A 63196-nucleotide genomic window follows, 5' to 3' on the forward strand; every position below is an offset into this window, starting at 1 on the left:
CCCCACAAAATTTCATTTTCCATGAAACTTCAACCCACGTCTAGAACCTTATCTCTTATTGCTGAAAAAATAATACTCTTGTTTGGATGCTGGTGAAACATTTTAGAAAACTATTTATAACCCAAACTCTTGATTTATGGGTCCCGTCTGCATCTTAAGGGCTTGAATCTTTGGATGATAAAAAACCGTTTTTGCTAAAATAGCAGTGAAGGATGTAAACAAAAGAGAAAAGCAAAAACAATGGGGAAAAAATGAACAAAAATTCAAAAATACAAATATGTATATGTGTTTTACATAATTTTTCTGGAAACTCTTACATAGGGTAATTATTTCAAGCATACACAAATTCAGTTACATCTTTAGGAAAGGTTTTGGAGAAACCTAAGTGCCCTATTTTAATTCAATGGAAGATCCCTCTATATTTTTGAAAACTAAGATTACGAGATGGGGAAAAAAAATGGGAAAGTGCCAAAAACTTTACATAAAACAAGCCAAAAAGAAGGTTAGGACCAACCTCAACCTTGATGATTTGTAGCTCCAACAATGTCTCTCTCATAGTGGCCCACTAGTGGGGCTAGGGTTTGAAGAAAAAAATTGAATAAAGAAATGAAAAAAATTGAACAGAGAAATCACGGGATGGGAAGCAAATGGGAAAGTAAACAAAAATAGCATAAAAAAAATGGTCTTTATGCTTATGTGGACAGATGAAGGCTACTTTGAACAATTGTTTCGGAAGAAACCCAATTTTAATATTAAGTTTAGGAATAAACCCATTTTGGCCCAAAGCTCACCAAATTTCTTACAAAAAAGAATACTCCCCAATTATAAACAAAAAAAAAATTAATTAAGTTATATATTTACAATTTGAGTTACATTATTTTATAACCTGAACCTATAATTTGATTAATTTCATCTCATTGTAAATTGATATTTATAATTTGAAAATGTTAAGGTTTTACTTTATTCCTACTCTTCAATCAGGAATGACGACTTTTTTTTACTTTATTATTATGCATTTTGATTCATTTGTTTATATTTGATTTTGTCCATATTTCATTATTAGGTCCCTATTAACCAACAACTCATAATTTTCTAAGAAAGATTATTTTTTAATTGTTTTTATTTTTTATTTTTAATATCTTCTATATTCTTGATTTAATAAAAAAAAACATTATATTTGCTTAAAAGTTCTTAAAATAAGAAGTTTGAAAATCACTCAAAAGCCACAATAATAAATTTGTTGAATAAACCTTAAGCTTAAAAAAAAAAAAAAAAACCTTTTAGCTTTTTAGAGAGGGATTAAATTAATTGTTTAAAATAAATATATTTGAATTTGCTTAGAAATTAAATCAAATTTCAATTTTGAGAAATTTACTAAAATCATGTTTAAATTTTCAATTGATGATTGATGTAAAAAAGTGAGCCAATTAGAAGTATGTGAAGAAAGAAATATAATTTGGATACGAAAGGAATTTGAGTTAATAGAGGAATAACAATGATTTTTTATTTTTTTTTATAACTTTTAACCAATGATTATAAATCCTCATTGTCGTAGAAGACGAAACTGTAGTCGTTGTTGGAAAACTGTGTTTTGACACACTCATATAAAAATAACGACAAAATAAGATGATTTTAAAAATAATTCAAGTTTTATGCACTCATTGGTAAAGGTAGTATTTAGGATGGTCAAATGTAATACTTATACTATTAAAATGTGATACTTATATACCTTGAGCCAAGTGAATCATGCATGAAGGAGTTAGATACTTATTCTATTCTTTTCCTCGACATAATTAGGTCACCCTAGATTTGAACTAGAGACCTCGTCCGCAAAGTAAATCATCGCACTTACGGTCCAACCAATTGGGAAAGAATCAATAGATTCCTTTTCAACAACGATTCATCCTTCTCGATTACCTAATAATCAAAAGTAGTACATTTGATAAAAAAAATGTATAAAATCCAAATTATTTTTAGATAACTATTTGAAGTTTGGATTTTATAAATATGGATTCCTATTAAGTGGTTTTTTGCATTTGAGTGTATGAAAGGACATTTTTTTCCGGTTCAAAATATAATCTTTAAAGTAATAAAAATTAAAAATAAGATAGAAGCTCTAGATCTAAAAAAAAAAAAAAATTGAATAGGTCCCAAGTTATCACTATATATCATGTGAATATGTAAATTTTAATAAAATTGAAATTTTCATTATAATTTAAGTTTAATTTAAATTTTGAAGTTTTTCAATATTCATATTATTTTAAAGTCACATTTATATCATTCAAGGTAATGTTCCATGGACTTAGGTAATTATAATTAAACCTTATATCATTTAACTTCTTCATCAATAATTTAAATATTCATGGTTAGGACAAAAAACTAATTCTTTTACTTACAACCATTGTTTATTCTTTCTTATTTTAGGTTGTATTTGGTTTCAAGGGAAAGCAAACTATAAGCAAAAATCCAAGAAAATGAAATGATAAGAAAAAATTATAAAAATATTTTTATTTGATTGTCTATAAAAAGAATTAAGTAAAAAAAAATTAAATTATTTGATAAATACACTTTTATTTTCTTTTTCATTTAATATTTTCTATAAATTAAGTGGGTATTTGGTAAATCAACTTAATAATTTAAAGTGACTTAATAACTTAATTTAAGTCATTAAATAAATTAAATATATTTGGTAAAATAACTTAATGATATGGTTTAAAGTAAAAAAACAATTTTAAGTAATAAGTAAAAACAATTAATTTATTTTTAAGTATACATCTTCATTTTACTTTTTTACTCTCCATTACCCTAATTATTCCATAATCTCCTTTACTATTTCACGACTTCTACTATTACTCAATCTCTTTTACCGTAGTTATAATTTATGATGATAAATATGTCAATTTGATGATTTATAATAAGTTTTAAGTTAATTTCATTAAATAATCTTAATATTTAAAGTAATAATTAAGTAATAAGTTTTAAGTTAATAATTTAAATATAATTGAATTTAAATTCAACTCGAATCATTAAGTAATAAGTAATAAATATATAGTTTTAATAACTTAAACTTTTGTAAAAAAAAATTGGCACTACATATATTTACTATTTCTAATTCGCTCATATTAAATGGTGGATGTGAGCAAGCATGTCTAAGAGCCAATTTAATACTATTGTAGCTTTTGCAAAACCAATTTTAATTGTACTAGATGGTGGATGCAAGCAAGCATGTCTAAGAGCCAATTTAATACTATTGTAGCTTTTGCAAAACCAATTTTAATTATACTAGAAGAAAAATTAGTTGTAACACAGAGCAATTGAATATTTGATAAATCATAGAATAAAAAATTATGTGAGTTTTAAAGTAATATTTAAGTGTTTAGTAAACAAGATTTATAATTGTTATGCGCGTGTGTACAACCACAATAGGAATGTTAAGAGTTTATTTGGTCATGTGATTTAAAAACAGTTTTCTATTTTTAAAAATAGAAAACTGTTTTTAAAAATTTGTAACACAGTTTGTCCATTGTTTTCTTAAAATAATTTTTAAAGAATAAGTAAGAGTTGTTTTTACTAGGTTTTAAAAACAAAAGGAAAATATGGACCCATTTGACCATGTTTTCTGAAACTTATTTTTAAAAACTATTTTTTATGCTCTAACTTAAAAATAATTTGTAAAAACAAGTTTAAAAAAATATGGTCAAACGAGCCCTAAAATTTTCAATAATTTCCTTTCTTTTCGATGTAAAAATTTATCTTTAAATAAATAAATCATTATATTATTTTAAAAACCAAGTATTAGTATTTTTATCTTTTAGAAGGAATATGACCATTTTTTATATGTAAATATATTTATAGTGGCAAACTTTTTACATTGCTACAAAATATAAATGCCATGAAACAAAAGTTTGGAATATAAGAAGATAAAAAGAGGGAAAAAAATGTAAAGAAATGATAAATGGAAAATTTTTAGATATATCCCCCTACTTTTTATTTATTTAAAAGAAATGGTTGTGAAAATTCGTTATTAATATGATACAAATTTATCTCATTAATTAAATTTTGTGAATATAGAATTCAATTATAGCCACAAAGCAATATATCCTTTTAAGTTGGAGTGTTCATTTTGACATATCTTATTAGATCCTATGTTATCGCTCTAAAATATATTCATCATTAATCTACAACCCTTTTTATTTCTGTCTCTTTTATTACTTAAGATTGGATGAAACCTTATTCTATATTATAGACTTTTACCTAAGAATAAAGATAGCATTTTCAAAATAAGCTTAAATTCTTGGAATCTCTCTTATTGATTAAGATAGAGACTAATCTCTCATATAATAAGTATATTTATTAAAATGAGAGTCAAGTTTAAGTCTTAGTTGGGATTAAAAAAAGAAAACAAAAAGACAAAAGAAAATATGTAATTGTGCTCGATTTTGAGAATAATGAACACTTGGTGACCCAAGTTTGTGGCAATCTAGGGTAATTAGCTCAAATTAAAACAAAATCCCCCTTAGAAGTCCACTCTTAAATAGTTCATGACATGTAATACCGATGATACACTTTAATCTTTTTAAAGGTTCAATGAACTTACCACAAAGTTGGCCCATTTAGTTGCCATCCAATTACATTTTTGCTTCATCGTAAGCAAGATGGGTGCCCACATGGAGACAACATGACAATAATTCAAAACATGCGACAAATACCAAAATTGAGTGCTCTCTATTTGTATTCATTCTCACATGCAAAACCCACATGGAAGTTTCCATTCATTGTGTTAAAGCCTCATATCCTAAATTCTAGTATTGAGCTAGTGTTGTGATGCAATGAAGATGAAGGTTTATGTGATATCTTATATTGGATAAGAAAAAAAGTTTTTGACACTATATATGTAGTAGATTCCTTTTGACCATATAAACTCATTTTAAAGTCATAAGAGTTCATTAAATCCAAAGTAAACAATATATACATAAGAGACAACAGGTAGTTACATATGCAATTGAATTTTAAAAATTTTTTACCTAAAGAGTTTGCGCAAATCAATTGCTAAGCATGCATCAACTCAAATCAATGAATGTATTTATTCAATTGGAGACACTTTAAGAACCATGTCATAACATTGATAATTTGTGCATTTAAGTCATTCTTTTTCATATATGCACTTGAACATCTTTACTAATACATCCATCTAATTTTAAATTGAAATTAATTTCTTGAAAATGGGCAAGGTCTAGTGCATTTGGTTGAGTCACATGTCTCCACCAATTGTACAACTTGGCTGAACCAAATGTGATTGTTGTTAGTTGCTTAATTATTTAGAATACGATTAACACTGGCTATGTACTTTTCCACATGTAGACATGGACACATAGACAATAACTATTCATCTTGATTCAGAGGATACATCTGTGCTCAACCTTCAACATTAGCATTGATCATCCACCATCCATGTTGATCCAAGACATTTTGACTTGTCGACAACGATTCACACGGGATTGGATTTTGGATAATCATATTCGATTGTGCATTACATAATTTGGATTTTATGATTTGCATTGAGTGGGTCATATTCACCTTGATTGGCATTTGATTACTACATTAGTGGAGAGGTGGTGCCTAGAGACACGCATTCCACATCTCGATTGGTGAGATGATCATCACATTACAAGACATGATAGTGTTATTCAGATTACATGTGCATGGTTCTCCTATCATAAGTACTATAAAACATTATTGACATGCCCTTTATGAGGAATTATTAGGTGTTCGATTGGTGGAGCTTGACATTTGTCATGACTTATATCTTTTGTGCAACTCTTAATGTAACCAAGACATGTACAATACAAGTGATATGAATTTGAATGTTCAAATCAATACTATTGTAAATAATGAATAAAAATGTGGAAGCTCATGTTTAATTTTGTTACATCATGTCTTACTTTTAAGGGTTTTATCCCAACAACTAGAACATACATTTTATTATTGGTGGGTAATGCATTATTTGCAAATAAAAAAGGAACCCACCTTTAGTCAATGATTCTACCTATGTTAAGAGACTTCAATGAGATTGCATGATATAATTAGGGGAGTGCAACATTAACCCATTTTATAGAGAGTTATGTTGAACTAGCTTAGATGGAGTTTCTCATATTACATGACCATTGCAATTGTTGTAGATATAACTATGATTTTATCAATTAGATATTTTTGTTTAAATTATGTGTACTTTAACATTATATAACTTATTTTTCTAGTTATGGTCATGAGAGTAGTTACGCATGGATTGTCTTAGTAGATCGTTTTTGAGATTACCAATACATGTAGATCATGGACTCTTGGCCAAAGCATTTAGGAGTATGTTGAGGGTTCCTTTATCTCATACAAACACTAATCACAATGTATTGGTGACATTTATAGACGAGTTTGATAGATAGAGATCTAATTGGGTTTAGGTTAAATGGTAATTTTGTTCCCACAAGGTTGTTATTATCATATCCTTACTAAGATTTGAATATATAAAGTATTATGACATTCTTACACAGATAACATACTAGCATTGTTTTCTAACATTTGTTTAATTGATCAAATATTTGGCGAACAATGTCGCCACTTCTACCTTTTGATATTGTTGATTGGATCGTCATGAGCATGTATTATGATAGTTTGGACTTGGTCAGGGTATTCCCCAAGAATCCTCCATGGATAGTGATTTTCACTTCATAAACTAACATGATCAAGGCCAACATGATTGGAGATAGCATCATGAACACTATACGACATTTTAGGATGCTAAGGATGACCACATTGTCACTAATGAGCTTGTAGCACCTCAGGTGGACTACCATGCTCCTTACATGGCACGATACCATCATATCACAAGGCGTTTTATTATATTTATAGATGATGTTAGAGTTATGTGATACCAAACTATTGCTTTGTTTGCCCACTTATTAATTTGTACTTTATTTAATGTTATGCATATTTACATTTTGTGTTCAATATTTATTTGATCAAATTATTATATATCATTTTATGTGAGAAATTGGTACTAGACATTGATTATATCTCAAGTAGGTTAAGGATTTGACAACTCTACCAGAAGAATGTTGCACTTGTATTGTTGATGTTCTTCACATCTCTACTAATGTTATGTTTGTTATTAAAGAATATTATTGCCTCCCACATGTAACGTGGAGAATGTACACCACTAGCATAATCGATAGTTGTTTGATTGCCACCTATTAAAGGCTGAAGGACATCTTAAGGGAGAAATAGTTATATTAGTCATCAACTCACCTTCTCCTCAAACCTACCATTAGTACATTTCCCTTATATTTTTAGACTCACCATTAGTACAATTCTCCATATTTTTAGAGTCACTATCGATACAACCCTTACCTCTTTAAACCTAGTATTAGTATAGTCCTCCATCTCTTAAGGCCCAGTATTAGTCCAACCCCCATCTCTTCAGAACCATTATAGATACAGTTCCTTATGTGTTTAAACCCACAATGAGTACAACCCTCCACCTCTTTAGACCTATTATTATTACATATTGGAACCTCTTTAGACTCAACCTTTATCCCATACATTAACCCACTTTTATTGCACCTTAGCGCTTCCTCATTTGCGCCACTATGACCTAAGTTTAGGTTATTAACCCTACCCCATAGATGTCAACACCATCTACTTTAACACTACTAGAGGCATCCACACCATCAACTTTTACCTCGATTGAGATTGACATACTAGCTCTTACACTCTCAACTAGATGCATGATACATCTAAATTTAAACCTCTATCAGAAAGACTACCACATTTACTCGATCAAATGTAGCCTTAGATATCCAAAGGGGTAGAAACATGCCACACCGACTTAGATTACTACCTCTACCACATTTAGTTCTAACCCCATTACATATACATGCCATCGCATGTCACATGTAGATCCGTTACTTGCTATAATTACATAAAGGCAATCCATGAGGAAGAACATACTAGTTAAATACAAGTTCTCTTTTAGTGGAGGCATATTATATTTATTTATTTATTTATCCCATTGTATGAAGATTTGGTGGGTATATTTTATGACTTTGATAAAACTCATAAAAATTACATTTTGTAATAAAAAATTTAGAATGAACTTCAATTAATTATTTCAACACACACATACAATTGTGGTGGAATATTTATTTATTTTTATACAATTATTCATGATTTTTAAATTGAAAATAAAATAAACATTCAAAAGCCTTGTTTTTAGATCCCTTAGATAAATTTTTGTGAAGCATTATATAGTTTCAATTTATATAAAAAAATTTAAATAATATGACTTTTAATTGGCAAGGACTTAAACAAAAGTTTTGGGAAAAGGACCAAAGGTGATTTTTATTTTGCTATAAGGGCTATTTTGGCATTAAATTCAACAGTGACCCAATATCCTAGGATTCAAACAATGGTCGAGTCCTAAAAAAGTTTCCATAGATTTAGAAATAATTTTGAAAATTCATATTTTTAAAAAATAACCGAAATCATCTCTATTTTAAAAAATTAACCTTTCAATTTTTTTCAACATAAAAAATAATCTATTTTAAATAAAAATATCCTTTTTTTCAATAATAAAAATAATTTTTTTTTTAAACACATGTAAATAATAAAAATATTAAAGGGTATTTATGTTAAAAATGGATTATTTTAAGTTGAAAAATGGGATGATTAATTTTACAAATTTGAGTTGTTTTCGTCGTTTTTAATAAATTAATCCTTTAAAAAATATTGGTCAGGGAAATTCCTTTTTCCACTTAGGCATACAAGTCGATACGAATATACGGTCTGGTAAGGAGTGTGACCCTGAAAGTATCACTCAAATACAAAATTATGTCCCCACGCACTTTCTCGCTGTCCGTTTGGGGCGACAACTACGAAGCTCAAAACTCTACTGCATTACCCTCGCTTCCTCCGCCCTCATCCTCCCCATAAATAAAACCCCCCAACCTTACTTCCCGATATCCTCAATTTTTCTTCCCCTCTTCCTCCTTCCTTCCTACAATTTCCGGCCACCACTGCCATCGGCTCTACTCAGACCTCCAATTCAAGAATCTTATCCATGTCTCAGTCTCTCCATTTCGTCGTTTCCTCTTCCCGGTCGCCGAATCTCTCCTTACCCAACCACTCTTACTTGAAACTTTCCCCGCCTCCATCTAATCTGCGGTATCCGGTTACGTTCGTCAGGAGGCCTATCTCGGCCTCGTCTTCAGATCTCGATTCGAATTCTCCCTCCAAAGTGCTGGTCTCCGATAACGGTAAGGGAGGGGTTCTTCCGGCGACATCCCCGGAGTATGTTCCGCCGCCATCCGATTCGAGCTCGATCGATGTGGATGCGGTGACGGAAGCCGACCTGAAGGAGAACGGATTCAGAAGCACGAGGAGGACGAAGCTTGTGTGCACGATTGGCCCAGCCACGTGTGGGTTCGAGCAGCTGGAGGCGCTCGCAGTTGGTGGAATGAATGTGGCGCGTATCAACATGTGCCATGGTACACGTGAGTGGCATCGCCGCGTTATTGAGCGTGTGAGGAGATTGAATGAGGAGAAGGGCTTTGCTGTTGCGATCATGATGGACACTGAGGGGAGTGAGATTCACATGGGGGAACTTGGTGGTGCTCCGTCAGCCAAAGCTGAGGTATTTTGGATTCGTTTTCTTCTTGTTTGGTTATAACTATGAGCTTACTTGTCACAAATTAATGGATGGACCGACTGAGTTTTTTTTAGGATACAAGTTCATTGGGCGAATGTCAATTGCTTTTAGGGTTAGTATGTTGTATTATTTGGTGGTTTTTGGTTTGTTCTTGGGAGTTTGTGCACAAATTGACTTTCTTCTCTACCTTTCTATACCATGTTTCATTGGGTGGCTAACTCTAAATTTATCCAATTGAACTGGGATTAACTTCAACTCAACCTGATTTGAATCCAATATGCATGGTGGATAATAGAAGTTGAACTGTTGAAGGTGAAAGACCAACTTTATGCAATTGATATGTAAGTGTTCGGTACCAAGCTAGGCACTGATCAGATGTCAGATTGATGTGAGTTGTTAATCATTAGAAACAATATATGGACACAGAAAGGTATGTGCCGACAAGAAGGCACAGGCATGCTCTCTCTCTGCTCATAATGTTGGTTTATTTTCTATGGGCTTTGATGGGAAATATTCCTTAAAGGCTTCCTTCACTTGCATATTTATATGAATTCAGATATGACATGATTCTGATGTACTTCCCTGTTAACTTCAACTTAATGCCCTTCAAAAGGATTAATTTATAAACCCAATAACTTGTGAGGGAACATTCTCTTCTTCCACTCTCTGTTTGTTCTTGTAGTTTGTTGGATGTTGATATAATCCAGCTGAAGAGAAGAAGAGGAACTGCCAATATGAAAATTAAGGGCTTGTTTGACAACTGTTTTTAAGAACAGTTTTTTGTTCTCTAGAAAAAAAATAGGAAAACATGTTTGACAACTAGAAAACTGTTTTTTTTGTTTTTGTTCTTAAAAATAGAAAACAAAGTGTTTTCAGAGAACATCTTTTAGTTGTTTTTCGAAGGCCGTTTTAAAAAATAATTATACAGACATGTAGAATGATTAAAATTAAAGCATTAAATATAAAAATTATTTTTGAAACATATTTAAAAATATTAAAAAAAAAGTTTAAAAATCTCAAATTCCCAAACTGATTTTGTTCTATAAACAACATATAACAGTTTTTAAAAATCATTTTTTAGAACTGTTTTTGAAAATAGTTACCGGACAGCGCCTAATACATCCACTGGTGCTATATCACTTAGCTAAAGAACACAATATGCATGAAAGAGTTAGTGAAACATATTTTATCTATTATAATTGGGCTCCAATTTAATGTTTTTGGGGTCACCTGTTTGGGATGTCTTGTTTTTTCCTTTGCATGTTTAAAGACTTACTGCATGAGGGTAAATGTTCTGATAATAAAAAATAACAAATAAAAAAGAAAAGAAGGGAATGATGTTATGAACATTTCACCCATTTGTGTTATATCACTTTGTTTAGAGCACAGAGAAGTTAGTGAAGCAGATTTTAATCCATTAGAAGTGGGCTCCAATTTGGGGTATTTGGTATTCTCCTTGATTTTTTATGTTAAAAAACTTGCTGTGTGTTTGGCATTGTAGATTTGTTAGTGAAAGTCATTAGGTGGTTTGGAGAGTGACTCCTTTATATCTGTTTTAGATTATCTGGAAAGGGAGAAATAAAAGAATCTTTGAAGGAAAAGTGAAGGACTTGTCCAGTTATTTAATGGGGGCATTAATCTATCCTTTACTTCATAGGTAGTTTGGTTTTGAGTTAGGCTGGCATCTACTGGTTATCGGCTTTTGTTGGGTGCCTTATTTATTAACAGATACGGTTAATTTGCCTGTTGAAACCAAAAAGCAGTCTCTAAACACAAACATGAACTTAAAATTGGCTTCTTTAAACAGCCTGGTGTGCCATTTACAGAATCACTCCTGTGCATTGCCAAACAGTATAGCAGGTTCTTTGGAGTTTTGAAAGCACTTTTAGGGCACTGAAACACCCCAGCAAACCCATGGAATGATGTAACATATTTTCTGTTGTGACTGCAGTATCACCTGTGGCTATTGACGAAAATGTCACTTTTATAGTTACCTAACAAAGTTCTCACAGTTACAAGTTAGTCCCTCATTTTCGTAAGCTCAATGTACCTGAGTTTCTTTTTGTATTCAACTTGTTTTTGGATTGTGTTTAGAACTAAGTGGAGGTTGACTTGCCTATTCTGCTGTTGAACTCAAGCAGGCTCTTTGTGAGTGCTTTAGTTAAATTGACAATTCTGGGTCAAAAAACTCCTAAGTGTATTCCCAACTCTAGTCTTCTAAATCCTCTCTCGGACTACTTTTCTCATGAAGAACTTCAAGATGTTGAAAGCCCTTAGAGGCTAAGGTATGTGATTGAGGTAATGGATAGATGAAATTGAATCAACCAAGTTTTTCAAATTAGTGAAAATCTTTTAAACAAGCTTTGGGAGACTTGGGCAGTTGGTTTTTTGGCTAAGTATTTTTGTGCATTGTTTCAAGATCAAAACTATGTTTATTCATTTGAGAACAAAAGGTATATATACCTTTTGCACATGTAGTTCATCTACATTAGTGAAGGAATGCAGAAAGCCATCCTATCAAACACCCTGGACACTTTGAAATTGGAGTACATATGATCATGTGAAGTCAGGGGTTGGTATAAGTGCTTTCTTTGTTTCTCTTTTAGGCTAAAGACCCTTTCAATGAGTGTAATTCCTCGTGTGATATTGGGAATCAATTTATTCTAGAGGACTCTGAAGCTTTTACATTGCTACTATTTGACAGGTCAAAAAAATTTTGGGGCATAAGATTTCAAGCAACAGTCCTAGTTTGTGATAAAGCAGTAGTTATTCCTTGTTTGACATAAGATTTGCTGGCAAACGTCTTCTGTCTGTGCAGGAGGGAACATTATTATGATCTTTACTTGAAGCATGTCCTGTAATAACATTTCTCAGGTTATACTTTTACAAGGTACAAGTTAGATGCTTCTGGACTCTTCTGGTATTAATCAGATGGGATTCCTATTGGACGTTATTAGAATGTCTAACTACAGTAATTACAAGCTAAAGACCAATGTTTCCAAATGCAGTGGGATTGAAGAGTTCATCTTTGGAAAAATTTTGTAACAGATGCATTATGGTTTTGTGGTACAATTTGGTGGTTTGTGTCATCTCAAGTTCTCATTTCCTCAAATTAAAGTCTTGTTTGATATAGTTGCCATAGGTACTAGACATTCAGGATGACTGTTTATGGTGTCTCACCATGGAGAGCAATTTGTTTTTTACTGATATGTGGAACAATCTCAAGTTCTCATTTCCTCAAATTCTCACAATTCATTTGTGGTGTCAGCAATTTTAACATGAATTGTGATTCTGGCTTGAATTGTACAGATTAACAGAGTGATCTGGTGATATAAGTTAGTTTTCTTACTTGTTACCTTCATTTCATTCTCATTTCCTCAAATTCTCACAATTCACTTGTGGTGTCAGCAATTTTAACATGAATTGTGATTCAGGCTTGAATTGTACAGATTAACAGAGTGATCTGGTGATATAAGTTAGTTTTCTCACTTGTTACCTTCATTTCAAATTCTTTCTTTACTTGTTTATTGCCAATTTTTTCTAGAATAAAGTGCATTCTTGTACAAGGTTTGGAGTTTCAACGTTAGAGGCAATTGTACAGGAGCGTCTGATGTATTGGTGTATGTTTAGGTTGTAAATCAGCATACTTTATGGTTACACTTTGACTAGATGCTTTCTCTCTAGTGCTTTTATCTGGAAATGGGTTTTTGTAATGGAGACATTTTTGTGATATGGTGATATTTTGATGCTTCAACGTGGATTAAAATGGTGTGCATGGAGTAATTGCAATGAAATTTATTTAAATAGTTCTTGGGTCTTGTATGAGTTTTCTATCCTTTTCTCTTCATCAGATTCAATGAACCATTTAAATAAATGGTCACTCAACATAGATAAAGTTTTTTATTTTCAGTTGAGAAGGTTATTTGGAAATCTGTAAAAATTTCAACGTCAACTTAATTTAGTCTCTGTGCCAGAATCATTTTCTGAAATGAACATAGCATCCCTTTGCGTTTGTCTAACCATACAAAAAGAGTTCTGTTGATCTTTGAAAGTGATTGAAGTTGCTTATTATTGTCATGCAATTATTCATTTGGAGGGATGGGGTTGGCTCAAGTCTCATTTGCTCCCCTTTGGCCTATAAACAAATTCTGCTAAGACATTAATACAAATGCAATTTGCACCTTATTGTATAAAGGGAGGTGCAATCAGGGAACATACTATAGTAATATCTCTTTTTTCTTTTATGCAGGATGGTGAGATATGGACTTTTAGTGTCCGAGCTTTTGATTCACCTCGCCCAGAACGCACCATCAACGTCAACTATGATGGTTTCGCCGAAGGTCATTATCTTAGTATCATCTTTTGGTTGAAATGTGCTACATTCTTTACTAAAACTAATGAATGCTTGTGTTTGTTGTAACATACTTAGATGCACATGTTTAATGTTCATTCAATTCTCAATTGAGCTTTAATCTGACTCAGATGTGAAAGTTGGTGATGAACTCCTTGTGGATGGTGGAATGGTGAGGTTTGATGTGATTGAGAAGATTGGTCCAGATGTCAAGTGTCGATGTACTGATCCTGGACTGCTGCTACCAAGGGCTAATTTAACTTTCTGGCGGGATGGGAGTTTGGTGCGAGAACGTAATGCCATGCTCCCCACAATTTCTTCTAAGGTTGGTGCTTCTGTTTTTCTCTTTTCATTTTTCATTGTGAAATCTATTTCTTAAAGCTAAATGTGAAAAGTTCTAGTGTTAAGCTACATTAGGACACAAGACAATTTGTCATAACTTCATAATGCAAACATCAAGGCTTTTGCCTAATTTTTTGGTAGAAATTTCCCTTAATTGCTATAAAACTTAAAAAATGAGTTGCAATCTTCTTAGTGTAAACATCTTTTTTGAAATGTGAAAATGTTTCACTTGGATAAGAGGGTGTTTCATAAATCTACTTAATGATGGAATATGACTAAATGACTGAAAGTCAATAAGCACATTAAATATATTTGGTAAAATAATTTAATATATTAACTTAAATTTAGAAATGACTTAAAACAATAGGTTAAAATAGTTAGCTTTTTCTAAATCTCATATATTCTTTTAACTTAGTTGCCCATGTCTCTACCTCCCTTATTTTCTCATAACCTTATTACATAATACCAATGAGGGTAAATATGTCAATTTAATAGTTTTATTGCATTAATTTCATTACACCTCTAGAGGTTTACTACAAATACAACAAGTCACCATTGGTTTCAAATTTTGTCGATTAACACCCTTGTAGATGTATTTCATTTGTACATTTATTCTTTAGAGAATAAAATTTATTTTTTAGAGAATTGTTAAACATACCTACCTAAAATCTCTTTGAAAAATAAATTTTAAAAATGAAATAAATCTATAAGGGTACTTAAAGATGAATCTCACCTATGGATTACACTGAGAAGGGGGTGAATAGTTGTTTTAAAAAAATTTGAGATGGTATCTCACCAATGCTAATGACTCCCTTGATTTTTCAATTGTTTTTATTTTTTTTAATCTTACTAACAAGCAAGTAAATCACAAGCAATAATGGATGCACCAAAACTTTCCCAACAATATAGTCAATGCAATTCACATGCAAATGAGTCAATACTCCCCAACCAAGATATATAAGACATTTTATCAACTCAAATTCACATTTTCATATGTCCATTGACATCAACACCAAAACAAAAATATTTCATTCTCTTTCAAAGCTTAAATGATCTAATTTCAGCTCATAACCTCAATCACTCAATAGAATAAATTAATGAAAATTTCATAAGCTAATATAAACTAATCAAAAGATGAGATAAAGATAAAGAGACACTGACACCAAAATTTTAACATAAAAAAACCTCTGAAGAGAATAAAAAAACCATAGGTCTCAAGTGATCAAAACATCCACTATGAAGAAAATTAATTGAGTGCACAAGGATTTACCTAGCCCAAACCTTCAATTCTCTCTCGGACCACTTGTCTAGAACTTTCAAACTTTAGCTACCCACTTTCTTCTTCTGGAGCACACTTGGAATCCACATCAAACTTGATCTTAGCCTCTTCTTGAATCTATACAAGAAGAAATTTGGGTTTTACCCCAAATATGATGAGTATGAGAGTAGGGATGAAACCTACGTTGAAACAACCAGTTTTAAAAGAAATTTTCTCACTTTAAAGATGATTTTCAACTCAAACCCATAAAATTTTCTTTCAAAGCAAATACCCTCAAAATAGGTAAGAAACTTGAAGCTCAAGGGAGGCCATCTAGCTCTCACAACGCTTCCCCCCTTTTCTAAAAATAGGGCTTAAATACTAGGGTTTTAAAAGCCATCAAACGACCAAGATTCGTTTGGAAAATAATGAAGATTCGCAAATGTGATTGAATTTTGCTTGATCAGACAAGATTGAAAAATTTTGGTTACAATAGAAATTGTTACCCTTTAGTTTGATTGATTAGAAATTGATTGAAATGTTTTAAACACAAAATTTGACACTTTTAAGCTTAAACTCCATTTTTCAACAAAAGGATAAAAGATTAAAACTTAGTTGACCAATGTTTGATATCATTCATTGCCTAAAAAACATTTACCATCTCCTCTAGGAATTTTCAATCATGAACAATTTGGAAATGACAAGAGTCCAAGAGAGGATTTGAAATGATTTAACTAGGAGAAACACAACGGGAATTTTAACTCAAAATTGCCAGTACACAAAGATGCTTATAATACTAACCGATGAAATTTGAAACCAATGGTGGTTAGGTGTATTTTTACCAAACTTCAAGGGGGATGGGTGAAATTAACCCTAGTTCTATATAAGTTTTAAGTTGATTTTCCCAATAAGCCAATTTATCGATCTATTTTATGTCTATGTTCACCATCCCAAGAATTGTAAAGTTGAGATTAGAGAAGATTCAAAGGGAATTCTTATGGGGAAAAGGGGTCTTAGAGAAGAAAATACATTTAGTGAAGTGGTCTACCATTTGTAAAGCAAAGTCAAAAGGAGGGCTAGGTGTTCGTTCTTTTTTGTTGTTTAACAAGACCCTTCTTTGTAAGTGGTGTTGGTGTTTCACTAATGAACGAGATTTGTTGTGGAAGAAAATCATAAAGGGAAAGTTTGGGGAGGAGAAAGGGGGATGGAGGTCAGGTGTACTGAGAGATTCCTATGGGGTTGGGGTTTGAAAGGAGATTGGGAAGCAATAGGAGCTTTTTAATTCAATGATTTCCTTTGCGGTAGGCAATGAGAGCAAGGTGAAGTTTTGGAATGATATGTGGTGTAGTGAGGAGCCCTTATGTGGGACTTTCCCGTCCTTGTTTGCCTTATCTAATTTTAAAGAGGCATGAGCAGCTGATTTTTGGGAAAAACGAGGAGAATGAGGGAATTGGAACTTCGGTTTTGTTAGAAACCTAAATGATTGAGAGTTGGGTGTCATGGAGCGTTTTCTTACTACACTCCAAGGACAATAATGAAGAGGGAGTAGGAGGATAGAGTAGTTTCGAAGAGAGATAACAAAGGAGTTTTCTATGTAAGAAGGCTTTACTCTTTGGTGGAGACTGATGGAACCATCCCTTTCCCTTTAAAGATAGTTTGGAACCCATGTATTCCTTCAAAGGTGAGTTTCTTCTCTTGGGAGGCTTGTTGGGGAAAGGTTTTGACTCTGGATCAGCTTCAAAGGAGAGGGTGGATTTTGGCCAGCAAGTGTGCGTTGTGCAAAGAGGAGTGAAAGTCCATTGATCATATCCTTTTTCATTGTGACAAGGCGAGATTATTATGGTAGTTGGTGTTCTCCATTTTTGGTCTTTGGTGGATTATTTCTTAGTGGGTTAAGGAGACCCTCTTAGGGTGGTATGGTTCTTTTATAGAGAGAAGCCATATTTTGGAGAGCTACTCCTTGCATTTTTGGACAATCTGAAAGGAAAGAAATAAGAGATATTTTGATTGTGAGGAGTTGTTTGATCAAAGGCTAAAAAATATATTCCTAAACCATTTCTTTGTATGGATCAGGGTTTATATAGGTGGAGGTTGTACACATATGGTTGATTTCATAAATTGTTTGGGTTGTGGTTGAGGAAGGGAGTACTTTTTGTTTCCTCTTTTCTTTTTTCGCTTGGCGCTCTTTGTATGCAACTTGTGTACTCTTGTGTGTCTTTTGCATTTATTAATACAATCTCTTATATACATATATATATATAAAATATATATCATTTTAAGTCATTAAATATTAAGTATGAAGTTTTAACAAATGCCACCTAAGGGGGCATTTGGTAAATCAACTTAATTTGACTTAATAGTGTAATTTAAGTTATTAAACATGTTCAATATATTTAGTATAATAACTTAGTGATACTACTTAAAAGCAAAATTAAGCTAAAGTAATAAGTTGAAATAAATCACTTTTCCTAAATCCAAAATAATTTTGTTTCTTTATTGTGTAAAAATCTCATCTTTTATCAACTTTCTACTATAAGGATCAGCTCTTTCTTCCTTTTGTTTCTCTCTCATGAGCTCTTTACTTAATATTAAGAAGGGTAAATATGCAAAATTTGATAGTTCTAAAAGATTTTAAAGTTAAACTGTCAAACAAACCTTAGTACTTAAAATAAGAATTAAGTAATAAGTTCACGGTCATCAAATTCAACAAAATTCAGTTTGAGTCATCTAAATTTTTTAGTTTCACTAAAATGACAGCTAACAATCAAGCTTTTTCTTTCCTTAGGATTGGCTGGACATAGATTTTGGGATTGCAGAGGGTGTTGATTTTATTGCAATATCATTTGTCAAGTCTGCTGAAGTGATTAAGCATCTCAAAAGCTATATTGCTGCAAGATCTCGTGATAGGTAAGCATATAGGTTTCATACATGCACTCATTTTTTTATAAAAACAATGTTATTCTCTTTCCTAATGGACTTTTTGAAGACATGATGTATCAATGCCCTTGACTTTGGAAAATGATTGTAAGATATGCCATTACATCTTTTTGAAGTAACAAGTTGAAGAGTCCATTTGGAGAGTATCATTTTCTTGAGGATAAAGTTATAATTTATTTATTTGTTTACCAATGTATTTATTTGTTTTGTGATACAAAAAGCCAAAAGGCATTTAACGAAAACTACAAGAAGGATAATAGAATATTCTCATTGTTTCATGGATTATTTATCATTGCTTTTTAATAGATAATTTATTTCATTAACGAAAATGAGTATCACCCTAGTACACTATACAAAGTCTTCGGGGTCTAAATCAAGGGAGCATAAACTTCAACAAGGCCATAAATAAGCTCTATGGACCTTATTTTACTTCAAACCTGAAAAGGCAATACATTTTTTAGCTTAAAAGGGGGTCGTTGAAGGCCTTCAAAAGTCCATCCATGCCTCTCTTTCTATACTCACCGTTGAACCAAGAAGAGCTTTTGTATCAACATAAGCTTAATCCCTTCAGGAACTGGCTAAAAATATTCATGATACTTCCTGAAACCCCAAAGCATAAGAATCTTCATGCTTTGAGCATACCAGTCACCTCCACCATCCATTGCACTTCTTTGAAAATCTCCATGACCATTTTCTCAAATGATTCATGAGGCATAGCCATGTTTTAGCCCACTCAAATGTCCTACCTTCCAAGTAGAATATATGAATCAACAAACTAGATGATATTGAACTCCTCTACCACTCCTCTCCTACAAGGGATGTTTTTCTAATACCCATAGGTAGACCTCTTATCATTAAGGGATTAATATTTTCATTCTTCTCCTTTATATCCATAAATTTTTTAGTTTGGTAGTTTTGGTTTGGTTGATCTTCTTTCAGTTTGTATTTTGTGTTACTGTATCAGTCATCAACTAGGCTGAATTGCTTCCTAGTTTCCAGAGAATGGAAAAATCATTTCAATAGCTTGACCCGAGTGTTTTGCCTAGACTGGTTTTCAATCACACTGAAAAATTGTGGCTGAAAGAGGAAGAGTTCAAAGACCTGATTAGAAATTAGTGGGTGAGTTACACTGTAAGGGGTTCGTCTAGCTACATCTTGGCAACCAAGTTGAAAGCTCTGAAATAGGATCTAAAAGCTTGGAATAAAGAGGTATTTGGGAATATTGCTACCAATAAAATTTTAGCTCTGAATTATATTGGTTTCTTGAATGTAAAGGAAAGGGAAACTGTTCTTTCGAGGGTGGAGAATGAGGCTAGGAGGCAATCAATGGAGGAGTATTGTGAATGGGCAGCAATGGAAGAAGTTTTGTGGAGATAAAAATTAAGAGAATTATGGCTTTAAGGAGATAAAACTACGAAGTTCTTCCATGACATGGTAAATGCTCATTGGAAGAGGAATAATTTGGCTAAAATAAGGGTGAATAGTGAAATGTTGTCTGAGGATGCAAACATAAAAGAGGGGGTGGTAAACACTTTTCATAGCCTTATTTCTAAGTTGGTAGATTAGAGACCGAGTATTAGTGGAATGATTTTTGAAACATTGGGTAGAGGTGGATCAAGGTGTTTGAAGACTTCATTTTCTGAGGAGGTCTTTTAAACTCTTTCTAGTTTGTGTGGGATAAAGCCTTAGGGTTGGATGACTTCTCTTTTGCCTTTTGGTAATTCAATTGAGAACTTGTGAAAAGTAAAGGGCTTTTTTAGTGAATTCTACGAGCTAGGATGATGGGGGAAAGCCTTTTAAAGTTTATTCAAGGAAGAAAGGGAAGACCTAAGTAAACTTTAAGTAGGATTAATATTAATTAGAATTAAATAGGGATTGGTATTTGTTGGAGTCTAATTAGGATTAGCTAGTTGAGTTATAATATAATTAGAATTTGAGTCATGATAGGTTATTAGAGTCCTAGTAGAATAGGTTATTAGAGTCCTAGTAGACTTTGGATTTCTTAGGGAAGCCTATAAATAGGCTAATCAATGTAAATCAAAGGAATGAATTTTGATGAATAATATTATACTTTCTTTCATTGCAAGGTTGCAATCCTCAATGGTGAGACTCCATTGATTTTCTTCTAGGTGAGACTCCTAGAAGGCCTTAGTGAGACTCTAAGGTTTTCCATCTCTTCTTCATTGTTTCTTCTTTCTCTCTATTTCTTATCTTATAATTTTCTCTACCATAAAGTTTATTCCTTGTTCCTCTCCTTACACCCTAAAAATAAACCCTAGCCCACCTACCCTTGAGTGTAGGCAACCATCCTAGGGTTGTCCTACATCAATTTTGGTATCAGAGCCAAAATTCTTGGCTTGAAGGCATATGCAATTAAGGAGCGGAGCAACTTATGCAAGCATGAGTTCCAAAAAAACTTCTAGCAATCAAGATGCCGCTACAATACGCTTGGAGGAAATTTCAGCCACACAACAATCCCATCAAGATGCTATAATACAACTAAATAGCAAACTTGATGAGATCATGAAGTTATTAGAAAAGAGCCAAGAAAAACGACCAATTGAAGAGGAGATCGCAAGTCATCAATTTAGACAATCGCCAAATCGATCACGCGACGAACAAGACAATTTTATGATGGGGAATCAAAGAAGGGCCAAACTTTTTGAGCTAGATGATGATGTGACAAAAAAGGTACGTCTTGAAGTTGCTGAATTTTATGGAAAACTAAATCCAACAGCTTTTCTTGATTGGATTATGTCAATGGAAGATTACTTTGATTGGTATGCAATGCCCGAAAATAGAAAAGTTCGTTTTGTGAAGGCAAAGTTGAAAGGAGCAGCACGTCTATGGTGGCATAATATTGAGAATCAAGCTCATAGAACTGGCCAACCGCCTATTGACACATGGGACGAGATGAAGTTGAAGATGAAGGAGCACTTTCTCCCAACTGATTATGAACAACTTATGTATACAAAATTGTTTTCCCTTAAACAAGGTCCCAAGTCCGTTGAAGAATATACAGAAGAATTCCATGAATTGAGCATTCGAAATCAAGTGCGGGAAAGTGATGCTCAACTTGCAGCCCGCTACAAAGCTGGACTTCGAATGGAGATTCAACTTGAGATGATAGCTGCACACACTTATACCGTAGATGACGTTTATCAACTAGCCCTCAAAATAGAAGAAGGCCTCAAATTCCGGGTTTCCAGGCGTCCAAGTTCACAAATTGGGAGCACTTTCTCCAACAGGACAGCAAGCAAACCTTTAAGCATATCAAACTTCAGAACTCCTAATCATGTGAATGGTGGGGGCAACACTCAACAAACTTCGAATGTGACTTATAAGAATGGTAATAAGGGGCAAAATTCAACGAGTAATGGAGATAGAAAAGTAGACGTGACTCCTTTATGCTTTAAGTGTGGTGGGCATGGTCATTATGCTGTTGTATGCCCAACCAAAAGTTTACACTTTTGTGTTGAAGAACCAGAATCTGAATTGGAAAGTTACCCAAAGGAAGAAGAGACCTACAATGAAGATGAAGTTAGTGAAGAATTTGACTACTATGATGGTATGACAGAAGGACATAGTCTTGTAGTACGACCTTTATTAACCATTCCAAAAGTAAAAGGAGAAGAAGATTGGCGGCGTACTAGCATTTTCCAAACACGTATTTCTTGCCAAGGGAGATTATGCACCATGATCATTGATGGAGGTAGCAGTTTGAACATAGCTTCACAAGAACTTGTTGAGAAGCTAAACCTTAAAACAGAGAGACATCCAAATCCATTCAGAGTAGCATGGGTTAATGACACCTCTATCCCGGTAAGTTTTCGTTGTTTAGTGACATTCCTTTTTGGTAAGGACTTTGAAGAGTCTGTATGGTGTGAGGTCTTACCCATTAAAGTAAGTCATATTTTACTTGGAAGACCTTGGCTCTTTGATAGAAAAGTTCAACATGACGGCTATGAAAATACATATGCTCTCATACACAACGGACGTAAGAAGATCCTTCGTCCAATGAAAGAAGTCCCTCCAATTAAGAAGTCAGATGAAAATGCACAACCAAAAAAGGTACTTACTATGTGTCAATTTGAAAATGAGAGCAAGGAAACTAAAGTTATTTTTGCTTTAATGGCTCGGAAAGTGGAAGAATTTAAAGAGCAAGACAAGGAATATCCAGCAAACGCACGTAAAATCCTTGATGACTTTTCTGACTTGTGGCCTGCAGAGTTACCTAATGAACTCCCTCCTATGCGTGACATACAACATGCCATTGATTTGATTCCTGGTGCATCATTACCAAATTTACCAGCCTACAGAATGAATCCAACAGAGCATGCTGAATTGAAAAGGCAAGTTGATGAATTACTTACTAAAGGCTTTATTCGTGAAAGCCTAAGTCCTTGTGGAGTTCCTGCCCTACTAACACCAAAGAAGGATGGATCATGGCGGATGTGTGTGGATAGTCGTGCAATCAACAAAATCACAATCAAGTATCGATTTCCAATTCCAAGACTTGATGACATGCTAGATATGATGGTTGGATCAGTAATCTTCTCAAAGATTGATCTAAGAAGTGGATATCATCAAATACGTATTAGACCAGGGGATGAATGGAAGACATCTTTCAAAACTAAGGATGGATTGTATGAGTGGTTAGTCATGCCGTTTGGACTAACCAATGCTCCAAGTACCTTCATGCGGATTATGACGCAGGTATTAAAACCTTTTATTGGACGGTTTGTTGTTGTCTATTTTGATGATATTCTTATCTATAGTCGATCTTGTGAAGATCATGAGGAACACTTGAAGCAAGTAATGCGCACTCTTAGGGCTGAAAAGTTTTACATTAATTTGAAAAAATGTACTTTCATGAGCCCTAGTGTTGTATTTCTTGGCTTTGTTGTGTCTTCTAAGGGTGTTGAAACAGATCCGGAGAAGATCAAAGCTATTGTTGATTGGCCAGTACCAACAAATATCCATGAGGTGCGAAGCTTCCATGGAATGGCTACATTCTATCGACGATTTATTCGAAATTTCAGCTCTATTATGGCCCCAATTACTGAATGCATGAAACCTGGTTTATTTATTTGGACCAAGGCAGCCAACAAGGCATTTGAAGAAATCAAATCCAAGATGGTGAACCCTCCTATCCTATGCCTACCAGACTTTGAGAAAGTATTTGAGGTGGCCTGTGATGCTTCCCATGTGGGAATTGGAGCAGTCCTTAGCCAAGAGGGACATCCTGTGGCTTTCTTTAGTGAGAAGCTCAATGGGGCAAAGAAAAAATACTCCACATATGATCTTGAATTCTATGCAGTGGTGCAAGCAATTAGGCATTGGCAACATTATCTCAGTTACAAGGAGTTTGTTTTGTATTCAGATCATGAAGCCTTGCGATATCTTAATTCTCAAAAGAAGCTTAACTCTCGACATGCAAAATGGAGTAGTTTTCTTCAACTGTTTACCTTTAATTTAAGGCATTGTGCAGGAATTGAAAATAAAGTAGCTGATGCCCTTAGCAGGAAGGCCCTTCTCTTAGTAAACATGTCAACCACTACAATTGGATTTGAAGAATTGAAGCATTGCTATGACAATGATGCTGATTTTGGAGATGTTTATTCCTCTCTTTTGAGTGGTTCAAAAGCAACATGTATTGATTTCCAAATTTTAGAAGGGTACTTGTTTTATAAAAATCGTTTATGCTTACCAAGGACTTCTCTACGTGATCATGTCATATGGGAACTTCATGGAGGCGGAATGGGTGGACATTTTGGACGAGATAAGACCATTGCTTTGGTGGAAGATCGCTTCTTTTGGCCTAGTTTAAAGAAGGATGTTTGGAAGGTTATCAAACAATGTCGAGCATGTCAAGTAGGAAAAGGTTCAAAGCAAAATACGGGGTTATATACGCCATTACCAGTTCCTTCCAAACCTTGGGAAGACTTGAGCATGGATTTTGTACTTGGATTACCAAGGACACAACGGGGCTTTGATTCTATATTTGTTGTGGTTGATAGATTTTCCAAAATGGCACATTTTATCCCATGTAAGAAGGCTTCGGATGCTTCTTATGTTGCTGCCTTATTCTTTAAAGAAGTAGTTCGATTGCATGGATTACCACAATCCATTGTTTCTGATCGCGATGTCAAGTTTATGAGCTATTTTTGGAAAACCTTGTGGGCCAAGCTAGGTACTCAATTAAAATTTTCAAGTTCTTTTCATCCTCAAACTGATGGACAAACAGAAGTTGTCAATCGCAGTCTTGGCAATCTTTTGAGATGCATTGTGAGAGATCAGTTGAGAAATTGGGATAATGTCTTACCACAAGCCGAATTTGCTTTCAATAGTTCCACTAATCGTACTACTGGGTACTCACCTTTTGAAGTGGCATATGGGCTGAAACCTAAGCAACCTGTTGATCTTATACCATTACCTACTTCTGTCCGCACCAGCCAAGATGGTGATGCATTTGCACGTCATATACGAGATATACATGAAAAGGTACGAGAAAAAATCAAGATCAGCAATGAGAACTATAAAGAGGCAGCAGATGCACATCGAAGATATATTCAGTTTCAAGAAGGTGATCTAGTGATGGTTCGTTTACGACCAGAAAGATTTCATCCGAACACATATCAAAAGCTTCAAGCTAAGAAAGCGGGTCCATTTCGGGTACTAAAGCGGTTGGGTGAGAATGCTTATTTGTTAGAGCTCCCTTCAAACTTGCATTTTAGTCCAATATTTAATGTGGAAGATTTGTATATCTACCATGGCCATCACAACGATGTAAGTGAAGAGTTGGATCTTCAATTACCACCTACTCTTAGCCCACGTCCTGAGATCGAGTATGTTCTTGATGATCAACTTGTGTCTACTCGACAAGGTGGATACCAAAAATTTTTGGTGAAATGGCGAGGCAAACCACATTCTGAGAATGCATGGATTACGACAACGGATTTTCAGAAGATTAACCCCGATCTCTATGAATTGTATCAAGCATCTAACTCGTCGGAGCCGAGTTCTTTCAAGCCGGGGAGAATTGATGGGGGAATTCCTTTTAAAGTTTATTCAAGGAAGAAAGGGAAGACCTAAGTAAACTTTAAGTAGGATTAATATTAATTAGAATTAAATAGGGATTGGTATTTGTTGGAGTCTAATTAGGATTAGCTAGTTGAGTTATAATATAATTAGAATTTGAGTCATGATAGGTTATTAGAGTCCTAGTAGAATAGGTTATTAGAGTCCTAGTAGACTTTGGATTTCTTAGGGAAGCCTATAAATAGGCTAATCAATGTAAATCAAAGGAATGAATTTTGATGAATAATATTATACTTTCTTTCATTGCAAGGTTGCAATCCTCAATGGTGAGACTCCATTGATTTTCTTCTAGGTGAGACTCCTAGAAGGCCTTAGTGAGACTCTAAGGTTTTCCATCTCTTCTTCATTGTTTCTTCTTTCTCTCTATTTCTTATCTTATAATTTTCTCTACCATAAAGTTTATTCCTTGTTCCTCTCCTTACACCCTAAAAATAAACCCTAGCCCACCTACCCTTGAGTGTAGGCAACCATCCTAGGGTTGTCCTACATCATAGGATCTTTTGAGAGAAGCTTAAATGTCACTTTTATAATGCTAATCCAAAAAAATAAAAAATAAAAATGGTGCAAATGATTTAAGAAATTTCAGACCGATCATTTTTTTTTTCTTTTAGGGGGGTGGAGGAGGGGAGGGAAGAGGAAGGGTTTGGGTTGACTTCTTATTATCAGTTTTGGAAAAAATGGGATCTAGTCAAAAGTGGATAAGTTGGATTGAATGGTGTATTTCTATGGCTCGGTTCTTTGTATTGGCTAATAGAGTATTCTTTTAGAGTTCTAGAAGCTTGAAAACAAGGCGATCCTTTGTCCCTATATCTTCTCATTTTGTTGATGTAGGCACTCTCCATTATCTTAAGTAGAGCAAAGGGAGGGAGCTTCATCACAATTTTCTTTTTTAGTGGAAGAGAATAGGGAATGAAGGTCCCACTTGTTATTTGTTGATGATATTCTTGTTCTTTGTGATGCCACAAAGGAGCAAATGGAATAGTTAAGTTGGACATTCATGTGGTTTGAGGCAATCTCACTCCTAAACACCAATTTGGAGAAAAGTATGTTGATTGATTTCGATTGGGAGAGTTGCCAATGTGGAAGTTCTAGCCAAGGTTCTAGGCTGTAGCATGGGAACTATTTCCATTAGATATTTAGGCCTTCCTTTGGGAGCTCTTTTCAAATCATTAAGGAAAGCTTTTAGAAATGATTTGTTAAGTGTAAGAGACAATACCTAAAGGAGGAAGGCAGACTCTGATGCAAAACACCCTTTCTAGCTTGCCAATTTACCTTATGTCTCCTTTTGTCATCCTAGGGAAGGTTAGTTTAAGGTTGAAGGCCCCTTGAGAGAAATCTGCATTTGATGAATTGATTGATAGTTTGAATGGATAAGAGAAGTGGGGGCTTGGGTATTAGAAGTTTGTCCATCCTTAACAAAATTTTGCTCGGAAAATAGCATTGGAGATGGGGCTCTAGAGGAGTGAGGGAAGAATATGGGGTGGGAGTATGGAAGGCTATCAAAATCAGATGTGAGAGCTTTAAGAGTAGAATGGTTTTTAGGGTGGGAAATTGGTGGAGTGTGAAGTTTTGGATGGATTGGTGGTGTGGTGATGAATCCTTGGGTGTAGTTTTCCTTGCATTATCCTTAATAGCATTACTAAAGGTGTATGGCTAGCCAAAGTGTGGGAGCAAGAAGGGGAGGTTGGATGTTGGAACCCTAAGTTCACTAGACAGATCCATGATTGGGAACTAAAAGGGGTGGAGGCCTTTTTTTAGAAGATTGTAAACATTGACAATTTGTAGTGATAGAGGATAATATGGTTTGGCTGAACTTAAAATCTTCCAATTTCTCAATTAAATCTCTTTGTTCCTCCTTGTTATTTTGGACCATTGGGAAGGAAAAAAATATAAGACTTGATAACTATGAAAAAGTGGATTAAGCTATCAAATAATCCTTTATGTATAGTTTTTTGGAGTAGATTAGAGTGTGCTTAGGAGATTGCTTTTTGTTATGTGATGGACTTTATTGATTGATTGAACTCTAAGTAAGGTGAGAGAATTGTTTTTTTTTTTTTATCCCTTTGCTTTGATTGGCCTTTTGGTGGTGCCTTTGAATACACTGTGTATGCTTTTGTGCACCCTTTTGTTAGGCACTGTTAATATATATTATTTTTGCCTAGGAAAAAAATTGTGTTATTATAGGATCAGTAGTTAACTATTTAAAAAATTTAGCAATATTTGCAATTTAGCTTTGAGTTACTACCAATAAGTATTTCTTGTTATACCAAAAAAAAGATATGCTACCTAGAGTTGAGTTACCGGCTTGAGCATCATCCCCTTTCTTGCATGTATTGCATTTTCATAGCTCATTTTGTTTCCAGTAGGGTTCACATGCATCATCTTTTTATGAACTTCCAGGTTGTGTTTTCTTAATTTTGAATGGAGTTTATTTTGATGTGATGATGCAGTGACATTGCTGTTATTGCAAAAATAGAGAGCATTGACTCATTAAAGAACTTGGAAGAGATCATTCAAGCGTCAGATGGAGCTATGGTAGCAAGAGGAGATCTGGGTGCTCAGATCCCATTGGAGCAGGTCCCATCTGCTCAGCAAAGGATTGTTCAGCAGTGCAGGCATCTAAATAAACCTGTCATTGTTGCCTCACAGCTACTTGAATCCATGATTGAATATCCTACACCAACCAGAGCTGAAGTAGCTGATGTTTCTGAGGCAGTTAGGCAGCGGGCAGATGCTCTAATGCTCTCTGGTGAGTCAGCCATGGGCTTGTTCCCAGACAAGGCGTTGGCCGTCCTGAGGAGTGTCAGTGTGAGAATTGAGAAGTGGTGGAGAGAAGAGAAACGTCATGAAGCTATGGAACTTCCAGATATAGCATCTTCATTCTCAGATAGTATATCAGAACAGATTTGCAATTCAGCTGCCAAGATGGGTAAGTATTCTTTTGCTCTACCCTTCCCACTTCGAATTTGATAGGAAATATATAAGTGTTTTCCCAGCAGTATTTTTCTTCTCCAAATCAACAAGCTTACTGATGTAGGACAACCCTAGGATGGTTGCCTACACTCAAGGGTAGGTGGGCTAGGGTTTTATTTTTAGGGTGTAAGGAGAGGAACAAGGAATAAATTTGATGGTAGAGGAAAATTATAAGATAAGAAATAGAGAGAAAGAAGAAACAATGAAGAAAAGATGGAAAACCTTAGAGTCTCACTAAGGCCTTCTAGGAGTCTCACCTAGAAGAGAATCAATGGAGTCTCACCATTGAGGGTTGCAACCTTGCAATGAAAGAAAGTATAATATTATTCATCAAAAATTCATTCCTTTGATTTACATTGATTAGCCTATTTATAGGCTTCTCTAAGAAATCCAAAGTCTACTAGGGACTCTAATAACCTATTATGATTCTAATTCTAATTATAACATCCAAAGTCTACTAGGACTCTAATAACCTATCATGACTCAAATTCTAATTATATTATAACTCAATTAGCTAATCCTAATTAGACTCCAACAAATATTAATCCTAATTTAATTCCAAGTAATAATAATCCTACTTTAATTACAACTAATACTAATTCCCTTTCTTGATATATATCTTGAATATTCATCCTCATCACTTACTCAGAATATGGATGCTGTTTCCTATTGAGAACTAATATCTGGCAGTTGCATCATAGATGGGCTCATTTGAATCTTTTGTGGCTTGAACCTTTCTATTTTGTTGCATATTTCAGTACCTAATATGGCACTAAGCTCTTAGAGTCCTTGGAATCAGAAACTCCACCCTCTTTTAAGCAGCTAATGTAATTTGAACAGTAGTCCCAGACTCCCGGGATCTCCCCAAAAGAAAAGGGCTGTAGGAATGGTTTTCTAGCTGTTACTGCTGGCCCATTGGGCCGGTGTATCTATAACTAATGCTACATGATTAGTTATTGCTACTCTCTTTTTTCCTCTATTACAAGGAAGATATGGTGTTTCTGGATGCTAGTGTTGGAACTTTTTTCCCACTTTTTCTCTGGATATTGATGTGGGTTGAATTGTTATTTCAGCGAACAATTTAGCGGTGGACGCGCTTTTTGTTTACACAAAGACCGGGCATATGGCATCTCTCCTGTCACGTTGCCGACCTGACTGCCCAATCTTTGCATTTACAAGCGCGATATCTGTGCGGAGGCGTCTCAATCTGCAGTGGGGCCTTATACCCTTCCGCCTTAGTTTCTCTGATGATATGGAAAGCAACCTCAACAGAACTTTCTCCTTGCTTAAGGCCCGGGGGATGATCAAATCAGGTGACCTTGTCATTGCTGTGTCTGACATGTTGCAGTCCATTCAAGTCATGAATGTTCCCTAAAAATTAATCTTCTTTAGGTTGCAAGCCTTGTTTCCATCCTCTTCTAGACTGTGTTAGCTATGAAAACTTTCTTATGTTGCTATTAGTTCAACAATTTGGGTACTGCTAGAAATGAAAAAAGAATCACGAGGGCAATTGTGCTTTTCCTGCCTTCAACCTCCGGATCTCTGCTTCTGATCTCTGCTTCTTTGCTTCTTTGCTTCTTTGCTTCGATGACTCTGCACCCAGACCTGCTCCATCACGGATGGTTTATTGGTGAGCAATCTCAAATGTATCCTGGGACTGGTTTTGCTTAGATAGATAAGAGTAATATGTTGCAAAATGTACCTCTGAATGTCGGCACTATTATTTTTTCATTCGCGTCAGTTTTTTCTTCACCGTGTATAATGTAACTGTGTACTGCTATATCTTCAACCAGCGAGAAATGTTATGTTTTGACAACTTTGGATGTAGCATTGTCAACAATAATAGGCATGTCACGGCACCCATACTTATCCATTCTAGTGGTCCTCCTCCTGGTTTATCCCCATTCGGTGATAGACGTTGGTCAATTTGCAATTATTTGACCAGTATGTGAGGAAATAATATGCTGATGGTTTGACAAAATAAGCGCCCTCTGTTAAAATTGGTTAAGGTCAAATGGTATGGTCAGGAGGTGAACTGCAATCTAGAAGACCAGTGACTTCTCCTTTGAGGACAAGTTTAGTAGATTTGTCATATGACTCGTATATCTATATATTTGTGTTTTTCTATTTAATCTATTGGATTGGGGGCATGCCCTCAAAAGCCCAATATCTGGTACATCTGATGACATTGAATCCAGAAACCCAGTAAATTATTCTTGATTTTAGAGGTTTCCCCATCTACCCTGCAGACTGAAACCATGCCCAGAGGCATGGCCCTTTGGGCAGAAAAATTGGGAGAAATAAGTGCATTTCCTCCTGGATCATGTGATGATTTCTCCTGAAGGAGCAGAGGGTATCTTGGCATGGGAGATGCCGAATGCCAAGGTGCAGTGTTGCAGGTCTGTGCGCCTCTAACTTTGAGAAGATTTTGGAGCTGTTCAAACTTCCATTCACATCTCACAACTTCAAAGGGAAGCTTCTCCTTTTGTTCCTTCTTTACTTGTTCCTTTCTTTTCGGAATATAATCATTACCTCTCAACTTTAAATCAAAGACTCGCAAATCAACGGCTACAATTCCCTCTTTATCTTCTTTTGCAAGCTCCCATACATCTGGTGAAATTACATATACATTTCACATTCAGAGTTAAGAGGCAATTACTTGAAATTAAAATCACCCCAGAATAATAAATTAGAAGAAATCATTTTTCTGAATTTCAGATGGCATGTCTGTAGAAAATTAACATCAACAAATTGACCAAAATCTCTTTTTAAGTCATTTGGGAAGGTGGTTGGGGGGCATTTGGGAAAACTTCATCATCAAGAAGGATTTAGACATTTAAAATGTTGCTCCCCATTCCTTATCTACCTGCACTATACATGTACAAAGTATATGGTGCTTTTGGAGGCCTGGCCACTTGGGCACTATATTCCTGTAAAAAAAAAAGATAAAAAGGATAAAGGCAATTCACTTTGACTTGAGAAATAATAGATTGGCCATAAATAGGAGAGCAGTGACTCATAACCATACACACTGGCTTTCTCCAGAAGAACCCACAAGGTGGGCCTCAAACTACGACAACACTTGAATTTTTGATAATTGAGTGGACCCTCGATCATACCCCACCTCCCCAATCCAATTTCAAAGAAAAGAAAAAGGGCTTTGTAGAGTGACTCCAAAGCCTACGCAACTATTCGGTGACTTTGAAATAACATACCCTTCAATTTCAGTTGACATCCTACTTCATTTTCAAAGTCCCCCATCAACCTACGTGTCGATATGACCGTTAATTGACCGTTGGATCATCCACAGCTGCAACCTCTTATTTAATGAGAGTAATATCTTACTAACTTCATATGGGTGTTTGTTTATAATGTTAAAAAATGAGTGATGGATTTGACATTCCATGGTACAAATCCCCACCCCCCATCGTCATCATGGCCCCTTCCACCAATCCTTCAATATGGACTCCTTCAAACCATAAAATATATTGAATAATTACCCATTATTTATATCATAAATAGTGACCTAAACCTCATTCATAAGAAACAAAATAAATTAGGGCAGTATGAAATATGGGTTTACCCTAGAAAAAAGAAGAAACCCCTTAACAAAAATCCAACCACAACCATCTCAAGGAGAGGGGTTTTGGTGTGGGCAGAGACAAAGACACAGCCATCATCTCATATATAGCTTTCCTTTTCAAAGACCTTTATGTCCTCATCACTCATCATCTCCATTATATAAATGAAAATAAAATAAAATAAAAATTTATTGTTGAGACACCTACTTTGGTGTGATCGATACAAACAAACAAGTCTTTACCTTTTTTCTTATTTGGCAACATCCATGATGGGTATAGCTCCTTATCATGAATCATGTAGCTTCACCCATCTACAATGGTGGCATGCCCACTGAATATCTCTATCTGCAAATGACCCATATTTTTTTTCTCCTAAACCACCCTCCCCACCAAAAGGAAAAAAAAAAAGAAAAATCATATTATTATTCTGAAGATTCCAATAATAATAAATAAAAAACCTTACAAAAATTGTACATGTAATGAAAGAATGAATGATCGAATAGCTTTCCACCCATGGGAGGAGGGTGCTTTCAACAAGGGTGAGACACCTTAACAATGATGGGGTGTCACCCATCATATTTTTTTTATCTTTTTTTATTTTTTGTGCCTTGCTTACATTAGATTGCTATAAGTTTAAGCACCAACAATAATTGAGAATATAATAAAGAGAGGAGTAGAAAAGATTATCTCTGAGGCTTCATGGATGTGCGAAGAAGATAGGGAATGACAAAGGCAAATCTATGATTTATTTTGATGTGGGTCGACTCAGAGCTATGGGGTCATATAAATAAATATATAAACACATAACACATTAGGTTGGAGAAGACACAGAGATTGGAGTCATTGGACTAGGTTTATGGGTTTGGCAGGCCAACAAATGGGGTTTCTTGGAGGAAATGTAGGGCAGTGATAGTAGGTCTAGAGCTGACGTTTGCCTTTGTTTGAGTCTAGTAGAAATATACTTCTGTGATATCATACATGGTATAGGGCTTTTACTCCTTTGGACAAGCTAGCTACCCTAGGGTGGTCACCAATGACACCCTTTTTTCTTTCTTACGTATGAATTTTAGAATAATTCTACCACTAAAGAATTGTACTTTTTTTATTTTTGAGTTATATTAATATTATTAAGAAACCCATATTCAAAATATTATCAATTTTAAATTTAAAAAGACTTTTACGACTTTAAAATACATTTATAAAATTAAGAAGAATTCATAATAACTTTTTTCTTCGTTCGATATGAAATATCATAAAAACAGTTATTTCTTTCATAATAGATTTTAATTTTGTTTAAAATTTTAAACTCGATTAGTAATTGAATATAGCATTAAAACTTTGACTAATTTCACATTAATTTTTATAAAATTGTAGTAGATTTGTAGGATTGGACAACTCCAATGAGGGCAGTTTTCTTGGGTTGAAATATTGCTTCATTTTCTCATTAAATAATTCACAAATTACAATCAATTTTCTTCATTTGTCAAAACCCCATTAGAGAGGACTCAAAACTTAATAACATCGAATCAACTCCTACTAAGGATGACCAGCTTATAATCATCACTAAATTGACTTCTTCTTTATTTTTATTTATTTTTTATTTCAAGTGTGAGGGCTTTTCTTTATGATCTTAATGAGTTATCATCACTAAAATGACTCTGAATGAGCAGTCCACTAAAGTCATCTTTTCTTTTTCATTTTCCTTTTGGTTTTCCCATCATTTATTTGCCCTTTTGCAGAAACCCTTGCAAGTACAATTATATCCTGCCACATTACAATAAGAAGGAAATTTGGATGGTATCTTGTGTTAATATAGCTTTTCCTTTTTTTTTTCTTTTTTTTTTTCTAAGATGAATTATTATCTTCATTTAATTCCTGAAATTAAAATTACTAAGATGCCCAATTGATCATAATTGTGGGGGTTCATAAATGGATTTGACACCACATCTACCATGAAAGCCAAATGAGAAGGGACCACAACACTCATTCATAAATCTTCATCACCTGTAAATGACTTGATGCAACAATGACTCCTACCCTTTCTTTCCTTCTTTTTTTTTTTCTTTATTTTCCCCTTTTTTTTTCTTTTGGGGACAAAGCAAGAATATGGTCACAGTCCTAGGGGAATTTTCTTTCTTTTCTAATTTTTATGAAGGATTTGATCTCACCATTGTATGTTAGTAGGGAGAAAAAACAAAGTAAGATCCCATATCAACTTTATGTAGATCCAAATATGGTGGGATTTCATATTTTGATGGTGTATATATATATATAGTCTAAAAGGTAGGTTTGCTCTTTCAAAATCATAATCATATACAATTCTCTAAAGAATAGAAAAAGATGAAGTAAATTATGAATTGGAGGTAGACCCACAATTCAAAATGCAAAATTCAGTTTGATTTCAACTCATGTTTATGACAAGCCTTTTGGTTATATATGGATAGACTGAATTCATTCTGCACATTAAATGACTTGAAATTAGATTTTTTGGGTAATGAAATTAAAGCAATTGGATAAGGGCAAGTACAGAAAATTTTGAGGTTAGGGTTTAGGGTTAGGGTGAGGGTGAGGGTGAGGGTTCCAAGGAGCTAGAATCCCCATTTCAAATTATGAAGGTAGGGTCTCTCAATTCTAACCCTAAAGTCTGCTCCTTTTTCCTCTAGTCACACAAAAGTAAAAAATCTCTCTCTCTCTCTCTCTCTCTCTTTAGGTAAGATGCATTTGAGCCCCAAAAGATAATAACAAGCCCATGTTCCCAAAAGGTTTAAAGAGGTAATGATGGGGGTTTTAAAGGGATTTCAATAATTTCAAGAAACATCATGAAAAGAAGTTTACTAAAGTGCCATAAAATTATCTTGCCTCATTAAAGTTTCAACATAGAAAAGAAAGAAGCCCAACAGGTTAGTGACAGATCCTTATCTATCAAACTTAGATTTTTTTTTCCACTAATTCTTCACCCTCCCCATCATTCATCTCAAGAAAGTAAAAAATAAAAAAAAAAATCATAAATGGGTGTGCCCAACAATCTCACTATATATATATATATATATATATATATATATATATATATATATATATATATATTTCAAAATAATAAAACCTAAATTAAATATGAATTAATATAATTAATCTAATTTTTCAATATAAAGCATTACTTTCCCAAAGTTTGGGTTAGGTATATAATAAAATTCTTTTACAGACTAGGACAAAGAGGGAAAAGAGAAAAAACCAAATTAATTAAAGGCACTAGATTAGGTTTCATAATGTTGAAGCCATCATTAATGCTGCTCAGCTGTACATCTGCCTCTCACTGCTACATGGTAAGAGGATCAATCAAATACATCTAGTCAACCATCATTAATTAGGCCTCAGATACTTGTTTATAGTTTAAGGCCTGTTTGGCTTACCTCTCCTAAAACTGTGGTTAGAAATTACAACTTCCGTCTTTTATGGATGATTTTGACAAAAGTATTTTTCTAAGAAGAGCTTCACCGAGAAGCAAGGGCATAGTTACCTTGACGGCTTGACCTTAACCATTTTTTATTTTTTTCCTAATTTTAATTAATTTTTATCAAAGATAAAATTATAATTTTTAAAGCATTAATAATTAAATAAATTTTTGACTAAGTCAAAATAAGATTTTAAAAAAAATTAAAAGAAGTTTATTTTTGTATATTCTCATCCATTTGTTAATTAGAGAATGTTCTAATTTTTATTTTATATCGGGAATTCTCGGGATTAATCAATGGATATGGGTAGAAAAACCATCTAGGGTTTTCTAAAAGGGTATAAATGTAAAAAACTTCAAGCTACATGATTATGATAAGCTCTATTAAATATGAAAGAAATATATAAAGTTCTGTTTAATATGAATGCAACTATTCTCAAGGGTCTTGTAGTGGTTTGTGTAGGAACCCCTCCCCCTGATGACATGTGGCATGCATCGCTATCTGGAGCAACTCCATCAGGATTCCCCAAGAGGACACGTGGCGCGTTTCCCTATCTAGACTCCCTTAAGGAGAAGTACACGACACTCGCGAACATCACATCCGGACGATAGCATATCCTATCCGGATATGTTGTCCGGATCGTTGACTAAAGTGAGCAAGCCTTACTACGTCATTCTGACAGCTTGCCACAGCCCACGTTCCGCCGCCTGTAGAGCGAAAAGACAAGAATAATGGCAAGTCACTTCCCACGATATCTAACAGCCGCCCGTAGGGTGATGATGGCCCTGCCACCACCTAGAGGCATCATAACGAGCCAAAAAGTCTTCCCACCATTAAAGAGGGAGGCAGAACTTCTGACACTATATATAAGGACCTTCACACAAGGAGGAAGGTAAGTTTGCTATTCCTAGAAAAAAGGCCAACTGCTTAATCTCTCTAGCCATGACTGACAAAACCATCGGAGGGTGTGTCCGGACACCCTGTCCGGACATCTTTTGCAGGGACAACTAAACCAGAACTCAATCTTGGTTGAAAGCGTGCGTCCATTTGACAGTTACGTGGATCATTGAGACGCAAGGCCTCAACAGTTTGTACATATGTTATTCCTTCAAGTCCTCAATGTCGCACCCCATGATCCTTAATGAATCCTCTTAACTCTGCGTTTAAGGCTAATGGATCGATGCAACTTGCCTTTTTTACAAAAACGACTTTAAAAAATGCTCTTAAATGTTTGAGAGTTACAATATAAGAGAAGAGAGGTGACCGTGAATTCTCGTACCTCTTTTTTATTTAGAAATTAGGTTTTTATATCAAAACCCTAGACGATGTTCAAAGAGATTTTTTGAAATTCAATTTACCAAAAAATTAGACAAAAATATGAAAAATGTGTTTAAAAAATAAAATGAATGAACCAGTATTTGAACATTTGATAAGGGACATTTGAACATTAGGTGGACGCTTAAACATCCTCCTTTGTGACATAAACATTTCTGCTCATTTTCACATGTTTGTCCCTATTGTTCAATATTCTCTTTGAAATTCTAACTTCTTTAAATTTAATAGTCATGTCTCAATCTCTAATACATCAAAGATATATGTATGTATATATATATATATATATATATATATATATATATATATATATATATATATATATATATATATATATATATACACTTGGAAACAACTCGAAATTGACTATAACAAGTAAGACCCTCGAAACTTATGATACATCAGATTCATTGCAACCATGGAACAAAATTGCCAATTTAACCCCATACAACAATAATATCCCTTTTTAGCAATTTTGTAACAAAACTAAGATTACAATGAGACCCCCAAATCTTAAACAAAACCTTAATGAATTATGATCTAAATCCATCTTAACAATTATGCATTTGACTATAATAGTCTCAACAATAAACTTGTCATCTATACACTATCAAGCAACAAACTCGTGAAAAAAAATGTGTAGCAAAAATTATATTTATAAAATAGAGAATATCTCAACTCACACACACACACAGAGAAATATTGCTATATATAGATAACACTACCCCCCCTTTTTTTATTACAAAAATGACAAATGGAGAGGGTAGAAAAATGAAAAAACATTATAGATAAGAGTAAAGCAAATGAAAGATCCGAATGAGGCAATTGAAAATTTGAAACAATGTGCAAGTGTAATTCAAGATATGTCTATGTAATAACTAAAGAAAGCAAACCAATGTACAAATGTATCAAGTTTGAAGGAAAAAACATCCAAAACAAAATAAACCACTCCCTCTACTAAAGTCTAATATATCTAAAAATAGAACTCTATGTTTGAAGGTTAAAATAGATGTGAGCTAGGGCTAGGTCTTGGCTACAAAGCAACCCAAGACTCCACTATTATAAGTCACTTGTCTATATTCTAAAGTCCACAGTCCATTGTTTCCAAATCTATGGTAATAGTGCTAGTAGCCTTCTCCTTGCGAAGCTTGCCCATTAATTTAACCAACTAGTTTAAATTATCTTATACGATTCCATTTGTAGTAAAAGTTGAAACTGGATTAATAGAAGAATTAGATTAAGTAATGGGGTAACACTATGTTTATGACCTTGAGCTCAACTGTAGAAGGCCTAACTTCATTCGAACCTTGCTTTGCAACTCTAATTTCTTGATGATGTTATCATTAACAACATGTTGAGTAACATAAGTCACATGCTTAGACTAAAAGATCCCATCAATAAGTACAGGTTGCCGCGAAATAAGTAGGTTATGTTGAAACTCGAGCTTCTCCTCTAAAAGAATCTTGGAGATGGTAATCAAGAAAGGATAACTAATGACATAAGTATCTGAAGTGTAAGAGTCCACGACAACTAGGATAAATATGGATATATCAATCCCCTCCTCGTAAGAACACAGTGAACAAATCAAGCTACAATTGTCTAGCCTAGATGCGATGTGAATTGGGATATAACATGTTGCAATCAAAAATACTAAGTAGCCATGCAAACTTGAAGTACATCTACCATAGGAATAGGAGTATACTTGATTGCAGATAAATCTATTTGACATCCAAGCTCAATGTCTCTCTCGAAGAACCTCCCATAGAAAGTCTCTATGTGTTATGGAAAAATGAGATAGTGAATAGGAAGATCATCAATGGTGTAAAAAGAATGGTTCTAAGGCTTGAGGACCTAAACAAAAACATGAAAGTCTCCTCTTAGTACATCTACAAGGAGCTATAAAGAAAAACTAAGAAAAAAAATGCTTAAATAACTTGAAAAGTGAATAGTCCAAGGTATATTAAACCCAACACAAAAAGGCCTACCAAGATAGATCTAAGATGGAACGATAAAAAAATAAGAATGAGATCACCAAAAATGTTAATAGATAAAGGCATATAAAACAAAGAACATAAGAATGAGAGAATGAAATGGTTAAATGAGGCACCAATGCACGTTTTATACAAGGGACGTTCATGTTAGGATACCCATGGATCATAGGTGCATGCTTTCTATCCTCTAAGTATACTGGATCTAATCACATCGGAATATAAAAACGAAAACTTTAGATTTAAGGCTTAAAAAATTTTCTTTTGATATAGATGCTCCTAAATCAAAATTCAATCGTAGAAAATAGTCTTAATTACCATGGTGATCTTTCACTCAAACGCTCATTCTTTAAACCTACAATTCATTTTAATTAATTAATTAGTATTTTATAATTAATTAATTATGAGCTCGAGAAGGAACCACTAGGACATATAGGAAAACACTAGTCTCTCATAATCCAATTCTAAAGTTGAATTTATTTCACTAAATAAAATCAACTGTATTCTAGTATCTTATATAATTACATCAAAATGTAAATTGATTAAATCCACTCTAATCAATTTCTTGGGATTGTGATCTATAATTCACTATAAGTAGATTCTTTATGAGTTGGTGTTTGTAATCTAATAAGGTAGATGTTATCAACCTCACAAGATTGCCTCTACCATCATTGAGTAATAGATACTCTTATTATGTGATCAACTAATATATGTTGACTCTTCAAGAGCATATGTCAAATTTTACTTAAGAAGTTACTACAACCACAAATTTCATAATCACATATCCTTAGGATCACCTAGGAGACATGTTGTGTCAATCCCATGAGATATCATGGTGTCTTATCTTAAGAATATCTATTACTACCTAGCTTAATTAATAGTTAACCATTTCATAAGGAATATATGACTACCTTATGATCTTAACCACAGATCAAAGTTACAAAATACTTCAGCAATAGCTTAATATTCCCTCAAGATTAAGAGTTCATACAACATAATAGTTTGGTGAATCATGACTATTAGATAGACAATGTTCTTATTCATCGTAGATCTTGTATAATGTGTAACCATATACACTAATGCACTTACCATGGGAACCTAATTCCAATTATCAAGGTAAGTCATCTCTCCAATTTAGAGATAGTGTACTATAGTTTCTAATGGATTGCCTAATTCTATGAATTGATTGCAAACAACTGATCATCTTGCAAAGAACCCATAACATAAATCTTTTATGCAACTCTTAATGTACCCAAATCATGTACAATTCAAATGACATAGGCGTGAATACCCAAATAATAAATAATGCAATCAATGATAAAACTAGACTAGAAATCATAACACAAATATATTAATGAAATCTTATAATGTTACATCATTTGATTGTTTCAAAAACTCTATCCTAATAGTTCAAACATCCCACATAAAACGTTTGAATGTCTTAACTCTCTCTCTCTAATGCTCAAACACTTAAAAGATTTGAATCTAACTTGGGTCTGGGTCACTTAATTTAGCTCACTTGGATCCTAATAAATTAATTAGTCCTATTGAACTCCAATTAATTAATTATCCTAGTCTTGAAAGACCATTCATAAGATCCAGTACAACCTTGTGTTTTTACCACAACACTTGTATGCACACATATGAATTAGAAACCTAAAAATACCCTCAAAACCATGCCACCATGAATCTGGATCTTGAATGGGGACCATTAGGACCCATAGGAAAATATTGGCTCCCTCACAATTCAATTTTAAAGTTGACCTAATATCCTATACAAAGAGTCATTTGTATTCCAATATCCTATGAAATTACAAAGAAATAAAATTCAGGTCCATGACTTATTATCTACTGCATATAGACCTTTCATAAATTGGTGTTTGTAATCTAACGAGGTATGTGCTATCAACATCTCAAGATTAATTCTCTAATCTTTAAGTAACAAATTCTTCTATTGTGTAATCAATTAACATATTCTAATTTATAAAAAAAATAAGTGAATTTCCAATTAAGGAATTACTATCACCATAATTTCCTTGATCGCAAGTTTTTAGGATCACCTAAGGAAGACATTATTTCAAACCTATGAGATATCATGGTGTCTCTATTGAGAATACCTATTGTCACTAATCTCCATCAATAATGACCTAACTTGTAAAGAATATATGATCACTTTTGGGGTCTCACTCATAGATCAAAACCCCTTGATGACTACATAACCTCAAATTCATGTACACTTGGAATTACTCAAAGTCACTTGATAGTTTTTTCATTCCTTTTGAGATTAAGTCAATAAGAAGGAATGTATCATTTCTTACCATGATTAAAGCATTCCATTTTATTGGTTTTAGATCATTTTTTATTATTATTATTCTTCGTATTTTTATTTTATTTTTTTGAGTGTTATCTAATTGTTAGTCTTTTTCTAGAATTTTATACAAGTCTTAAAGCTTTTTGCAAATAAGAATATTTCTAATTGAATGAGAACAAGTTTACCCACATCATCAAACTATTTTTTTTTCTTTTAAATAGGCCTATAAGGTTGACCATTTGAGTCTTCTTGACGAGGAAAGAGTCATTTCATAAGTTTATAGAGAACTCATTAATTCATCTACTCTCAATGCATCATAACAAATACTTTAGAAAATCTCTCAATGAGATATCTTAAATTTCTTCTAACCACCTTAGAATCTTGACTTTTGTCACTCAAGTTAAAATAAGAATTAACAATATCATTCATTTCAATATAAAATTTAGAGAATATCTCATCTTCATTTACTCTTATTTCAAATTAGACTATTAATATTTATAATTTAGACAACTTCAAAGTAAGTCCCCACATGTGCTACAACTAATATGTCTCAAACTTGTCATATTCTTACTTGGGTTTCACTTCACTAATTAATCTTTCATTTTTGTTCATGGAAACAATAGGTAATCACTAATATTCTGCTATGTTCTAAAGACGTTCTCTTTGCATTTTTAGAAGAAAAAAAAGTCATTCTAACTTTCTATTAGGGGTAGTTATTCTCATTAAAAGATAGAAGACAATTAATAGAAGTTTATATTGATATTTGTAGTTCCATAACTCAAGAATCAACTAATAGGAATTGAAAAATAATATTAATTTTTAAAATTTTAACATGCTCTGATGCCATTTGTAAGCATTTTTTTTTTTATTATCATGAAACTAACTATTGAAGAGGGGCGAGAGGAGGGTTGAACGTGTAGTATAAGCAATTTGTACTAATTTTTAATTTTATATCACGAATTTTCGAGATTAGTAATATTAATCAATGAAAGAAAATAAGAAAATAATCATATACCAGGGAAATCGGATTTATGATTTATGTGGGAAACCACCCACAAAATCTCACGAGAACTCTGCAAATATAAAAATATAAAAAACCTCAAGTCACATGACCATAATCAAATCCACTAAATCAGAAAGGAATTATATAGTTTTACTTTATCTAGATGCATCCATTCCTAATGGTCTTATGTTAATTAGTATTTATGTTATTCATTTACGCCATTGACATATTACCTTGTACTTCTTAGTGGATCTCCTCAACTCTATGTTGAGGCTATTGGAATGATGTACTTTAAAAATATGAAAACTAGGTTTTAAAAAAAACAAACAAACAAACCAACATTTGAACATTCCATAAGAAACGTTTGAATGTCCGATAAGAGATGTTTGAACCCTAGATGGATGCTTGAATATCTTCCTTCATGATGTTTTCACATCCGTATTCATTTTTACTCATTTGACTCCATTTTCCGATATTCTCTCCAAAATTCTAACTTTTTAAAATTTAATAATCATTTCTCATATTCTAATATATCACATGCAACAATTGATGATCTAATACATCAACAAAAGAAAAAAAAAATCAAATAAGTGATTTTGATAACAACATTTCAAAATTATAGCGCTTTCAAAAATTATACTACTATCACAAATATTTTATAAAAAATTAGATAAAAATATTTGAATATAAATTAAAATAACCACATTAACTAATTATCTTGATTTTTAAAATTTTACTAAATATATCATTTTTACAAAAAAAAAAATTTCTAAATATTAAAAATCATTTCTAATAACTAATGTGATGCTCAAACTCAACACGGAATGGAGCTTTCTAGTGACATATAAATATTGTTATCATTGAATTATAAATGTATACCCCTTCCGGTATTCTACATGATAATGTTGATAACGTTACTTTGATTTAAAATATTTTATATCCCTCTATATTAAATTAATATATTCATATCATGGGATTAGATTTCTATGACACATTGAAAAAAAAAAAAAAGAAACCAAGAAAACATAACTTACACGTATGATTTAGCCATAAAGTCAAAGATCCTTGTATTGTCAGCGTTTGCCTGAAGACGCCCATGGAAAATTAGAAAACAATACAAATTTCTACATATACTGCTATTACCAAAATAACCCACTTAAAATCATATTATAAAATAATAATAAATATAATTCATAATTATTAAAAATATTACAAAAATTATTATTTGTAGGAGGCAAAAATTTCGAAGGTTTTATTTTTAATTTTGTGGCTTTGTCTGTAAGGAAAACCAGAAAAATACATCACTGGAACGTGATAAATTTATTATAATGGGACGCGTGTTGCAAGATGATAAGGCAAGTACCGGAGAAGACCGTCGGATTATTCAGACCCTGACTTGGACTGGGGAGAAACCTCATTGTTGTACAAGTTCAAAATTGCCCATTCGCCACGATCATGAAGCGGTTTCGATAACTCCGCGGCTTTTACCCGATGGTTCCACAGAGTGGGAGGGCACTTCGGGTATTTCAGTCGGGTCACCCAGATTCTTTGTGGGACACGTGTTCGCGTTCAGTTACCACCACAAAACCAACACCGTGCAACCTCTGCCCCGTTAGCAAACTGCAATTTCAGGATTATCCATGCCATGTAATATCCTACGTGGGGTACTATTGTGACTCGGCAACTTCAGCTGCTATAAAAGCCCAAGTGCTCTGCCAAGTCCACCATTCTTCACAAGTCATAACAACCCAAACACAAAAGCCTTCATTTCTCTTCCCCGGCCGGCGATCTCATATTGCAGGAGAAATGAAGCTTCCGATTGTTGACTCTTCTTCCGCTACACGCAATGTCCGTGTATCCGATCATCGCCGTCACGTTTTCCACGAAAAGCTCTAGCTAAACGTGATCTTCTTCTTTTGCAGAGTTTCCAAGTTATTCGATCCTTCTTCGGCGAATTCTCCAGTGAGTAAGGTATCGATTTTGTTATAGATAAACTTTTGCCAAATTTTGTTTGGCTTTTGGCGGAACTGATCGGCTGTGGCGAGTCTCTTAGACCGGTGGCAGGAGAATTTGTTGATTTTGAAAGCTGTATTTTAGGTGAAGAGAGGAGGGGACTATGCATGTGTCTGAATATGGCATTGATTTAATGTTTTGTCTGTAAATTTTTTGAAGTGCGGGATTTTGTATGTAGTGTACATGCAAAAAATCAGAGTCATCGATTTTAGACAGAGTTGGTGATTTGTCATTTGTCATTGTGATCGTAATCAGAATCCAAGGTTAAGCTCTGAAAATGGAGCAGAGCTGACAAGCGCAGCAGTGAGTATAGTTTGGGGTACTGAAAACGTGAAGCAGGGTTTAGAACAGAGGGAACCTGTAATCATCTCTGTTTTTATCTTCATTGCCATGCCTTTTCCGATGAAGATCCAACCCATCGATATCGATTCTCATACGCCACGAGAAACGATTCGTGCGGACTCTGGCAAGCCGGTATTGAAATCGCGCCTGAAGAGGCTTTTTGATAGGCAATTCCATGGCGTTTTGAAAAATTCTTCGACGGAGAAGCCTGAATCGCAGTATAGTAAGGACGGTGGGGTTGAGTTCGAGCCAAGCTCGGTGTGCTTAGCGAAAATGGTACAGAATTTCATTGAGGAGAGCAACGAGAAGCAAACAACTGTGAAATGTGGTAGGAATCGCTGCAATTGTTTCAACGGGAACGGTAATGACAGCTCCGATGATGAATTTGATGGATATGGTGGTTTTGGCGAACCGATCGTCGCATCATCTGGTGATGCATCCGAATTACTCAAGGTAAAGGACGCTTCAATTCCTTTTTAAAAGTCTGGTTGCTTAACAAATTTCATGAGCAACCAAACGGACTCTTCCTTTTACATTTTGGATTAATCTCAAACGTGGTGCCTTCCGTTTTCTAGGGTCTCATCCCATGTGCCAGTGTTGCGGAGAGAAACCTCTTAGCAGACACGGCGAAGATCGTTGAGAAGAACAAAATCAAGCCAAAGGACGATTTAATAACGATTGTTATGGACGGATTATCAGCTCTCGGCTATGATGCTTCAATCTGCAAGTCAAGATGGGAAAAATCTCCCTCCTATCCAGCCGGTACTCCATCGTTCTCTTTCTTTAGCTATATCTACAAATAATTATATTCTGTTTCCAAAAATAATTGTTCTTGTTTTTTTTGTTTCAGGAGAATATGAATTCATAGATGTGATCGTGGATGGGGAGAGATTGCTGATCGACATTGATTTCAGATCAGAGTTCGAGATAGCTCGATCCACTGGGATTTACAAAGCGATCCTTCAATCTCTGCCGTACATATTCGTCGGTAAACCCGATCGTCTCCAGCAAATCGTTTCGATCGTATCTGAGGCCGCGAAACAGAGCTTGAAGAAGAAAGGCATGCACTTTCCACCATGGAGGAAATCCGAGTACATGAGAGCCAAATGGCTCTCTCCATACACCAGAACCACACCAAACGGCATCCTCAAGGAAAGCGAAAACAAAAACGAGCAGGATTCTGCAACCACCGAAAGTGAGTGCGGAGAGTTTGAGCTGATTTTCGGTGAGGAATCAACGCCGCCGGAGAGCGATCACGAGTGTACCGCGTCGTCGCCGGCGAAGTATTCCGGCGAAGGCGAGAAAATAACACATGTGGTTTCGCCATGGCAACCGCCGGCAATCAAACCGAAGAGCTGTGAGAGGGGAGCCAAGGTCGTCACCGGATTAGCTTCCCTTCTCAAAGAGAAACCCTAAAAATTTTGAATTTTTCGTTTCTTTTCCAAAATTTTCTCATCAATTTTCTTCAGATATAAATATAAAATATATATATAAATATGAAATCGAAATTCGGATGATAGTGGAATCTATTTTCTTCTTTTTTTAAAGTTTGGTAAGGGTCTGCAGACCAGCGATCCATCGTCCATATGTAATCCAATATTTCTAAAATCTAGCAACAATATCACCACAACAGCCACTTTTTAAAATGAGTAAAATTAGTTTTCCATTATTTTGAAGGCCTCTCTCCCGACGGTACAGAGACGGTTCCTCAAAAGGAAACAAAGAAGATAAAAGTTTTGCGCTCTCGTCTTTTCATGGTACCTATTTATTCTTTTACAATAGATTATTAGGTAGCATCACAAAAATGAAAAGTATGGAGCGCAACCGAGAGGAGATGGATGGTTTGATGACGGCAGGCTCTCGTGCCGTCTCGAACGCGGCGCTGTGGAGACAACGGCAAAGGCATCACCAAAGCCAAACCCAAAGCCCAACTCTTCATTAGAAGAGCGTGATATTCTCTCTTTATTTTTAGTTTTACTTTTTCCCATTTTCTTTGATTTCGGTACTGGAGCTGAACTCGTGAAACCATTCATTCACATTTCACCATTTCAGAGTCTAGGGAGAAGGTACTGGTGATATTTTTGTGTGAAGGAAACCTAGGTTTGACTGGCGGATAGTCTTCCGATAACCTTAGAGGTGCCAGACGCCCATTGGCTGAGAGTTTTTAATGCCTTGATTTTCCTTTTCTTTTATAAACGGTGGACTGTTGACTCATCCATCCCCATACCCATGAACATTAATATTACATGGGCCTCAGCTGAACCCCTCTCATCAATCATCATAATCACACAGTATTTTAAGTTTGTAAGTTTGCAATTTATTCACCCATATATCCTTCATTTATTGTTGATGTCCAGGTTAGCCCTTTGTTTTTTCCACCCTTCACCTTAAGCTATACTAAATTAATTCCACCATTTTTACACACTTACCAAACTAATCAATGTGGTAGACTTGACTTCTTCTGTTTTATTTTTAAAAATAAAAATAAAAATATATGACCACCCAATTGTTGTTTTCTAATTGCATATTGGCAAAGCTGGAACTTTCGTTTTTACACAGAAAAATACCTAGCAAATGGAAAGCGTGGTAATACTTGGAACCATTTGGTTGGTTTCTGAAACATTTTGATTTGTAGGCTAATTTGTAAGAAAAAGATTATAAGAGTGAGAGAGGGAAAAAAACCGTGGTACATAAAGAGTTGGGTTTGTCCTTGAGCCGAAGCAAAGGGAAATTCCCGAAATGTTATGAAATAGGCATCATAGCAATTGACCCTACTGACCGCAAAAGGAAAGACATAAACTGGTGGCATATTTGAGCACCAAACAACTTTCTACAATGTTTGATGTAGGTTTAGCCTATAATGTATCTATACAATATACAATATTAATATATCTCATAATGATTGAGGTGGGGCATGGTAATCCATTTGTTGAGCTTGGGTGAAGTGGGTAGGGTCGGTTACAAAGGTCTGAGAGGGCTGTGGCCCCACAAGGGCCTGTTTCCCTTTATTTATTGTCATTTTCTTTTGGAAGTTGATAGACCCAGAGTGGGGTCTGTTTCTCTAATAATAAAAGCAAATGCCAAAGTTTGACAACAACCTTCCACCTACTTTCTCTCTCTCTCTCTCTCTCTCTCTCTCTGGATTTGCTATTGTTATGGAGATTGCTTGTGAGGAGCAAATTTCATTTTTACAGAGGTTGCCAAGGCCACACGAAACCTTGTATTTTAGTGGAAAAATTTTGGGAAGGAGAAAAGATGCTCACAGGCTCATGGGAAGAATGGTGAGGCCTCCCTCCCTTCCCCTCATTGGAAATTATATTCTTTATTTTAATAAATTTTTCTTCAAACAGTTTCCAATTCGTATATTCAAATAAACAATTAAAATTGTCAGGAGGGAAATAGGGGAGGAGGAAAGACTTCTTTAATATGAGTAGGAGGAGTGGGAATATTGGTGGACAGTATTTTTGCATTTGATTTGATCCTTTTAAAGCACAAATGCCGAGGAAGGTACCAGTTCAAAGAGGAAAGAGAGAGAGGAAGAAGTGGGTTGATTGGCTTTGATCCAATCATGATTTCTAACATGTTTTGGGCTATCTATCTATGACACACCTTGTGTATGAAAAGCTGTTATTTTGTATGACAAAGTCTCTTCTGTTTGTGTGACATCTGTTGTGGTCCTGCTTTCGAGCATCTTCTTCACAGAACCTCTACATCACCCATTACAATAGAGCTTTGGGTTCAGAAACTTGTGACCTCTTTCTCACTAGAATCATCTCAGTTTCTAAAAATTTCCCCCAAACCAAACACCCCCACAATTCAAAATGAGCTGGGAACATTCAGTGTTATTTGATAACTAAAGGAGAAGTATTCATTGCATGGGTTGGTAAATGACTTATTTGGGCTGTACTAAACCATAAAAAAAGGTGAGGATTTGGTTAATCCATAAGGAAAGCAGATGCAGAAAATAATTACCAGAAATGGCAACAGAAACATAATTGAAGCAGCAGGGAAAAAACCCAGTAGAATGTTTAGAAGGAAAACTAGTGAAAAGATGGGAGGGAGGATGGTAAAGAGGGCCTGTGAAGGTGATTAAATGATACATGTACATCCCCACTACACTCAATAGCTTCATTGTGGTCCAAAGCCACTGCCCTCTCTTTAATTGTCTCTCATCTTGGGTAGTTCATTTCTTTGAATTTGGCAATCAATGGGATTTTTTGGGCCAAGACTTGGACCGACACCTTGGTGACAAAATCAAAGACAAAGGGGGGAATTGTATTTGACACACAAAAGGCAATTCCCCAAAAGAATGTTCAAAAAAATAATGGTCTAAACCAAATCCTTCACTTCGTCCAAGTTTAGACCATCCACACAAATGGCCAAAACATGGTTATGAGGCAAACCCCAGAAGGGATTCTCTTCACCCATGAGCTTCATTCGGCGGAATGTTTGTTTCCAGGCACAATGGTGACAAAAAAGATACAGAAATCAAGTGATCTTGAAGCAATAAACTAAGTAGCTAATCTCAATTTTTGTCCTCCAAATGTCTCCCAGAGCAGCATCATGTTCAAGTGGTCAATGTATTTATTTTCCTGAGAAAAAAAATGAATACAAGGAAGCACAAGAGGGGGGGCCAAAAAGCCCAATAAAAACTATCATAAAGACAGCTTCTGGAACCATTCCAGGAAAGTATCCACATCCAAAAATACACTAAACAAAGGAGTGAAATCAAGCCATCCACTGGCTATGGTTATGAGATGCTGCATTAACTCTCTTTTGGAGATTTTGTTTACTCCATAGCTGAAGGAATCCCAGGAAAAAAAAAATGAATGATTGAATCATAAATGATATTTGCAGCACTTCCCCATTATGCAACAAGAGCAGTCATAAATGAACACAACTATGACAATTTTTCCTTCAAATTTTTGTTTTCAACTCCCTTAAAAAAAAATGTAATACAACTTCTTAGGACTCTGCATAGAAAACTTCAAGCCATTGAGGCCTGGGCATGTGAGAATTTTGGAAAGAATGAAGACTACACTGACTCTGCATAGGGTTTGACACTCATTCTGCATAGAATTTATCAAATAAGAACCCCTATTGTTTTTAATTTGAATAAGTAAATCACTCACCCTTTCAACATCGCTAATTACTGTCAACATGAGTTGTTTTTGTAGCCTTCTGAGCATTATTATAATGTCCATGGGGCAAATGCGATCCATCATAGCATTATCTTAATTTCTGCTACAAGGTTAAGAAACCGACTTAATCAATTTTTTTTAGAATCAAATGTGGTTAAAAGCATAAACAATTTGTTAGTTCATATGGTCCAAACATGATTACACTATTGTTTAATGCTAAGAATCTCTCATAAACTACTGTCTTGACGCGGTTCGCCTGGTCAAAGTATTATGCTTAAGGGCCCTTGATTGGAGTTTATTTATTGATGCAATATATTAATTTCCACCCAAAGCTTATATTATATTGAATATGAAGCTGATGACTTTGGTATTAGTTTGATTGATTGCTTAGGTATCTCTCAATGGGATAGCCTCAATTCTAAATCATAGTCTTATTTGTAAATTAGGAAACCTCTGCTTGACACACACCCCTTAGCAAAAAATAATCAAACAGAAGGGCAAGTGGGAAATGAAAATTTCTTTTGCCAGTTGAAGTTGCTCATTAGCAGTTGGTTTATGAATTTTCGACTCTAATTTAAACAAGTTGATTACAGAATACTTATAATCAAGAATATCAAGATTATCCGAAGTCAAACTATCATTTTGGATTAGTATTATATGGGCTTTGATTAACGCGTGATCAATGGATTATCGTGTGATGGTACTCATTCTAATAAATACTGGAAATTTTTTTATATGATGCTGCTGGTTTTGGGCTGGTCTTCTGGTGAGCTTTAATGCCTCTGTAATTAAGGTAGTCAAGGTCATTACTGAAATTTTTTTCTTATACTTGGTTTGGTTGCTCAGAAAAAGGGGGAAAGATGAGGAAAATTACGAGTCTACAAGTTGGAAAAATCCCTACAGTGGTACAGTACTGGATTCAGTGAGAGTAAATATAACCCTTGCAGCTGATTGATGTTGCAACAACTATTGCAGAAGCATCATTAATTAACTAGAGTTCTATGAAAAAAGAAAAAAGAAAAATCAACAACAGAAGCAAGAAGTAATGCAAGCTTGAAGTCCACATCTAACATTAAATCATGTGCAGCCCCTCAAATTTAAGGCCATGTGTCTTAGTGTGTGATCATTTTAGTAGAGGTAGAAGTTTGAACACAGAAACCTCCAAGACTCTTTTCTTGCTGATTGTGTTTGGTATTAGTGGTATGTGTTTGTAACTTTCTGGACTGCTGGGCCTACTATCAACTACCACCCATGTCTCTATTAAATGAGAGCATGAACATATATGAAAAGCATAACAGTTAGGAGTGCTAACGGTTTTCTCCCTCCAAGGAAGGTGAACCCACATATCAATTACTGATTAAGGCTAAAATAAGAGAGAAATTTGTAATTTGGAATATTCTCCGCCTTTTTCTTTGGAACTTGAGTGCTAACTGGACCACCAAATGGCCATCCGACGGAGCACCAATATCCGACACTTCCCTTTGTTGGTGTTGCTTTACTTATCAAAGAGGTTGCGAAGTGGAAAAAAAGTGTTTGTTAGAAAATTGTTGCCCCGACACTAACCACCACTAATTTCCATCTGCAACCCCACATTGGTTGCTGCAATTTTTATTAGCAACCGACCCAATACCTATCACCTCACAGTCCATGGAATATTTACATTTTCCTACAAGACAAACAGAGTGACAGAATATGCTAGATAAAGGGTCTTTTGCACATCCTGACCTGTCCACTACCATATAGGCTTTCCGTTTTTTCAATAAGCCATATCTAGGAATGATTATAGACGTGTTTCCTCCGGGACCAGGGATCTACTCCTCCCAACTTTACATGGTGATGATGGGGAAGCATTCAAACAGGGTTGGAAACTGAATTCCAAACAAATTTCAGAATCTACTTATGCCCAACTCCTCCAAAAATTCATTCACTTCCACAACCACCATCTCATTCCTAAGTTCAAAATAGTTCTAAATTCTATTGTATGCATTCTACAATCTAAAGATGCTTTCTATATATGTAGTTTTCTAAATATCTTAAGACCCTATGCATCTGAAAAGAGAAGAAACAAATTAAATCAGAATAAATAACTTTTGTATTACACAGGCCAAAGCATAATCTCACATACTGGCCTCATCTTATTGATAGAGGCACATCAATGTGACCAACTTCTCACCAAATGGAAAGAACACTAGACTTATTTCTCTCCTCTGCATGTCAATTTCCTTCCCCACTTCAGTCTGCATCTTCCAAACAAAAATTATGCATGCTATTTAATACAATGGAAATTTCAACTACAAAGGCAAAAAAGAATGCCATTTATTATAATTGACATTTAACGGTTACAATGCTTCCTAGACAATGACTTGCAGGAAGGCTTTATCCAAATAAAAGAAAGGGCCTCACAAAAATAGAAAAACAGGACCATATTATATTATTTTAAAGAGATGCATAATATAGTTCTTAAGCATATATAATGGTACAAAAGAGGTCACTCTCTCCAGGAACCTAGAAGATACAACCAGACTGGAGGCATCCTTCTACATATGAAGTACTTAACATAAACGCCAAATAGTAGCTAGCAATCTGAAAATTGTCCATACCCAGGTGATCCATCCCCTCAAAATCTGGTGGAATTGATTATAGGACTTTGTCTTCCAAAGGGGCATGAAACAAACTTCACTCTTTACCATCAGCAGCACGAAGAGAACCCAGTTGAACAGGTGCTTGTGTTCCCACCACTTTTGATGACCCATAGACTGACAAATCAATTCCTTGAACTTTCTCTTTCTCAATTTGTTCCTTGATCCAGAAATATGTAATTCTCAGCCCATCCTGTAATTATCAAAGAAAATATATGAATAGGATTAGTGAGTCAGTTATTGGCTGAGAGGATTAACTTGTCATAAAGGCCTAACTAGTCCCACTTGTACCTTCAATCTCATGGTAGGGGCCCAACCAAGCTTCTCCTTGATCAGATTATTGTCTGAGTTTCGACCACGTACACCCTCTGGGCCAGGAATGTGATGGATGGGTAGGTTCTTATTCTCAAAGCTTAGGACAATTTCAGCCATCTCATTCATACTAACCATTTCATCACTTCCAATATTCACTGGCTCCCGGAAGTCTGACTTTGTCAATCTGAAATAGAGTTCCCAAGTTAGTGAATCAACTAATCCTCTTTCAGGAATCCCATACCAACAGTTTTGAGCAATAGAGAAGTCAGGTAATCATTTTTATTTAGGCCATGAGTTGCAGTCCCTCAAACAAAAGAAAAAGAAAAAGAGAAAAGGCCTTTAGGCTGTCTGGAAGGTAATCCAAACTCCTTCCAGTAAATCCCATTGTCCAAAACCTGTGAAAGGTAGCATGCAATCAAGCTTTAAGCAGTCAGACAATGGGGTGAGGACATATTGGTTTTGGTTGGCATTGCTCTAGAATCGATATAGCACCAATGTACATAGGTTATCCAAAAATGGTACAAATGACAGATCCTAGAAAAGTGTTTCTTTTTTTTTTTTTAAGAAAAAAAAAAAAAAGACAACAACAAAATTCATCCTTTGGACCAAAATAAAATTTACAATCTCCAAAAGGAATGATACTAATTGTCTTCTCTTGTCAGAGATCATTTTTCTTCTATATAGGCTGGCTGTGTACACCCAGTCACTCATTTTATGCACCAGTTCACTAATAATAGTCTATATCAGGATGCATCTTGAGTGCAGTAGCAGAGCACAATCTTTTTCATAGTTTTGGTTTGCCATCAACAAAAGGGTCTAATCTTTTTCAATCACAAGGAAAAACTAGTTGAGCAATGATTATCAACATGAAATGGCATACACCATAGTGATGCACTCAAACTCAATATAAGTACCACAAAAACGACACCTAAGAAAGAATATAGCAAGGGAAACATTCATTTAAGAGTCAAGGTTACCTCAGGACACCTTCTACACATTCATCAATGAAGGTGAAAGACCGAGTTTGCAGCCCATCTCCCCACATCTCAAACTTGTCAGTGGATGTGATGGCCTTCCTACAGAATGCAGCAGGAGCCTTCTCTCTCCCACCTATAATGGAAAAAGGAGAAACAAAATGTATTAACAGAAACACCCAAAAGGAAAGAAGGAAAAACCATCATCCAAACGGAATTACAATTGCAAGCTGACCTTTCCATGTTCCAAAAGGTCCATATATATTATGGAACCGTCCAATGCGACACTCAATTCCAAAGTCCTTAGTGTAGTGCTTGCATAACTCCTCAGTTGCGAGCTTCTCTAAGCCATAGGCATCTTGAGGCTAAACAAAAGCAAAAAGCTCATCAGTTATGCCAATAAACCTCAAATGAATATATTTAGAACTGATATTTTTTATAAGTTTAGAGGAAAAACCTCGGCAGGCCAAGCATCAGACTCCTTCAAGCTCACATTAGTTTCCAACTGTTTAAATTCAGGATAAATACAAGCGCTGGATGCATAGAAAAACCTAAAAAACACACGAGCACACACATTGAAAACATTAATATCAGAAATGGGTAGATGTATGTGTGTATATTATATATCATGTATCAGTGGCCTAAAGAAACAAAAAATATAGCAAGACATGCAGATTTTCTACAACCATATTTTGATCTAAGAAATTGAAAAGGTTTCCTTGGAGAATACGCCAATGATATAAAAAATTTTGGTGCTAGAGATAGATTACATAAGGTTGTGTTTAAAGTCATTCAACACCATGTAAAAACAGAATTATTGCAATTTGGTTTCAACTGCAATTTAAGTAATTTTTTTCCTCCTTTCAAACACCCAAAATTTATTAATTTAAAAGCAAATGAATTTTTTAAAACGCTAAATGAAAGTTATGATACCATAGTTTCACTCAGTCTACTACCAAATAATATATAGTAATGTATGATCATTTCAAAATCGATGCAAAACAACAGAATGGATGAATTGAATTTTAACATGTATAAACCCCAAAAAAGTATTCTTTGGTTTCAAATAGTAGATAATTCTCAAATCAACTTGGAAAGAACTGATAAAGCTAAAAATAAGTAGTGAATCCAAGGAGACAAACCTCTTAACCCCATTGATTCTTGAAGCCTCAAGCATGTTGAAGCTAATCATTGTGTTGTTATACATGATAACAGAGTGATTGGACTGAATGAAGCCCATACCCCCCATATCAGCAGCAAGGTTGAACACATGATCTACTCCAGTTGTGACCTTCAAACAATTATCCATCACCCTAAGATCAACAAGGTGGAACTCGTGACAGAACATGTCCTCAGGCATGTGTTCATTTTTCTTCCAATCAGACGCAATAATGTAATGGCCCTCAGTCTTCAATCGCCGGGCAATATGCGAGGCAATGAATCCACCTGCTCCAGTAATGGAAATCCGGAGCTTTTCTGAAGGCCAGTAGGGCTCCCTCTCCAGGTTCTCATAGGTGTACTCCCCATATGTGGTTCCCCCAGAACTTCCCATTCTGCAGCACATAGAAAATTTTTGAAAATTGCTAGGTTTTACAATTCATAAGGTGGTACTTGGACACTCCAATGAAATTCAACCAACTTATTACATTTTACATATAATTTGAAATCATAGTAATCGATAACATAAAATAGGGCTATTAGAAATAATTCAAAAAATTACTAAGCTCATTATCTGAAATACAAAAATCCTTACCCTCCATCAATTAGAGCTCAAACAAATTGTCAAGAAAAACAGTGCATATACAAAATACTACAAAAAAAATAGCCTGCTTTCAATCCTGTGTAAACCACAAAGACATTCAATTTAAAGGGATATCCAAATGCAGCATGAGTTAAAATTATTGGAGCATATGGGATGGAGCAAAAATACCCAAAAGCACATGCAAAGAGGACAAAGTCACTAAACCATTCAGTTCCAAACTTTGTAAGCCACAATACAGAATATCAATTTAATGGGATATCCAAACGTCACACAAGTATAATGGAATCAGGAGTATGATGATGCGGAAGAAAAAACTCAAAAGACAGCTCAAGGAAACCAAAATCCTCATTCAAACCAAAACAACCTCATTCCTATGACTTTCATCCACTTACAATACAATACGATCATACAAACAAATGGCCAAAAACAAAGGCAATGCACAAACTTGTATGAGATGACAAGTAAGCAGATATGAAATGAGAAAACACCAGAAATAGATCTTCTTCACCCCTCGAACTTTCCATATTCAGCAGGCAAAAGTACAATCATACTAAGACAAAGATATAGAAACATACATAGGCTTAAAGAAAACCCATAAAACATGCACTTCTTGTATGATTGTATCTTATAAAAGGCTAAGCCAATAGAAAGGAGCATAACATTCACAAGAAAATAAACAAAGTATATGAGCAAAAAACTAGAAACAATGCTATATATTCAAAGTTTAGCCAAAGATTAATATTTCTTTAGCTCGGATCAGTTCAGGAAAAATATATCAAAAACCCTGTCATCAAATTGCAAAAAAAAAAAAAAGGACTGAATCTCCACCATTAAAGCAATATCTGAGAGAAAAAACAATTTTCCATTTCGTGGCTGTAGAAAACAGAGAGAAAAAGAAAGGAAAAGAAATTTTGAATCTTATGATTTAATGCTGAACAATTCCATGATCCAAAAACTCAATCAAGTAAGAGAAATGGCTCTACTTTAGACTAATCCGAAAAAGCTTCAGGTCTTAACCAATCCCACATAACAAAGTTCAAAAAAATTTATTTTCCTACTTTCTCTCAGCAATCACAACGAGATAAGAAAAAACAGGGCAGTTTTAAACACAGAATAAATGCCACTACCAATATAAATTATATATAAATAAAAAATCAGATTCATAAAAACTAATAAATATAATCTACAGATAATCATGAAAAAGAAACAAAGCATTCGTCAGAAGCATAGCAGCCATGAATGGACACCAAAGCTCAGAAAATCAACAAACAAAAAAACCCATTTTAGATAATACCAACCCGTGCCGCACCATCTACAACCGATGAAAAAACCAAACCCAGAATGAATAACCCAAGCCAAGCAGGAAAGAAAAAAGGGAAAAATTAAAACAGAATGAAATCGAAGCAGACAGAGGATTTCACAAACATTAATTGAACCACAGAATGGGATTCGAACCTTGCAAGATTGAGACAAGTTGAGAGAAAATTGAAGTAGGAGAAACTTTCTACAGATCTTACCTCTCTACGCCTTAAACGCCCCTGCTATAAATAGAGCAAAATCTTCTCCTTTCCAGATACCTTTTTCCCAAAATTATGGAGGAAGACTCTGAGGGCTATTTGGGAAATTTATTGGACCGCCAATCATTCTCTTCTATTTTTCCTTTTTCTTTTTTTTTTCTTCTTTTTTCTTATTTTTTTCTTATGTTTTTCATTTAATAAAAAAAGCTCAATAATGAGATGTCACCCGCACAAATTACTTGATAAAGGTGGGATCCATTAAGGGGTGGTCTTCATAAAAATGTATCAAAATTATTCAATTTACTCGTAATTTTTTTGAAAAATATGAAATATTAAATCATTTAAAATAACTCATAAAATAATATATACAAACACACTATACTCCTTTTATCCCACGACATTGCACAATTCTTGTTTGTCCCATAAGATTACGGTTCCCATGAGGCTTTCTTTATGTATCATAGGGTTGTGCGACTAAATAAACCGTACTTCTCACGTGGTCAAATAAACCCCCACATCAGGGTCTGATACTATTTATTACGATATACTCTTAACTATAATCAATATTGTTTGTTATCAACCCAAAATATCATTAGCACTTTAAAAGATATCTACATATTAAGAAGAGTTCATGTTTATATAACACTATAAACTTTCTTTTTCGTTCAATGTGATATTTGATTCATTTGTGTCTCTTACCGTAAATTAAATAAAAGAATTTAAAATTTTCAAAAAATATTAATTTCTTAATGATAATTTTTTTTAAAGAAAAAAAATGAAATATTTATATATATTTCAAAGAACATATTTAAATATATTTAGATTGATTATTTATTTGTTTTTAAATAGACAAAGATTCATACAAGGAAAAAAAAATTTATAACTCATTCTAATTATTATTTTGATTTTAAGTTCAAAATCAAAATTAAGAATTATAGTTTCTAAATTTTATAAAAATGATAAAATCATCATCATCCACTGTGATTTTAAGCTTAAGTTAAAAATGAAGGTTACTAACTACAATTTTAAATTTTTAAATAATAAAATTATAATAACCATGGTTTAAGTTCAAGTTCTTATCCGTTTTGAATAAAAATAAATAAATCACAATCACCTATTACTATTTGATCCACTTGTGTTTCTTACTATAAATTAAATAAATGAATTTAAAATTTTCAAAAAAATTAATTTCTCAATGACAATTTTTTATTTTAGAGAAAAAAATGAAATAATTATATATTTCAAAAATGCTTTAAAGAACAAATCTAAATATATTTAGATTAATTATTTATTTTTAAATAGATGATAATTCATTCGAGCAAAAGCAAATTTGTGATCATTCTAATTATTATTTTGATGTTAAATTCAAAATCATAATCATCGACTGTGATTTTAAGCTTAAGTTAAAAATGACGGTTACTAACTATAATTTAAATTTTTAAATAATAAAATTATAATCATAATAAGTTCAAGTTCTTATCCGTTTTGAATAAAAATAAATAAAAGTTGAAGTTCTTATCCGTTTTGAATAAAAATAAATAAATCACAATCACCCATTACTATTTGTATCACACGAAAAAGAAATGTAAAAAAAACAAACGGTAACGGACGTTTAAGAACAGGGTCATCTTCCCAACGTTTCAATAATTTATAGACAACAACTCCAGTGTGCGCAACGTCTCTTTCATTTAAATTTTTTTGATTTCTAAAGAAATAGTTTTTTATTTTGCAATTTTTTGTGGCACTCATACGGAATCTTATTATGATTGGCTACTTTCTGGGCAAGTTTTGGACCCACGTGCCCTCTCTGATTGATTGGATGCAAAAACGACCCTGGTTTGGCGGGACCACGTGCAGAAGATGAGTAGGAAAATGTCGGGAGCATGTGGGAGGGGCCACTCATATACAAAAAATAAGAAATAAAAAATGGGAAAGTCACGGATCGAAAAGAGAAGTGGTCGTGTTTTTTCTCGAAAACATTCATTAGCGAAACAGTGATTCTCCAAAATCATTGTCCTCGGAAATCTTTTATTGATACCCTTTCGGAATGCAAAAGTCTCCTTATCTTCAATGGTTTTTTTTTTTTTTTTTTTTTAAATGCGAGCCAATAGGTAAACCTCCGATGATACTGAGGGTATTCGAACCGGATCAACTGAACATTCTCCTTATCTTTAATAAAAAATTTAACAATTATTTTTTATTTAATTTTTTTTATGATGAAAAAATGTCAAATGGACCGATATTTTTATTTATTTATATTTTTCACAAATCTTATTTCTTAAAAATATTATACAAAATAGGTTGTTTTTTTACGGAGAAATGACAAAAAGACAACTTTGTTGGTTTCCGGTACTAAAGTGTAGAGGCTAACAGTCTATAAAAAGTGCCAACAAGCTGCACATGGTGAGGGCTTGGAAGGCAGTAGCGCGGGATAAAATTATTGTCCCACATGTTTCACATGCTGGCCCATCGACGCCAATTAGGCACGTGGCTATTTTCTGGCCAAAATCCAATTAAGATTAGACACGTGTAAATCCTACCAACTCACATCAGTGGATCATAAATAAATAAATCCTACCAACCCGCAATAATGTTTGGAGTGATTGGAGTAGTGACCTTTGGTACACTACCAACTCACAGAGTGGAAAGAGTCGGAACTATGGTTTGGTTTGGTTCTATTTCTCAAGAACGATTCCTACTCCTGGAGGAGTTTGGAATGAGATTACCCAAAAGGTTTACCGATGGAATGAGTGCCTCAATTTTTTGTGAAGTTCCAGATGTCACGTGAACATCAGAAAGTCACACTCAACTCAAGGCATCAACAACAACTGCTTCATCAATTTATACGATGTTGCTCAAAGTTTCTCTCCACATGGTGCCCATTATCATACACTGGCGGAGCCAAAAAATAGTTTAAGAAATGAAAAATCTAGGTATTAATTTTGAGTGGGGCAAAAAAAGGAACAAAATGTATGTGCAATTTTAGTGATAACAAAGGGGTTTTTGACATATTCAAGGGAATAGGTTCAAATCCTTCTTTGTAAGATTTTTTTTTAAAAAAAAATCAGTAGTTTTTATTATATGTATTAAATTATTAATGATGGACAAATTACTATGAAGGTTTTTCTTGAAAATCAGTTGGGGTGGAACGAGAAAAGGACAAAAAGAAGACAAAAGAGAAAATGGAGCGTAGAATGAAGACATGTGATTTTATGTTTACATTAAACGTTATAGTATAGAATTATTAATAGTTATCGGATTAAATGGTGATCATCTTGTTAAATATCATTGAAATATCAATCTTTATTATATATAAGACTATAATCATTATGTAGAGTTATTCGGGTGATCGATAGCTTATGAGAAAACAATTAATCATCATTGTAAGTTGGTTTATGGAAGAGTATGTTTCATCATTTTGTATATGACATGATTTTTTTACTATAAAATTAGAACAATTACATGTTATGGGAAAGGACGATGAATTGTCTTGTTTAAAAATTAGGAATGATTAAGACATTTAAAGAGGAAACAATCAAGCCTTTTGGAGGGACTAAGGGATGATTATACTTAATTGTTGCAAAAGAAAAGTAATTGTTTTGATTTTTCAAAACAGATCAACATCAAATACTTGTTAAGCCTAGAGGCATGTAGGCTAAGTCAGGCCCAGTCCATACTCATCTGGTTAGGCCCATGCATACTTAAGCCCATGTCCAAGCCTACATTTTCTTTTAAGCTTACAAAGTATGTTTTTAAGGTCCTCTCCTAGCTAGTAATATTCAAATATGAGATTACTTTCTTCCACCTCATCTTCCATAAATACATAAGTTACTCTGAGTGGAATTTCTCATTCATTTACATGGTTTTTAGCATGTAAAAATATTATGTTTCTCTACTCATGAAGATGAATGCATTCCAATATGGTCCTACCTTAAAAATTTTGTGATGCTTACTCAACTTTTAGCTTAAAGTCGTCTTTTTATTATTGTTTAAAATACTAGTTTTCCAATAAATCCTCACATGAATGGAAATTAATTTGTTATATACAAATGACATACTGATACTTGATATAGTACTGTTTGGAAAAAATGTACATCAAAATAGGTAACTTGTAACTTTGAACCTTCCTTAATGAAATGTTATTAGACGTATTAACTAATCATTGAACATAACGTCTTGAACTATTCAACTTTTTATGCAAACCAAGACAACAATATTCACACAACTCCTTTTGAAATATAGTTGATTTTATGGTGTATGCATTTTGGTCTTAAATAACTCCTAGTTTCCATAAGTGCTATAGAAAATTTTAGTTTTAAAATTTTTTACGACTTTATTTCACGCTTATATGGGTGATTCCTATTAAGAGTATCTTATCATACTCAACTTGATTTTCAAGTTGTAGGATTCATTAAAAGTAAAGCTTAACCTAATTTATGTTGTAGGCAACACTATTTCATCATATGAACATGTATGAGATTAGGAATGGCAACGGGGCGGGTTCGGGACGGGTCGCCCCTATCCCAACCCCGCCCCGTTTAGCAAAACCAATTCCCATCCCCGTCCCATTTAAAAAAATAAACGGGGCGGGCAGGTATGGGAATTCCCATACCCACCCCGCCCCGCCCCGTTTAGCTTTTTTTTTTTTTTTTTTTTATTACTTTAAAATTTTTTAATTACATTAAAATAAATATATTTTATAAATAATAAAATTATTATATTTTTTATAACTTATTTTATTAAAAAATTTTATTATTATCTATATATTAAAAATATTAAAATTAAATTTTAAATTAAATTAATTTTAAAATTAAATTAAATTAAAATTTAAAATTAATTTTATATGTAAACGGGGCAGGGCGGGGCGGGATGGGGCAATACCCGAACCCGCCCCGGGTTTTAAAAAAAAAATCCCAAACCCGCCCCAAACCCGTTTAATAAATTTTAACCCCGTCCCATTAGGGGCGGGGTGGGGCGGGTACCTGAAAAAACCCGCCTCGTTGCCATCCCTATATGAGATATGATCTCTCTAGTGCTTCTTTGAGTCATTCATAACTTAGTTATCCCTTTAAACCTAGATCTTGATATCTCTATTAAACTAGGTCGGGTTACCATTATGAAGATTTTATGGTCATAGCCTTAATTTCATACCCTTTTATGAGTAATTAACAACCTTTAGGAAGTGGATATGTAAGGTTATTCTTCGATTTGACATAATATATGAAAAATCATTATATTTGAAAATAACTATCTTATAATATTGTGTCTTTGACATATATCTCGAGATATATCATCGTGTATTGATTTTATGCCCTTCTAATAGTTGATTGACTATCAATAACATATGCTTATTTTAGGCACAAGTTTTTAGTCAGCATGGTATATATTTACTCTTGAAAATTACAAAACCATTTTGCTTCTTCTACTACTTTATGTAATGCTATAAATTCAAATCCCACAATGGATCTAGTAATTCACCTTTGTTTTAAATATTTCCATAGTATGAGTCCTCCCATTATGAATATAAAAACTACTAGTGGATTTAGTATCATTTTTATTGGATATTCAATTTATGTCATTATACTTTTTGGGGTTACAACTACTTTAATTGAATACCCCACACTTTTTAAGTAGTTGTATGATAGTTTTTATCTTTTTCCATAACTCATATGAAGTTACAGTCATGGTTGAATTTTTTTTTTTTGGCCGAAATTTTGGCGAAATATCGGGTTTCAAAGATTGGCAATACGAAAGAAGGGAACGAAATGTCGATGGGAGAAATTTTGACAAATTTTAGTTAAAATTGGCGAAAAATCTGCTCCTAGCGAAATTCCGACGTTTTTTCTCGACCTTTTCAATTGGTCAATGCGGGTCAACATGTTATAGTGCTTATGCTACAGTGCCACTACAGTGAAATGCTATAGTGCCGCTATTATGAAAAATGCTATAGTGTGCACTACAGTGAAAAATGCTGCAGTGAAAAAGCTTGATAAAAATCCTTTTTAGCTTGCTGTTGAGGGGACAAAAGCTTCAACTGAGGCGTGAACTAGGGTAAGTATGCCATTTGTTAAATATGTTGCACCAAACATATTTCTATTGAAAGTCATCAAATAAACAAAATATTAAAAGAATATTTTAAAGAGCAAATTAATTATAATTATTTTATAATT

General features: G+C 34.1%; 3 protein-coding genes across 5 annotated transcripts; 2 read left to right on the forward strand and 1 right to left on the reverse strand.

Moving 5' to 3' along the window:
- The first annotated feature begins 8895 nt into the window (after nt 1-8895).
- On the forward strand, nt 8896-30486 carry LOC117914073 (pyruvate kinase isozyme A, chloroplastic). Its single transcript, XM_034829256.1, has 6 exons — nt 8896-9682; nt 13947-14037; nt 14180-14373; nt 18434-18555; nt 28137-28615; nt 29733-30486. Exons 1-6 carry the CDS (start codon nt 9110-9112, stop codon nt 30032-30034), a joined length of 1761 nt encoding a protein of 586 aa, XP_034685147.1. The 5' UTR covers nt 8896-9109; the 3' UTR covers nt 30035-30486.
- A 13551-nt stretch (nt 30487-44037) lies between these two features.
- On the forward strand, nt 44038-46225 carry LOC117914993. The gene is made up of 3 exons (XM_034830533.1): nt 44038-45131; nt 45254-45440; nt 45529-46225. Exons 1-3 carry the CDS (start codon nt 44727-44729, stop codon nt 46092-46094), a joined length of 1158 nt encoding a protein of 385 aa, XP_034686424.1. The 5' UTR covers nt 44038-44726; the 3' UTR covers nt 46095-46225.
- A 5879-nt stretch (nt 46226-52104) lies between these two features.
- Nucleotides 52105-57112, reverse strand: LOC117914766 (GDP-mannose 3,5-epimerase 2-like). Of its 3 annotated transcripts, none has more exons than XM_034830226.1 (7): nt 57027-57112; nt 54890-55300; nt 54205-54298; nt 53983-54112; nt 53751-53883; nt 52750-52957; nt 52105-52651 (listed from the first exon to the last, which is right to left on the reverse strand). In XM_034830226.1, the coding sequence occupies exons 2-7, from the start codon at nt 55297-55299 to the stop codon at nt 52496-52498; spliced, it is 1131 nt and encodes a 376-aa protein (XP_034686117.1). In that variant the 5' UTR covers nt 55300; nt 57027-57112; the 3' UTR covers nt 52105-52495. The 3 variants fall into 3 exon arrangements, with proteins under 3 accessions (XP_034686117.1, XP_034686116.1, XP_034686115.1); XM_034830225.1 differs by having other exon boundaries at nt 56965-57065; XM_034830224.1 differs by lacking the exon at nt 57027-57112 and adding an exon at nt 56808-56836.
- Nucleotides 57113-63196: the final 6084 nt, after the last annotated feature.

Source organism: Vitis riparia, chromosome 5 (genome assembly GCF_004353265.1).
Source record: "Vitis riparia cultivar Riparia Gloire de Montpellier isolate 1030 chromosome 5, EGFV_Vit.rip_1.0, whole genome shotgun sequence".
Classification (NCBI taxonomy): domain Eukaryota; kingdom Viridiplantae; phylum Streptophyta; class Magnoliopsida; order Vitales; family Vitaceae; genus Vitis; species Vitis riparia.

What these genes read in the sequence shown, in the direction of transcription:
- LOC117914766 (XM_034830224.1), bottom strand. An exon ending in CTGATGCTTGGCCTGCCGAG is followed by an intron (nt 54,113 to 54,204) that starts GTTTTTCCTCTA and finishes GCTTTTGTTTAG; the next exon opens with CCTCAAGATGCCTATGGCTT. An exon ending in ACCTTTTGGAACATGGAAAG is followed by an intron (nt 53,884 to 53,982) that starts GTCAGCTTGCAA and finishes TTTCCATTATAG; the next exon opens with GTGGGAGAGAGAAGGCTCCT.
- LOC117914993 (XM_034830533.1), top strand. Translation starts at nt 44,727, where the DNA reads ATGCCTTTTCCGATGAAGATCCAACCCATCGATATCGATTCTCATACG. An exon ending in ATGCATCCGAATTACTCAAG is followed by an intron (nt 45,132 to 45,253) that starts GTAAAGGACGCT and finishes TCCGTTTTCTAG; the next exon opens with GGTCTCATCCCATGTGCCAG. An exon ending in ATCTCCCTCCTATCCAGCCG is followed by an intron (nt 45,441 to 45,528) that starts GTACTCCATCGT and finishes TTTTTGTTTCAG; the next exon opens with GAGAATATGAATTCATAGAT.
- LOC117914073 (XM_034829256.1), top strand. Translation starts at nt 9,110, where the DNA reads ATGTCTCAGTCTCTCCATTTCGTCGTTTCCTCTTCCCGGTCGCCGAAT. An exon ending in GCTGCAAGATCTCGTGATAG is followed by an intron (nt 18,556 to 28,136) that starts GTAAGCATATAG and finishes GTGATGATGCAG; the next exon opens with TGACATTGCTGTTATTGCAA. An exon ending in CAATTCAGCTGCCAAGATGG is followed by an intron (nt 28,616 to 29,732) that starts GTAAGTATTCTT and finishes TTGTTATTTCAG; the next exon opens with CGAACAATTTAGCGGTGGAC.